The sequence below is a fragment of the Lutjanus erythropterus genome, chromosome 2 (genome assembly GCF_056507025.1).
Source record: "Lutjanus erythropterus isolate fLutEry1 chromosome 2, fLutEry1.hap2, whole genome shotgun sequence".
In the NCBI taxonomy this organism is placed as follows: Eukaryota; Metazoa; Chordata; class Actinopteri; order Lutjaniformes; family Lutjanidae; genus Lutjanus; species Lutjanus erythropterus.
The window spans coordinates 30,206,932-30,278,218 of NC_139318.1; the positions used below are offsets into that span (position 1 = coordinate 30,206,932).

At 41.4% G+C, this 71,287-nt stretch overlaps 1 protein-coding gene, 11 non-coding genes and 2 pseudogenes across 14 annotated transcripts; 3 read left to right on the forward strand and 11 right to left on the reverse strand.

Moving 5' to 3' along the window:
* The first annotated feature begins 17,094 nt into the window (after positions 1 to 17,094).
* LOC146331902 (uncharacterized) lies at positions 17,095 to 38,222 on the forward strand. The gene is given in 4 exon segments (XM_084743330.1): positions 17,095 to 17,110; positions 17,242 to 17,316; positions 36,985 to 37,675; positions 38,189 to 38,222. Coding segments are annotated over 4 exon segments (816 nt in total).
* On the reverse strand, positions 24,709 to 24,779 carry trnag-gcc (transfer RNA glycine (anticodon GCC)). Its single transcript has one exon. It is a non-coding gene; the product is annotated as a tRNA-Gly (tRNA).
* On the reverse strand, positions 25,812 to 25,882 carry trnag-gcc (transfer RNA glycine (anticodon GCC)). The gene has a single exon. It is a non-coding gene; the product is annotated as a tRNA-Gly (tRNA).
* Positions 26,915 to 26,985, reverse strand: trnag-gcc (transfer RNA glycine (anticodon GCC)). Its single transcript has one exon. It is a non-coding gene; the product is annotated as a tRNA-Gly (tRNA).
* trnag-gcc (transfer RNA glycine (anticodon GCC)) lies at positions 28,018 to 28,088 on the reverse strand. The gene has a single exon. It is a non-coding gene; the product is annotated as a tRNA-Gly (tRNA).
* Positions 29,121 to 29,191, reverse strand: trnag-gcc (transfer RNA glycine (anticodon GCC)). Its single transcript has one exon. It is a non-coding gene; the product is annotated as a tRNA-Gly (tRNA).
* On the reverse strand, positions 30,224 to 30,294 carry trnag-gcc (transfer RNA glycine (anticodon GCC)). Its single transcript has one exon. It is a non-coding gene; the product is annotated as a tRNA-Gly (tRNA).
* On the reverse strand, positions 31,327 to 31,397 carry trnag-gcc (transfer RNA glycine (anticodon GCC)). Its single transcript has one exon. It is a non-coding gene; the product is annotated as a tRNA-Gly (tRNA).
* Positions 32,430 to 32,500, reverse strand: trnag-gcc (transfer RNA glycine (anticodon GCC)). Its single transcript has one exon. It is a non-coding gene; the product is annotated as a tRNA-Gly (tRNA).
* On the reverse strand, positions 33,533 to 33,603 carry trnag-gcc (transfer RNA glycine (anticodon GCC)). The gene has a single exon. It is a non-coding gene; the product is annotated as a tRNA-Gly (tRNA).
* On the reverse strand, positions 34,636 to 34,706 carry trnag-gcc (transfer RNA glycine (anticodon GCC)). Its single transcript has one exon. It is a non-coding gene; the product is annotated as a tRNA-Gly (tRNA).
* Positions 35,739 to 35,809, reverse strand: trnag-gcc (transfer RNA glycine (anticodon GCC)). The gene has a single exon. It is a non-coding gene; the product is annotated as a tRNA-Gly (tRNA).
* Positions 38,223 to 39,327: 1,105 nt separating the features above from the next.
* Positions 39,328 to 41,221, forward strand: LOC146331914 (uncharacterized; annotated as a pseudogene). The gene is made up of 3 exons (XR_014772383.1): positions 39,328 to 39,818; positions 39,930 to 40,977; positions 41,096 to 41,221. The product of XR_014772383.1 is annotated as an uncharacterized LOC146331914 (transcript).
* On the forward strand, positions 40,938 to 42,687 carry LOC146331915 (uncharacterized; annotated as a pseudogene). The gene is made up of 2 exons (XR_014772385.1): positions 40,938 to 40,977; positions 41,096 to 42,687. The product of XR_014772385.1 is annotated as an uncharacterized LOC146331915 (transcript).
* The last annotated feature ends 28,600 nt before the right edge of the window (positions 42,688 to 71,287 follow it).

A 71,287-nucleotide genomic window follows, 5' to 3' on the forward strand; every position in this document is an offset into this window, starting at 1 on the left:
GATTTGCTTCTCACAATACCACTGAACTCACCATAATCTATTCACATGAGCAGTTTATGATGTTGTATATGGTATCACTGTGATCCTTGACCATGAAAACAAAAGGGTAGACATCAGGATTTTGAAATATGCAAAAACCATTGAGTAATATCAGTCATATGCACAGTAAATGATGTAGAGTAAGGAGGGAGAGAACAGCTGTGGTTTGTCATAATTCTGTCTTGGCCTATTGGTTTGAGAACAGGCTTAATTTTTCCATCATCTTGAGATAACAAATGACTGGTATATTAATGGTGATAATGCGTAAAATATCCGTAGTAGAAATAGGAACTTTAGGAGACGACATGCTGCTTTTGAACAAAGTTTGCAATGTTAGAAATCCCATCCACACTGAATATTGTAAGTATCATATGAAAGGAGGACTTGAGCAAACTAAATATTATATGTTATGAGGGTAATTGAATTAAATACAGTATACATATGCTAAAAATGTTGTCAACATATTCATATCAGCTGTTTGGTCCTGGAAATATATGACATAATCTTTATATCCCAGTGACAACACAGATTACCACTGATGATATTAACATTTTATGTACATACAGTGAAAATGCAGTGTCAGAATAACCTATTCAGTAAAGTTAAATTATTTCATTTTGTTTTATTTTGCCTGTTTATACAGTTACAATATTTAAAAAACATTTTCAGAATCAACTTTAATCAGCTTGGGCAAACTGTTATTTATTGAGAGATTCTATATGCAGCGACAGGTGGTCATTATTTGAAGGGTCTGTTTGCAGAAACAGTTATCTCCATTTTGATATAATTTCGTAAATCATATTATAATTATAATAATTATCATATCAAACAAAACTTGGATACATTTAGATAAGGAAGAGTCTCCTGGGATACAATTCAAAGACAAAAAGTTTATTCAGAAGTTTGCAAATCTTCCTCTTTCTAAAAAAAGAAGTCTGTGACATGAGGTTGAAAACATTAAAATGCTCGTTAGTGAACATTTGAGCCTTCATTAGTTTCTTTCTCATGCTGTTCACAAAGGTCAAGAATAAATTACCATGCTCGGCATGTTAGTTTTATGTCCTCTTAATATAATGTGATGTCTGCTCAACATTGTTTAGTATTAACTGCTTTCATTGTACAAATCTTTATTTGAACGTTGCTTGCTCTTTATCCTGTTCAACTGCTTCATGTTTTTCCCTGTTTTTAGGTTACATCTAGTGTGCTTTTTTTTTTCAGAATTGTAATGAATAATTTAACATCTGGCCAAGCGACAACAGTTGGCTCATTTACAGTGGTGTTAATCAATGTGCATTATCCCTGAAAAGAAAATATAAAATAAAATAACATTATTTAAACAATATGTTGATTTTTAGACATTGTACCCACTTCACACCCACACAGGTTTTTGTTTTCAGTAATTTTCTGCAGAGTGGACCTCTCCTCAAGGACTGTGTGGGCATCCTCCGTCCTCGCCCTCCTGTTTGTGTTAGACTGAGACAAATGACCTCTTCTGGAGTCTGGAGTTTGGTGAACTTAGCAAACCCCTGACATCACTCTGCCCAACTTCAGCCTGAGAAGAGGTCAAAGTCATTCACAATAACAAGTTATCTACACACCGGCTGTGCTGTGAACTCAACATGTCTCCAGCCCATCAGGAGGCAGCTGTGCGTCTGCCATCAGGCAGCCGCAGACCTGAGGCTCTGAGTCAGTGTTACTTACATAAAGGGTGTGCGAAGTGAGAACTAGCTGGTGTAGACAGCTGCACTGATTACATAAAATATAAAACGTAGCTAGCGTATGACTGAAGATCATAATTGACAGATGACAGGTGAAGACAGAAAACACCTTTCATCAGGTACTTTGTGTTACACCTGCTCCTTTTCAAGCAGGAGAGTGGTGATGTTATATCATCATTTATATATCCGTCTTGATAAGCAAAACACTTGATGCACTAACAAAATCGTCAAATCAGTGTTACTACCATCCCTGCTCTCTCCCACAGGAAAAGCTGCGAGTGAGGAGGTGATGAAAAGAAAGAAAGGAAGGAAGGAAGGGAGGGAGGGAGGGAGGGAGGGTAGAGTGAGAGGGAGAAAAGAAGGATGAGATGAAAAGGGGAAGGAAGCCTTGAAGAAAGGGACCAGGAGTGTGTGTGTGTGTGTGTGTGTGTGTGTGTGTGTGTGTGTGTGTGTGTGTGAGAGAGAGAGAGGAGAGAGAGAGAGAGAGAGAGAGAGAGAGAGAGAGAGAGAGAGAGAGAGAGAGAGGTGTATGTGTGTGGATTGAGGAGAAGATAAGATGAGGAGGAAATGGTAATGTAAATTGAGAATGTCATAAAGAAAGTATGTGATGACAGAGGCGTCTTTATGGCCACAAGATTTCCAGATATTGAACTCCTGGACACCTTTTGTAAAAATCCCCTCTTTCAACAAATTCCATCAAAGTAGCTGAGTAGAGTTGCTCTGTGGCCAAAAACTGAGCAGCTTGAATATATGCATGAAAACAGGAAGGTGGCCATTTGTACACAGTCTGAATGCTTAGCTCGCCTCCCCTGGATCAAGATAAGAGGGTGTTACAGCTAAACCTTTCCTTAAACACACATCTACCACTTTAAATATTGTAGTTCATATGAGGAGACAGCAGCAGGGTAGCGGTGGGATAAATGAGCCACCAGGGATGTTATATGCATTTATCAATATTTATGTTATACAATTCATACAGACTCAGTGTAAAATGTCATCACTATGATCCAAACTGTACATTACCCCGGATTTAAACTGACAGACTGTGAGATAAATGTGCAGTAGTGACAAGGTTTTCTATTTTTGCTGCACAGCTGTGTGTTAGTAATCTGATTTCTGTTGCGTGTGTGCACCTGTTTGTAGTGTCCGTGCATGGACAGTCAACTGTAGAATGTGTGTATTCTAATTTGTGCGTGTGAATGAGGGCAGAGGTCTTCCTAATTTCATTAAGGTCAATCTGTACTATGGGAGCCCATAATAGCCCATAATTACATAGTGTAGGGGATGAAACAGGCCAGTTACACTGCATTGTCCTGTGGGGTGATTATATCTTTCAAATTAAGCCAGATGCTTCTAATGGAAGTCAATCACTGGTCACAGACACACTCGTATTATTTGTGCCACTGATTTCCATAAACTATTTGCCTGATCTGAAAATCTGTCTGTCTTTGACCTTAAACATTTACTATGAGCATCAACATTAAGTTTACATAAATGTCAAGTTTTTTTTTTTTTTAATTAATTTTCAAATATAACATACAAACACACAAACCCACCCTTCAATATCAACAATAACAACAAAATATATAAAATACAATAAAGTATATACACAAAAAAGCCCACCTCAACACCAACAAGTGCTTAGTGTAAAAAGTATAAAAAGTTAAGAAATAAATTGACAGTAGCGCAGACAGATGAAGTGATCAATCATTGCTTTCCAGGGACAAGTGAGTCAGAGTTTCTGTAGGAAAGAAGACAGTGGTTTCCTGTCTCCAGAACTGTCTGATTAATGATTGAGGTCATAGGTCAGTTTCTCCAGAGGGTGATAGCTTGATATCTGTGATATCCTCATAACTGTGGAAGTGTGCAGAGCAGACCACCATAGCAGGATAGCCCGAAATAAAAGACATTTGATGTCCTTATCAAAGAAATTGTCCAAAATGTGGTTCAAGAGACAAAACAAAGACATCAGTGTGAACCGTTTACTGGTTGGTAACCTCCTAGTTATTGTATTGTATGCTAGTATGGATGTTCCAAAGTTATTCAGAGGAACAGATTGGAAAAAATATTAAGACCTGTGGGAAAATCATGGGGCTGACTTGTACCACCTATATCTGACCAGGCTGGCTGATAAAACAGACAAGGTCTGCATGGACACATCCCACCCACTCTGAGTTACAGCAGCTCCCTTCTGGTTGGATGTATAGATACCCCAAGATCAAAACCAACAGGGCAATTAAACAAGATGCTGTAGCTGTGATTCTGGGGAAATACATGGATGAGGGGGGACATGAAATACAGAGGGGTTGTGTGGTATACTCGTTGTTTTTATGTTATTTGTTGGTAATGCCTGCCTGGACTGTGACAATATGACAGCTGCTACAGATGATCTCAGACTTCTGTTGTGTTTTTTCTGATGTACTTTTAATGTGTCTATATATTTCAGTGCAGATCTGCAAATTTCCTCTAAGAGGTCATCAAAGTTTTTCTAAGTCCAAGATCACAAAATGAACCTCCTTCCAAATTGAAAAAAAAAATGTTTGTTTATTTTAGATTTATAACAGAGGTTTCCTTAGGCAAATAGATGAAGTCCTGTGGAAAAAAAAAATCCCATTGCAAATCTTGATCCAATCTGCAGAACTAAATGTCACCCCCAAATCATGCTCCCACAGCGGCTTCAGGGAATGATACACAGAAGGTTCAGTTTATAAATATATTTATGCTTTTGGGAGACCTGGGTAAGAACATTTTGGATATTTTTAAAAAATAGTTTTACATTTCTCCTTTGTGGTTCCTTGTCAGAGCAGCACTTTAAAAAAGCAGGCAACACTTGTCTGTATTTTGTAGGTCAATGGTGACATCTGCTGGTCAGGTCTGTACCTGCTGAAATTTTCCATAGAGGATGCCTGGCAATGTGGCAATATGTGGGGTATTTACAGGCAAACCAAAGAAATCAAAGTACTATTTGTTATTAATTAAATAATCATTACTTTTAGTAAATCCCTTGTGAATTCAAGACTAGTGAGATAATCTCTACCATCAATAGCATTCGCCTGTAGATCTTTTCACATGTGGGGTTTAATTTAAAGTGTAACTTTGTCAAGGTCTGTTGAGCGTCTGTAAACGAACTCATCAAGGTCAACTCTTTAGCAGACAGGTGAACCTTAAAAACAGAAGTGAAGTAAACTCAGGCTCTTAATCATTACACTGAGACAGCGTGGTTCCCTCCTCGTTTTACAAAATATAATGCAGAAACTAGAGTTGACTTTCATTTTTTCCATCCTCCTATTATGGCTTGTTCCACCTGTTCCCATCCTTTCTCCATCCTTTACTCCTCCTCAAATGTTCTTCCCCCCGGGCCTCTCTCTCTCTTCTCTCTTTTCTCTTGCCAATTTTATCAGCTCCTTACTTCTTTCACTGCAGCTGCTGCTACCTGTCCAACTCACTTTGTTTAAGATGTTCTTGCCTATCATTTTTGAGACTCCACCAGACCAAATAATACTAACACAGCAAATTCAGGCAGCGATGGATGAAGTATTCAGATCCTGAACTTGAAAAACACTCCATTCCAAATTAAGGTCCTGCACTAAAAATGGTACTTAAACTTACTAAAATAAGTTTTTAACTGGTTACAAACAGTCTCAGTTTAATTCTGAAGCATCTATAAGAACATGAGCTATTTCTGCAGAATATAGTTGTTCTTAATGCCTCTTACTAGGTTGGTTTCTACTTGAAATCAGATAAAACAATTAAGGCCTAATTAAATCCTACACACTGGACTTTTAAGTAAAAGTACCCACATATTATTGAGAAAATGTGTTCAATTAAGAAAATGGACCCTGTAACAGTGCAATTTTGAAAAAGCAGCACTTTTCTGTAGCAATGTATTTTAAGTATTTATACAGGGCTGCAACTTATGATTACTTTCATTATGGACTAAACTGCTAATTATTTTCTTGTTTAATGGTTTAATTATTTGCCTTGTAAAATGTCCAAAAATGTCCAAAAATAATGAGAAATGCTGTCACAGTTACTCAGAGCACAAGGTGACATCTTCAAATCGCTTGTCACATCCAACTAACAGTCCAAATCTCCAGACTCTCCACTTTACTGTAATTCTAGACGAGGAAAATCATCAAATCCTTACATTTCAAAAGGTGAAATTATCATTATGTATTATATATATAATATTAATTTTCTGTTGACTGACTAATAGATTAACCTAATAATTATTTCAACTCCAAATTGATGTACTTTTGAACAATTTAATCTACAATAATGCATCATATTTTATGACTGATATGATATGTTTTGTACGTGAAGTTGTACGTAACTGTACTGCTTTACTCACAAGTGGCATGAAATGTAAATGTTCATGTTAAGCAAAAGTACTTCCAATGTGTATTTGAGAGCAGTACTTGAGCAAATGTACTTAGTTACATTCTGCTGCTGGTGTACATTAGTCATTAGGGAGCTTGCCTTTCAACTAGAAGAATAAAAAAAAAGTATCTGTCCTTCTGAAGTGTCCTTGAGCAAGACACTTAATCCTCAGCAGTTCCAGTGATTTGGATTTGTAACAGCGTCTATGTAGCTGTGCTGCATGAACCAAATCTCCTCAAACAGAGGCCGCGTTAACATGTAATTTCAGCACTTAGTCATGTTATTTGATGACACATTTATCTTCAACATGAAACCACTTCAGAACATAATAGGAATGTTTTTGTAAAAAAAAGCAGAAACTATATTTCATCACATAATTTAATTTGTTTTTAATTAAAATGTGCAGAATGAATACAGCAATTTAAAATGAGTGAAAAAAATGATTATAAAACATATTCCCTGACACATTGCATCAGCCAGACAATTTGAATAAGGTCATCGATCTGCCTCCCAGTTGACTTGATTTCAACATTTTGTCGACACGTCAGCATTTTTCAAGCCGTGCTGCATCTGATAAGTGCTTTTGTCAGGCTGCATATCAGAGCCCTCTTCAGCAGCAGTCTTTTTGCCGTCGTTGAGGCGAGGCGACTGGCATTAACTAGAATGACAGAGGCCCACTTCATACGCCCTCCACATCATCTTCACTTTCCTTTTTATAAACCTCTCATCAGCCTCCCTCCCTCCACCCTCATCCCGTCTCTCTCTCTCAAATCCCTCTTCTCTCCCCTCTTCCACTTAATTTTCTCCAATTTACTCCGCTTCCCCTACCTCCTCTCCTCTCGCTGCCTTTCTCCATCCCTCAGTCTCTTGGGCATTTTGCAGTCACACAGTCAGGCATGTGAGGTGAAGGACTTATGTAATCTGCTCTCTCCATACAGTCTCTCTGTCTCTTTTTTTAACGTCTGCCTTTCTCTCTACAGTGGTGCTGATTTGACAATGACGTGGAGGCAAATTCACCTTTTGTCTGTCTGTGGATGAATCCTATTGTAAATGAAAGACTTTAATTCACACAGCTGGATGTAATGTCTGCTGATTATGCTGTTTTCCTGTCTATCAAAGTACTCATGTATTACCTTTGCAATTTGTTAACCATGTACCATGTACAATATTATACTTAATATTGTGCAATATTAACATTCATGCAGTATTGCATTCAGTATCATGTGCAATATTACTTTTCTTTTTTTCACTATTATTATTATCATGTACAATGTTGAGTCAAGTGGGGGGCAGGAGGGGCCCCATCTTGGATGCCACTATGGTAGATAAAATGTGATAAAGGGCCCCTTAGGGTGTCCATCCAGTGGGGAAAAATGCATGATAAAATCTCTCTTAGGATGGACAAAACATAATAAATTGACCTTTGCAGTGCCCTTTAAGTGGACAAAGATGATAAAGTACCTTTTAAGATACCTTTCCAGTGGATAAAACATGATAGAAATGACCTTTAGGATGCTTTTCAAGTGGACAACATATAATAAAGTGCCTTTTAGAATGTCCTTCTATGCAAAACATGATAAAAGACTGTATTTCCAGTGGAAAAACCATGAGAAAATGTTGCTCAGATGCCGTTCTAGTAGAAAAACATGATGAAATGCCCCCTAGGATATCTTTCTAGGGAACAAAACATGATGAAATGCCCTTCCAATGGACAAAACATGATAATAGACAGAATGTGCTAAAAATGTGCTTTATGGTGTACTCGAGTGGACAGAACATGACAAAATGCCCTTTATGGTGCCTTCCAGTGGACAAAACTTGGTAAAGTGCCTCTGGTACAAGAATTTCCTTCAGAATTAATAATCTTATCTAATATGATCTTATCTTTTTCTTAATGTATGATATACCATTATGTTTTCCTAAATTACTTAAACAATTATATATTTTTGGAAGAATTAAAGACACATTCAGTCTCATAATCCTGGTGTAAGATTTTGTGCTGAGTCCTGATGAGTTGCAAATTAATTATATAGAGTTAGAAAATTCTCAATGTCGGGGAAAAAAGCCAAACAAACCAAAAGCTTAATCCGTCCTGAGTAAGCAGAAATAGTGAGGTGTTAGCATATTGGATAATTCCATCCCAGCAAATAGCCGGCAATGTGGAGGTAGGCAATATTCAGTCAAATCCGAGTGATAGATAGCAGAGAGGCTCATCATGCAAGTCTATCCATCCTGAAATTCAATTTATATTCCTCCAGTTATACCTCAGAAAAAAACTTTGTCTGAATGAGATGGCTGACTGGGGACTTAAGGTATTTCATCACATGAGCTCCCACATGCATAAGTGATATACAATTCTGTATGTGTGTGTGTGTGTGTGTGATATTCTTAATCATAAATACATGAATAATGCATTTACTTTTCATATTCTTTTGCCAGAAGCATATTTTTATTTGAGATGATTTGTCATTAAGACTATTTAAAACACTAAATATGATGAATATGTGTTAATGTTTTTTTTGAGATACTCATTCATAGTCAGTTTATTACCTACTGTAGTTGGTGGTCAGCGCACCTGTAGTTTAGAGAAGATGCTACCTCTTGCTCAACCAGACTCCTTTTGCAAAAACAGTAATTTTATCTCACAGAGCACAGGAGTTGCTGGTCTACCACTGCCTTGATTGGTTACTATGTTTGTGTTATGGTGTGACTTCTGTGAATCGAAACTACACTTTTTTTTTAAAAATGCAGTCAAACTAATAAACCAGTGGTTGCAGCAGACCAGCAACTACCATATTCTGCAAGATAAAAGTACTGATTTACTGAGTCTGGTTGGTTGGAGAGAGTGATATTTGGTCAATATGAAGGTGCTTTCCCTGTCAGAAAAGGCTGTCTGAGGGCAAAGTAAAGTGATGAAAATATCGTAAATAAAGCATACACTTGAACTGATTGGCCAGAATCTGTCTGCAGCATTGCTCATCTTCCATGCTGGTAATCTTGTTTCTCCAAAATGGGGGCATGTTGACCAGCATCTATTGCATGTAATTCACTGACTATGGATAAGTAACACATACAACCTCCACTTCAAATAATCCTAACTATCCTTTTAAATTTTTCTTTATTTTTTTTTAAAGGAGGTAAAAGGAGTTCACTGAAACACTGATGTACCTCACGACCTCACCTCACTTCTGTCTGTTTTCATTTACAGAGATGAATCTGCTGTGTTGGCTCTGATACAACTCCAAAATGCTAATTTCTACTGAGCATCTGACTCAATTCTCGTTGTCTAAGACAGACAGTGTGCATAATGTGAGTGTGTGTGTGGCTGCATGTGTGTGTCTGTGTGTGGGTGCCTGGGTGGTGGATTGACTTGAACCCAGGGGCAGTCCTGGAATAGACAGACTCACTCATCTGTTTCTAATGAAAAATAATGCACTGCACTGGACACAGACAAAGGCCTTGCGCTCTCACACACCCATGCACATGCACACACACCCACACACGTGGCAACCGTGCACACTTATTTGTACACACAGTCATGCATTGTACACACAGACATACACATGCACCCGCAACACATGGCAGTACACAGCAAGATCCTGCAGGCCCCATTAACAGTTTCTGGGCTTTAACAGCTCACACACAGCCTTCTACAAACACACACACATACAAGGAGTACACAAAAAGCATATGTACAAACATATCTGCAGACAGAGTTGCATGATTGTTTCATATTTTGAAATATTGTCTACATTATTACTTTAAAATGAAAACCACTTTTCCCCAAAATTTCAACTTTTTAGGAGAAAAAACAGCCATAGTTTTCAGCTTTGTGGCAATGTATTTTTCAGCTGATCTGGTGACTGTGAAAATGGTTTGTTTGGCTTAAGAAGTAGGAGAAATGTCTTAACTCATAAAAGAGCACAACCTCGTTCAGTTTTCTGGAAAGCGTTAAAATCACCCAATGTGGAATTAAGTGTTTTTTATAGTACAGTGACAATATGCAAAAAGATAAAACTACTGTCAGATAAAATGTAGCTGTGGCCCTTTATTGGCTGCAGCTGGGTAAAAATAAAATAAATATTGAAACAAGTAAAAACAAATCTTAAAAAAGGCCTCCTTGTAAACATTAGCATATTTGGGTGAATTAGTGACATCAAACCTTTAAAATCTGATATGATGTCAATACTTTTTGTTACAATTCTAACCATGCCAGTGCTGATACTCATTGTTTTTAAATGGACATATTCAAAATCATGGTGATTTTAAGGGGCAATAAGGATCATTTTGTGTATATAAAATGTTATTGTCAATGGTGTGAGAATTGATATATCAGTGTTTACATTTATACAGACAAAGTTACAGTATGTCAGACAGTTAGAAAAGAGGAAGAGAAGATTTCTTTTTTGAAAAATGTATATTTGACATTTTATCTTGTGATAAGACGAAACACTGCAGGTCTTCAAAAACTTTAAAAGAACATCATCCTGGTATCAACAATGACTAAGATGATAAAAGACAACTCCAATTTCTCATCATGCAGAGAGGGTTCAGGGGAATTATAAAAATACTTTCAATGTCCCTCAGAGACTTTGTATCTTTGCTTTGGTGTTTTATTGGACAGGACAGTTGTAAGTGTCCCCAGGTCTGTTTCTGACTCTATGCCCAAACAATGTAGACTCCTACAATGAACACACACAAAAAACTTAAATTTATCATATCCAATCTAAAAAAGTTTCCTTTTCAATGATTCTGATCAAGATATGACCAAGAATATATTATCATCAAGTCTTCACTGGCTAAAATATGTTTTCAACATCATGCAAGTGTGACAAGTTGCGCAACAACAGATTTCCGTTTGGCAATTGAGTGCACAAAAATAACCCAACACAACCATCCAGTAGTACGACTTCATTATTTTGTTATTTTTGCTGTTGTGCATGTCCTCATCAAAGCAGAGAGACTTCTTGATTTGGTGGTGCTGATGGCACTTGCCTGCCGCCATCTCTCGTTCACTGTCACGCAACCGCTGGCAGGCTGAAATGTCTTTTCAAGCGAAGAGTCTGTGTTCTGAGCTCAGTAGTACGCTGCATGTCAAACACCACTGATAAAGCCATATATGATGAGCCTCTGGAGGCGAAGCATGGTGACACTGCGATACGGCGAAATGACACATGGGAGATAGCGGAGTTAATGATTTTCAACTGGCATCAAAGTTGCCACAGCATGAAAATCGTCTATATATATATATATATAACAAAATGTTTTTTTTGAATGCTTTTATTTTTCAAACTGGTACAAGTATATGAAAAATCAAGATGCATTTTGTATGTAATTCTGTAAAATGTGGCAAAAATAAAAAGCTCAAGTTAAAGTGCAGAAATAGTGGATAGAGTAGCAGTGATTTGGAAAAATCACTATACAGTTTTAACATTTTCCTTTAGGCACATTTTGTTTGACATAATAGTGGATGAACAACAGGCCTACATGATAATAAGAGAAGTGGCAATTTAGGACAGTATTGAAAATCTTACCATCAAGATTTTTTAATACCCTGGTATGCCTTTATACTGTCAAAGCCTAGTAAGCAGTTTCATGCTGGAAAGAAAGAAAGTAATTCTGGCAGATTTTACCATAGAAAGAAAGTAGTTATTCAGTCATGATTTCTGGTAAGAAGACATTGCAGGTGAGGTTCAAATTATTTGTTGGGTCTTTGAGGATCACAAGCTGAGTGCCGTTTAGTCCTATTACATTCAAGAGAAAGCAGACGTGTCCGTGTAAAATATGTATTTCTGATTGTGGGGTGAACTGTCCCTTTATGGTGAGTATTTGCCTAAATATTCAGCATCTCCTCGTGGTAAATCTGAACATTTTAAATCTGAGATTTTAAATTTGCCCTATAAACACACATATTACCATTCAAAAAATAAGATATTTGTTGGTAATTGGTAACCATTGGTAAACTCTTAAACCAGATATATTAAGGCACTGCAGTACACAGTTTCTTCTGGCAGCTGCATGGTTACCCTGCAGAATTATTACAGCGCATGTATCACTGCTGATTTCACTTAGTGATGAAGGTAATGAGGAGGGTCAGGCGTGACAGGACTTAGCAGAGGGTTTTTAGTCAAACATTAAAAACTCTGACCGGTGGAACAAGCTTATGTCATTTCAACTAAAGCATCGAGGGAAACTCTTAAAACGGGTTGTGCAGTGATGTCTAATGCAGTTGTGCTAAGAGAAGTAAAAGAGAAGAAGAAGAAAGGGCTTTATTTGAGCTGGTTTTACTTTTGAATGTATAAAGCATCTTATTTTGGCTTTGGTTTTGTTTTTTGTTTTTCTCTCTCATTTTATTTAATCTCAAACTTCTCCATTCCTCTGTTTTTCATTTTTCCCTTTAAATCTGTGTTATTTTGTCTTTTCACTTTTTTACTCCACGTATAATTTAAATGGACTGTATAAGGGTCAAAAGCAGTCATGCCAGTTCATGAAATAGTCAAAAGGTGAAACCAATATATTTATGTGCATGGACATGCATTGTCCATTTTTTTCATGATAGCCAGCATGACTTTCAAAGTGATAAGAACGTATGTAGTATAAGGAGTGAGAAAGTTTGGAGGGAGGATGAGGTTGATGGGTGGGTTAAAAACAGGAGACTATGGTTTGGTTCTCTGAGTGAGACACAAACAGTCAGTGCTGATTGATTGTAGTTATTTTGACCCAAACCACCATCATTTCCGGAACTGAACCAAGTGGTTTTGTTCACTAAACCTAACCAAACTGCAAATATCACCTAAAATGTTTCTCAGCAAGCTTTGTTCAGAAAATGTAACTAAATGTTGTATATTTATGATGGCTAACTTGGCCGTGGAAAACAATGGTGGATGATTTAATCTGAGTCGTGTTGAGTGTCACAAAAAAAAAAAAAGAAAAATCATGTCCATGCATACGTGTCTAATATATTCAATTTTGTGACTATCTCATGATCTTCTGTGAGACTGTGTTGTAATTCAATGTATTCTTCTTCAAAACCTGGTGCCTACATTACCCACAGCGCAAATCCACTGCTGTCAATTTGGACAGAGATTCAGGCATGTTACATAGTTCCCTAACGGCAAATGAGCAAACTCAAGCCAACAGAGGGCAAATTGACCAGATATAATACGAATATGTGCAGCTTGAGTTTTATTTCTTTGTAAATGAGTAAGTTAAGTGTCAAAGTTACGGTTTTCCTTCAAAACCTCATCCTTTTTGAGAATATTCCTATATAAAGAGTGCCGTGGATCATATCAACGGTTTGTCTCTCGTCCTCCCTGTTGACTCTGTTCAGGACGTCAGCCTTGATTTTGACTAAAATAGAATGCAGGAGAAGCTAGTCTGCAAAACTTTGCTAAAATAGAACCAGGGTGAGTGTCAAACAAGAGACATGTTGCTGAGCCTGTTCGCTGACACACAGAGCAGGTTGGGATATCTTAAGTGGGAAAAACAAAACAATCTGATGTTTACCGTCTCAGGAAGGAAGTGGTGTTATGCTAGTAGTGGCTAATGTGGCCTGAAGCCACAAGCAGGAATGAGGTGTGGGCTAGAGGTTTGGTTACGTCACTTCTTTCTATCGCCACATTGCTAGATTTTTGAACAAATTTCAGATTTCTTGTCTTCAGACCCAACTGATACTCACTCAAGTGGCATCACTCAAGGCAATTTATCAGACTGGAGTCACATGAGGCTTTATACAAAAAATGTCTACATATGCAGTATTACCCAAGACCAGTAAACAGAATTTGATGTGTAAAAGGAGAGGAGTTTCTCTTTAAAGCTGTAGTGTTTTTGCATTAGAATATCTAAAACCTCTAGACATATATATATATCTAGTTATATATTTTATTGAAATGCTTCAAAAAATGGTCATATCTGGAGAAATCCATAATTTTTCATGGTGATGTTGTTTTTCCTGCTAGTTGTTGCTTGCCAGTTGCTATAACTTACGGAAAACAAGGGACACATTGGATATGTCAGAGAGTGAGGAAGTCAGCACACATCACTAAATGTCATGTGAATAAAACTTTAATATTCGCTTATCCATGAACATGATTTCTATCTGAATCATGTCAGATTTTCATCAACTATGGTGGTTGTTTACAGAGGAAGATAACAACAGTCATGTTCCCACATAACTCCACAACGTCATGAAACTACGTCTTTTGTTACTGTTTTAACGTGAGAGAGACCCCATAGTGTCAGAATTTACATATTGTGCATTTAAGTCCAGAGCATCTTTGTAAAAACACATTGCTACCAAGAGACACACAAATTTCTCTAATGACATGTATGTTCTGTCTTACACGCTCCTTTACACACTTTCGTCCTCCAGCAATCACACAAATACAAAATCAAATGATAATATAATTGCACAGTATCAAGAGCCAATGACCTTCAGTGCCTATACTGCATGTTCTTCTAGTCACACAAATTTGTAAAGCTTGTGCGCCCCAGGGCGAAGAGACACTATCACACAGACACTACACAGTAAGAGAGAGAGAGAGAGAGAGAGAGAGAGAGAGAGAGAGAGAGAGAGAGAGAGAGAGAGAGAGAGAGAGAGAGAGAGAGGCAGACATTATCTGTGCAATTCCAGGCCCTGTCCATCATGTGGCAGTGTGCAGCTTCTTAGGAGCTGCTGTCACAATGGAGCAGAGCCAGTCAAAGTCAGCCTAATCCCTCACACACAGATACACACACACACACACACACACACACACACACACACATACACACACACACACTGGCAGATATGTCTGGTCTTTATCTCTGTGTGCAGCTTGAAGCTTACAGCCTGCCTCCCCCCCTGCGGTCTCCTGCTCCTCTCTCTTTGATGCCTCTCTGGAAACACAGGACCTGCTAATGGAGACAAGAAAAAGGCTTCTCACTACACTGCCTTCTTGTCATTCATGCCAATTCATTACAGTAATGTTTGAAAAGGAGGGGGAAATGGAAAGAAAAAACAAAACAGATTTGCTGTGTCTGTTTCTCTTTGCATTCACAAAAAATAGGGCCGTGACAAATGTGGTAAAATGACAGACGATCGTAACAAATTTTATTGATGTTAGAAGACTTGCAAAAGAAGTGACTGAAGAATAGTGCATTTTCTTTGTCTGCATATATGCGAAGAGGAAGTGATTATTGTTGGTGCATTTATTGAGGAAGATTGTCCCATTCTTCCTTCTAAATTTCTCCCTCACTCTCTTAAACTCTTTCTCTGTTGTATTGTTATATCCTTTCCTTATGAGAAAGTGAACTTTAATTAACATATAATGTACTAAGCAAGTGAGTTGTCAACTAAAGACGAAAACAAAAATATTCACAAGAGAAATACTTAAAAGTGCACAGACAAGGTGACACAAGACTTCCATAATCCAAACAGAATAATGGAACTGAACCTCTGGCACAAAATGGGTTAATTGGGAACAAACTGCCCTCTTGCTTTATATAAAATGATACTTGCTCACTTAGTGTTGGGTACAGCTTTGCAACTTAAATACTAGTTAGTCTGTCAATATGTCAGAAGATGTGTAAGGTTATTCTTGGATATATCTAGAGTGTTTTCATGGCATGTCATCAATCTAGAGGTTTGTCATGTTGGAGTATTGAACATCAACAACGCAACTAAGCTTGCAGCTGTTCCTCAGCAGGGTCCATTAAAGAGTCGTGGAGCTCCAAATGGCAAACTCCATTTACTGATGAAGGTCTTGTGATATGATCTACAGTCCCTCAACAGCTACTGAATAAATTTTTCTGTGAGACTGTATGCCTCAGTGATTCTGTATGTTTGTATCTTTATATGTATATAATACAAAATTCATGAACATTTACTCAAGTAATGTACTTAAGTTTAAATTTAAGGTACTTGTACTTTACTTGAGGGTTTCCATTTGATCTAACTTTCTATTTCAACTCCACTATATCTCAGAGGCAAATATTGAACTTTTAACTCCACTACATTTGTCTGACAGTTTTGGTCACTAGTTACTTTTCAGATTACAATGTTTCATCCCCTTCTTGTCCAGTGAAAACCATGTTTGTGATGAACTGAAAGATAAAGTGATCCTTTATGGGTTGAGTAAATTCTCCTGCTTCTTAACCCTTTGGGATTAGCTGGACTAGCTGTTATTTATATGTAGTAATTGATGAAGTTATTAAATTACTTTTGACAGAAGTAAGTAGTAACTATGACTAATTATTAAGCAAGTAACTAGCCCAACACTGCCCATCAGTAAGTCGTTATACTGAGTAAACCTTAAACATCTACAGCAGTAAAATTCAACCAACATATTAATGCAGCAGTAACAATATTATTCTAAAAACATTATATGTAATGGTAAAACACTGACAAGGACCATTTTACTACACAATGACTACTTAATTACTTTTAAGTACATTTTCCTGAAATACTTAAATGCTTTTTATTTAATTGGTATTAGTACTTTTACTGAGGTAAAGGACCTTAATATTTAATTTTTCCACCACTGGTTGTCACGTGCCCTGGGTCAAGGGGTGACCCAAAAGGGGGGGCTAACCTATTAATAATCTGTTGTAATAATTTGTCAAAAATACATATTTCTGAAAAATGTATGTGGCATTTGTGAGTTTCATAAAAAGCTTGCTATTTTTAATCGTCCTCATTTTCACTGGCATCGTGGTCGAAAATAATTTTACCCTCCCTCCCTATGATCCAAAAAATGGTTTGGTCCGCCTCGCTACTAAAAGGTCAAAAGTTTAGCCTGCTCCTCCGCCCACCGGTGATCACTCCTAATGATCAGGCGTTAAACGTCATCTGCTCGGGAAAGGAGAGAGACACAAAAGAGGCAAAAGTTCAGCAGAGGGACTTTAAAACCAGGTATTGCGAAAAAGATAGTGAAGTGGAAGGTGCAGCTGTAACAAGTAATCTACAGCCCTACCTGTGATGGATCTTGAGCAAGGTGAGACATCCGTTGAGCTAACAGCTAAAAAACATGGCAGCCACTAATAGCCACCACTTAGCTTTAGCTTTAACGTCCATTTATTGGTCTGTATATATAAGTCTTAACAACTTGTCCTGTGTCATAAACAGCTGAGTCTGGAGATGGACCGAGCTGCGTCAGAGAGGACAGACAGACAGGAGGAGAGACCCAGCCTGTAGATGGAGGTGAGCTGCGCCGCAGAGGAGAGGGGGAGAGACATGCAGGCCAGAGCAGCAGGTGGATAATTGTTAGCCTATATTTGTATCATACTGTATAATGTGTAGGAGAGGAGAGCTGCTTTGCAGCTGTTTTGGCGTAAACAAATGGAAAATACATGGAAAATGCAGCATTCTGGTGCTTTAGAGATGTTTATTTGTATAGACAGTAGTATATAGCACCAGTGTGTACTAGTACAATGTTTCTCAAGCTTTCTACGCCGTGTACCACCTCAGAAAATATTGAGCGCTCAAAGTGAAACCTTATTGCGTTGCAGTGTTTGGTACTAGCAGGTTTAGTGAACACGCCACTGGCACTTCTTAAGCAGCTGTCACCGTTGTCCACTTCCTTTTCTACACGGCTACTGATAGTTCCTGTTGGAGCTATGATTGCAGTGTTTTTGAAGTACTCACTTTCATTCTCTTCATTGTTCCTGTGCTTACTATCCTGCCATTGCATTTGAGCTCCTAAGCGTACTATGTGCATGCAACATGGGTGATTGTGATTATATAGCAGGTTGATAGTGAAAGCTTTCAGCGATCTGATATTTTATGTATTTTGTAGTGTCTTGATAGTGTTATGTTTTTAAATTATTTATTTATTAAAAAATGACATTTCTCCGCGTACCTCTAGAGGAACTTTCCATACCACCAGTGGTACACTTACCACAGTTTGAGAATTTAGGTGCTAGTATACTGTATATACACCAATGGCACACACACCACAGCATTTATAGCCTAAGCTAATTTACAATGCCCCTAGTTGGGCCTTTAATGTACATAAAACTCAGCAACAAATACATATGAGTAGGGATGCAGCTGGTACAATAACCAATGATTACCTGCTTCGTATGGATGATACTGATAGCTGATAATTTCACATTTGTGTATTTTAAAAAAGTTCATATAACTTGTTGTTTATGCACAAATGAAGATAAGAAAGGCTTAAGATGTAGTAAGCAGAGATGGATGACTTAAAGGGATAGTTCACCCAAAAATGAAAATGTAGTCATTATCCACTTCAGTGGGTCCCAAACTTTTTATGGCACACCTGTTTTCAAAAGCTGAAAAAAGTTCACACTCCCCACACCCCCCAGTTTTTGTTAATCATTAACCATAATTGTGGAAACAACTGATAAAAATGGATTCAACAGTAAAGATCAACATGATAGCATCAACAAGCTTTTGTTTGTCACCCTCATGCTGACTGAAGGCTGAGTTTAAGTTTTTAGTGCACAAAACACTGCTGGAGTTTCGCAGTAAAGCAGTGTTGCAGAATCTCCCAAACAATTTGGGAAAAAATAGAAAATACTTCCTGCATTAAACTTGCTTACCATGTTAACATGCTTCTCAGATTTTGGGTGGAAATCTAATATAAGGCTGAGATATTTTATCTCTGAGACCTGATCAGTACATTATTATTCATATTCAGCAGATGGAAGGGCACATGCTTGTTTGATAAACACCCCAGCCAAAATTACATAATATTTTGTATATATATATTTTTTCAGTGAGAATGAAATGAAAAACAATGTTTTCCTCTAATGTTGTAACTCATATTGCAATATCTGTCAAACAATTTAGGTTTTTGCATATTGCTCAGCCCTAGTCAGAGATAGTTTTTTCATGGTTTGGGTTATAAAGCCCTTAATTCCAATCAAAGGCACAATGTATATATAAAATAGCTTCTGCAGCTAGTGGTTTCTCTCACATTAAAACAGTAAAAAGAGACATTGTTTGATGACATCTGAAGTAGTGGGGGATCATGGGAGTTGGGAGCCCGCATTAGTAAATAACCACCATAGTGGATGAAGATCTTATCTGACATGACTCAGACAGAAATCAGCTTCATGGATGAGGTTTTAATCATGTTAATAACATTCGATGACTTCCTTCCTCGGACGTATCTGACGTGTCCTGTTTTTTTCAAAAACTTAAATCGCAACTAGCTGCTTTGTAGGAAACGCACCATTTACTTGAATAAAATTACAGGTTTTTCTGGGTTTAACTATTGTTAGAAACACTTGGAATAATGAACCCAGCTCGAGAAAATATTTAACATAGGTCTGACATGTTTATATATTTTATTGGAGAAATGTTACATTTAATAGGAAAATAGGAAAATCTTAATACTACAAGATGTAATGATATTTTAGACAACAGACTGTCACAGCAGCCATATTGAAATAGTAGGGTACACACAGGCGATGCCAATGACACTGAAGTTCCCATACCATTTAGTGTAGCACCTTTCCAGTGGCACAATAGCAGCACCCTGACTCTGTTTGACCTGAATAGAGCAGGTCCTTAATTATCATTGGTGACACCTGTTTTGTTTATCGTACTATTTTATGTCCAAATGGCTGCTGTGAAAAAGGTGTGTAACTTGTTTCCAACTTAGTGCTTTGCGTTTAGAAAATGCCAGTGCCCCTGTGCGCAATCCAAGGTCCATTAAATGGGTATAGTTTTCAGTTTTATCAAGAAGAACTTGACTGCTCTGCATAGAGCCACAGCCTCAACCCCATCCAAACAAACACATTAAGAAACAGACCACCTTCACACTTTTACAGACCAAAACATATCACATGACCCCCTCCCATTCTCACATGAACAGATCCATCTTTCCCCCACCAACCCACACAAATACTTGCTCTCTCTCTTCCTGTCACACACTCAGAGTCAGTGATCCTCACTGTGCAATCAAATTCATCTTTGCTCTACAGATTGACAGTTTGATTTATAGCGTTTTGTTGTGCGGCAGTTTGAGCCCAGATCTCGGCTGTGAGGGAAAAAGGAAACACTCAATTATTACCTTTTATGGCTTTATTCCACCTCAACAATGGCACTGTCATTCTGAAATGGCACCCCGGTGCTATTCAGTACACCACTCAGCATATTTTATGTTGACTGTTTATCATAACAATGAGGAGGAGGATGGATTCAAGATTATCCAAATGTGATTTTGACCTTGTGTTTACAAGGAAAAGAAAATATCAAGGTGGTTTGCATTGCAGCAGAGGAATTATAAAATTCAGATATGTGTTTGCAAGCAAAGTTGTTTGATATTTTGCTCCTGCATGGGATAATTCAAAAGCTTGATGAACAGTTACTGTACAGAACAAAAGGTCCATATAGAGGTCTGCTGCTGAAGAGAGGATAAAAATGTGTGAGCGGAGACTGCAGGTTAGTTAGTCATTTAGAACGAGACCTGTGACCTGTTTTGACATGAAAGTGAACAGCATGGATTTAACATGAAAAATTATTGGTAACAAAGACCAGCTATTCACTAATGCCAAGAGATAAAAACCTCACAATGTCAGCAAAAACAACAAAGTAAAGGGAAATAGAAACAAATTACAGAGACATGTGAACATCTGAGAAGATAAGTGAGTAGACAACATAAAAATAATTTTACTCAGGCATTGTGCAAAAGTACCATTTTGAGGTATATCAAGTATTTCTAATAGACCCAAGGACTACTTTATACTTGTACTTCATTACATTTCAGAGGCACGTATTGCAATTTTTTTTACTCATTTCCAGATTAATATCAAATATATGATATTTTTATATCATTTGCACGCATTCCTTTTATTAATACCGCCCATCAGTATCCAAAATAGTTGGCAGTTTAAATTAGCAACACCATGAACCAGCTATACAACATTGAAATGCTTATATATCGATGTGTCAGTTATAAGAATACAGTAATTAGGGATGTAACGATGCATCGTGAGACAGTTAAAAATCTATACAAATATGTTGACGACTGAAATCGGTTGAGATGAAAAATGAATCACAATGTTGTTTTTAAAGAGCAGAGCACATAATCTACATTCATATCTGACTGCACGAGACCAGCCTGACCTGGAGAGAAAAAGCTGGTTGGATATACCATGCATAATTTTGCGCTTTCAAATTCTGTTTCCTACACCCACAGTAGTGTTAGCGGGACAGAGGAGTGAGGGTGGGAGGAGGGGATTAGGAGGAAGAGGAGAGGAAAGGAGAAGCACGGTCAACCGTGTAACTGCTCCGTTGAGGTGGCTGGATCGGTTCGCCTCTCCTCTCCACCGCACCATCTCTCTCCCCCACTCCTCAGCCAGCGGAGCTGCATAATAATGACAATGATAATAATGAATTATAAGTTATAACACATTTTCAAGGTGCATCAGTGTAAAACATAACCAGTTACATATCTACATGGCATTTGCAGTTCATTAATTGTATCCTTTTTGGAAGTGTTCATGTAAAATAAACTATTTCCACATAATCCTACTTTGGAGACGTCCTGCCATGTCCATATATTGTGCGCTCTCGCACTTTCGCTCCTCGAACCAGGAGATCTGTCTCCTGGCTTTGAAAATCATTTCTCTTTGTTTCCTCCTGGTAAATTCGCCGTCATGCTGCTACCGCTTTTGCTCCTGGTGCACCTGCTTCCTAAAGGTGATGAGATCCGACTTTCTGGCTAATAGATCCCTGTCTTCTTACACACTGGACCTTTAAAGTCAGTATCTGTTCAAAGGGACAGTTCACCCTTCATTGTTTTTGATTTGCCTTTACAAAAGTCAATGTATCCCTCTTTTCAAAGCCTATTTTTCCCTGCAGAACACAGGTGTTGCTGTTCTACCTATGCCTCCTTGGTTAGTTTGTTTGTGTAATTGTGTGACTTCAGAGAATCTGAACTAAACCTTTAGATGGCTGAAGCATGTTTTACTGTTGACCCTGTCTACAGCAGTATCTTGCTTAGTTTCTGTGCTCTTGTCTACTTCTCCAAAATGGGGGCATGCTGACTGTCATTTACCATACTGTAGGTAATGTATTGACGATAGATTAGAACCTCATACAGCCTCACTTCAAAAATCCTCAATGTCCAGGTGATGAGTTATTTTATTACATGAACTACTTCCCCTAATGATATGTGTTTTCAGTATGCTGTTTTATATAAAATGAAGAAGCTGAGAAACTGCTTCTTGTCTTACAACCTGCCTCTGATTCACTGACAGTATTGAAATATTCAGCAAATGACTGATACTGTACAGTACTGATGTTTATTTAGCCATTTGTGTCATTTTTATTCTTTATTTTGTCAGTATTAATTTCTACAATTGGTAGTTATTTATTTCAGAAAACTGCCTTCTAAATACTGTTGCATAGTCATCTTATCACCAAATCGGTGCACAATCCACACAGGAAGTGTCTATTATCATTCCAGCTAATAAAATCACTATATCAGCCACCATATTAGTAATTGGTGAATTTTGGCTCTACTGGCCATGTTTCCCAAACCTTAACTAGCTTTAGTTGCCAAAACTTCCTGCTAGTGTGATGTTTCAGTATGCACTGACATCTTGAGTGCTTGTTGTTGTTAGTTTCTATTGTTAATTGTTTGACGGTGTGATGATATCCTTTAATAAATTTAGAAACCTCACATGCGCAAATCAGATACTATTTTCTGTATGTTATGATGCAAGACAGCATCGAGTGGCTTAAAAGTCTTTAAATCCCAATTTGGATGCATATACATTAACATACAGAGAAGGCCATTTACATTTTCTTTACTTAATTGTTTTAGATGCTTAATATGATATTTTTCTGTTTTTTAATGAGAATTAAGTAGAAAAAAATCAACATCTGAAATAATTTTTCAAATCCTTCAAAATGGACATAATGAAAGACCTAATGCTCTGTGATTCAGTTTGAAACTGTAATCAGTGAAATCAGCTGCTATAGTGTTGGCTGGAATGGAAGCCAGCAGACTCTTGAGCCTCAATGACACATGACTGAACACCATTGTTGTTATGCACAGTGGTGTAGTGCCTTTTTTTTTCTTTTTTTTACTTTAGTGATCTGACTGATATTTCTGGAAAGAGGTTCTTAAGGAAAAAAGAAGAATTGTTTTGTAAAGATCTGAAAAATTTCAGGTCAAATAGATCACTGATACCTATAAAACTTAAGTCATGAATGGATGTAGGGCCCACAATCAGTTACTTGTACCTGATAAGAAAGAACTACCTTAAAACAGCTCTCCATGTCCAAAGTCCATTCCCCCAAGCCCACATAGGCCAACTCATAAATAACTTTCACTGTAGAGTTTGATTGACAGTGAGAGACAGAAATTAACATTCTGTGATTAATTATATGTTCAGGCACTGACTGATTTTAATTTCCAAGCTCCCGCTTTTTCAGCTGGCATTGCTGAAGGTTTATCCTATTCGAAATGTGAGACGAAGAGTGAGATGAATTGCTTGCAGACACCCCTCCCCCTTTTTTTTATTACCAGATTGTAAAATATGGCATCATGTAGCATTACTTATTGAGCCATTGTGACAACCTGACTATTCCATGATTGGTCTGCGACCCACATGCTCGATATTCTCAGACAGAGAACTAATTTTCCTTAAATAAATAATGGCAATCTATTCACATGAGGTTATAATAATGCTGTCATTGGTGACCTACATTTATGGTGGTAAACCATTAATCATACAGCCTGAGTGGAAAGCAGTGACCTGCTATAAACCAAAGGAGGCCATTCATACAGACTACCAGGGGAGCCCCTGTCTCTCTCTCTGGAACAATAACACACATTACTAAATGCTGGGCTTGTCGAAGGTAACCACCCTGAAGTGCACAGGGATTTGTGTGTGTGAATTGTGGTAGCCCGCTGGCCCCTTTGATACACAAAGGACTAGTTTGAAAGTGACAGATTAATTGCTGGTTCCTACTCAACCCTGAATACACTGAGTATCTGTACCCATGGGTGTTGGAAGTCAAAGTTTCAAATTAATCAAACATGAGCTGAGAAAGGCAATACAGACAAAAACACTGACTGTAAATTCAATAAATGCAAGGCTGTAATGTGAGCATAATAGTTATGTTGACTAATTTACCAATGCTATCGTGACCCAAGGAATGTTTGTTGTTCGTTCCAGGTACTTAAAAAGCAGAAGTGTAGTGGTGCTTATTCAAAGGTATGCTGCTTTTACTCAACTCTCTGTAGTGGTATTTTGCATGTATACTGCTTAAATCCACCACTGAAAAGGAATGTTGGCTAGACGTGCACTGATTCCAGTTTTCTTAGCTGATTTTGTTTTCCGATTTTTTGAGAGTCTGACCTATCGATCCAGCTTTTGACAGATTCTGATTTTCACTCACTTAAAATTATGATTGGCAGCATTCACAAACATTTTCGGAACTTTTCATGTGAAATTAAGTTTGTCTGACGTTTTTGAAGTGCCTGAACCCAACTTCTGAAAAGAAAGCTTTCGATTGGTCCCGGACCCTTGTTATTGAACATGCCCGTGTTTTTCATAGTAGAGCTGCACAGTGGCTGCTGTTGTGTGACGAAGTTAAAACTGTCTGTGCATTGGCCGGGAATCGAACCCGGGCCTCCCGCGTGGCAGGCGAGAATTCTACCACTGAACCACCAATGCTTGATACAGGAGCCAGTAGGGGCTGCCACGCCCAGTTTTCCCGCGGAATCCGGCCCTGGCCTCTCTGCGGGCGAGAATTCTTTCTCAAAACATGGTGATCTGCTCTCCGTGACATTTTGTACGTCAATTCACGCCTCCCAGAGGGTCCTACTGACTGTAGGGATCCCCTGGCCTTCCGTCTAGCGCCACCATGAGGTACCCAATTTCGGTGAAATGTCTCGACAGATATTGGATGGATCGTCATGAAATTTGGTGTATAGGCTCATGTCACCCCTAGGATGAATTGCATCGCCCAGTGCTTAATGAGGCCGTCAAATCTGGACTCACGCTCTGGCAGGATGAAGACACTTTCACTATGTGGCCAGTTTCAGGTCCACATACCTCAGAAGCAGAAGTCTAGTGGGGCTTATTCGTAGGTAGGTAGGTATGCCTCTTTTACCCACCTCTCGGGCAGTTGAGCTTGGCAGGTATTGCTACTTATAGCCTCCTCTGAGCCCTAGGTGTTGCCATACACCCAACTAAAAATGCCCAGAGGTCCGGCGCAGTATTCCCTTCGGAGAGCAACTTTCCATGTCACATTCCTTGACATAATCTGTGGGATTCACTGTGTCTCAGCAGCCACCGGATGGATTGTCATGAACGTTGGCGCACGCGTTCGTGTTCCCCTCCGGATGAATCGTAATCATTTTGGTGAGCCTGTGATGTTTTTCTGTAGTGCATGGCTCAGAAAATTCATTTGTTGGAAAGGGGTCATGACGGTCGAGCGGTCGATGGCGCTGTGTTCAGGTGGCAGTGTCACCTGGAGGCAGGGGCCGGAACCCGACTTCTGAAAAGAGAGCTTTCGCCTGGTCCCGCGGCCCTGTTATTGTAGCAATGCGCACAGGTTCAGGCCAAGCCTTGAGGTCAGTTTTGTCATATACAGTGCGACTTTGTCCATGTATTCAACCGAGAACATGCCCGTGTCCTTCATGGCAGAGTGGGATCTCTAGCTGCACAGTGGCTGCTGTTGTGTGACGAAGTTAAAACTGTCTGTGCATTGGCCGGGAATCGAACCCGGGCCTCCCGCGTGGCAGGCGAGAATTCTACCACTGAACCACCAATGCTTGATACAGGGGCCTGTAGGGGCTGCCACGCCCACTTTTCCAGCGGAATCCGGCCCTGGCCTCTCTGCGGGCGAGAATTCTTTCTCAAAACATGGTGATCTGCTCTCCGTGACATTTTGTACGTCAATTCACGCCTCCCAGAGGGTCCTACTGACTGTAGGGATCCCCTGGCCTTCCGTCTAGCGCCACCATGAGGTACCCAATTTCGGTGAAATGTCTCGACAGATATTGGATGGATCGTCATGAAATTTGGTGTATAGGCTCATGTCACCCCTAGGATGAATTGCATCTCCCAGTGCTTAATGAAGCAGTCAAATCTGGACTCACGCTCTGGCAGGATGAAGACACTTTCACTATGTGGCCAGTTTCAGGTCCACATACCTCAGAAGCAGAAGTCTAGTGGGGCTTATTCGTAGGTAGGTAGGTATGCCTCTTTTACCCACCTCTCGGGCAGTTGAGCTTGGCAGGTATTGCTACTTATAGCCTCCTCTGAGCCCTAGGTGTTGCCATACACCCAACTAAAAATGCCCAGAGGTCCGGCGCAGTATTCCCCTCGGAGAGCAACTTTCCATGTCACATTCCTTGACATAATCTGTGGGATTCACTGTGTCTCAGCAGCCACCGGATGGATTGTCATGAACGTTGGCGCACGCGTTCGTGTTCCCCTCCGGATGAATCGTAATCATTTTGGTGAGCCTGTGATGTTTTTCTGTAGTGCATGGCTCAGAAAATTCATTTGTTGGAAAGGGGTCATGACGGTCGAGCGGTCGATGGCGCTGTGTTCAGGTGGCAGTGTCACCTGGAGGCAGGGGCCGGAACCCGACTTCTGAAAAGAGAGCTTTCGCCTGGTCCCGCGGCCCTGTTATTGTAGCAATGCACACAGGTTCAGGCCAAGCCTTGAGGTCAGTTTTGTCATATACAGTGCGACTTTGTCCATGTATTCAACCGAGAACATGCCCGTGTCCTTCATGGCAGAGTGGGATCTCTAGCTGCACAGTGGCTGCTGTTGTGTGACGAAGTTAAAACTGTCTGTGCATTGGCCGGGAATCGAACCCGGGCCTCCCGCGTGGCAGGCGAGAATTCTACCACTGAACCACCAATGCTTGATACAGGGGCCTGTAGGGGCTGCCACGCCCACTTTTTCCGCGGAATCCGGCCCTGGCCTCTCTGCGGGCGAGAATTCTTTCTCAAAACATGGTGATCTGCTCTCCGTGACATTTTGTACGTCAATTCACGCCTCCCAGAGGGTCCTACTGACTGTAGGGATCCCCTGGCCTTCCGTCTAGCGCCACCATGAGGTACCCAATTTCGGTGAAATGTCTCGACAGATATTGGATGGATCGTCATGAAATTTGGTGTATAGGCTCATGTCACCCCTAGGATGAATTGCATCGCCCAGTGCTTAATGAGGCCGTCAAATCTGGACTAACGCTCTGGCAGGATGAAGACACTTTCACTATGTGGCCAGTTTCAGGTCCACATACCTCAGAAGCAGAAGTCTAGTGGGGCTTATTCGTAGGTAGGTAGGTATGCCTCTTTTACCCACCTCTCGGGCAGTTGAGCTTGGCAGGTATTGCTACTTATAGCCTCCTCTGAGCCCTAGGTGTTGCCATACACCCAACTAAAAATGCCCAGAGGTCCGGCGCAGTATTCCCCTCAGAGAGCAACTTTCCATGTCACATTCCTTGACATAATCTGTGGGATTCACTGTGTCTCAGCAGCCACCGGATGGATTGTCATGAACGTTGGCGCACGCGTTCGTGTTCCCCTCCGGATGAATCGTAATCATTTTGGTGAGCCTGTGATGTTTTTCTGTAGTGCATGGCTCAGAAAATTCATTTGTTGGAAAGGGGTCATGACGGTCGAGCGGTCGATGGCGCTGTGTTCAGGTGGCAGTGTCACCTGGAGGCAGGGGCCGGAACCCGACTTCTGAAAAGAGAGCTTTCGCCTGGTCCCGCGGCCCTGTTATTGTAGCAATGCGCACAGGTTCAGGCCAAGCCTTGAGGTCAGTTTTGTCATATACAGTGCGACTTTGTCCATGTATTCAACCGAGAACATGCCCGTGTCCTTCATGGCAGAGTGGGATCTCTAGCTGCACAGTGGCTGCTGTTGTGTGACGAAGTTAAAACTGTCTGTGCATTGGCCGGGAATCGAACCCGGGCCTCCCGCGTGGCAGGCGAGAATTCTACCACTGAACCACCAATGCTTGATACAGGGGCCTGTAGGGGCTGCCACGCCCACTTTTCCAGCGGAATCCGGCCCTGGCCTCTCTGCGGGCGAGAATTCTTTCTCAAAACATGGTGATCTGCTCTCCGTGACATTTTGTACGTCAATTCACGCCTCCCAGAGGGTCCTACTGACTGTAGGGATCCCCTGGCCTTCCGTCTAGCGCCACCATGAGGTACCCAATTTCGGTGAAATGTCTCGACAGATATTGGATGGATCGTCATGAAATTTGGTGTATAGGCTCATGTCACCCCTAGGATGAATTGCATCTCCCAGTGCTTAATGAAGCAGTCAAATCTGGACTCACGCTCTGGCAGGATGAAGACACTTTCACTATGTGGCCAGTTTCAGGTCCACATACCTCAGAAGCAGAAGTCTAGTGGGGCTTATTCGTAGGTAGGTAGGTATGCCTCTTTTACCCACCTCTCGGGCAGTTGAGCTTGGCAGGTATTGCTACTTATAGCCTCCTCTGAGCCCTAGGTGTTGCCATACACCCAACTAAAAATGCCCAGAGGTCCGGCGCAGTATTCCCCTCGGAGAGCAACTTTCCATGTCACATTCCTTGACATAATCTGTGGGATTCACTGTGTCTCAGCAGCCACCGGATGGATTGTCATGAACGTTGGCGCACGCGTTCGTGTTCCCCTCCGGATGAATCGTAATCATTTTGGTGAGCCTGTGATGTTTTTCTGTAGTGCATGGCTCAGAAAATTCATTTGTTGGAAAGGGGTCATGACGGTCGAGCGGTCGATGGCGCTGTGTTCAGGTGGCAGTGTCACCTGGAGGCAGGGGCCGGAACCCGACTTCTGAAAAGAGAGCTTTCGCCTGGTCCCGCGGCCCTGTTATTGTAGCAATGCTCACAGGTTCAGGCCAAGCCTTGAGGTCAGTTTTGTCATATACAGTGCGACTTTGTCCATGTATTCAACCGAGAACATGCCCGTGTCCTTCATGGCAGAGTGGGATCTCTAGCTGCACAGTGGCTGCTGTTGTGTGACGAAGTTAAAACTGTCTGTGCATTGGCCGGGAATCGAACCCGGGCCTCCCGCGTGGCAGGCGAGAATTCTACCACTGAACCACCAATGCTTGATACAGGGGCCTGTAGGGGCTGCCACGCCCACTTTTCCCGCGGAATCCGGCCCTGGCCTCTCTGCGGGCGAGAATTCTTTCTCAAAACATGGTGATCTGCTCTCCGTGACATTTTGTACGTCAATTCACGCCTCCCAGAGGGTCCTACTGACTGTAGGGATCCCCTGGCCTTCCGTCTAGCGCCACCATGAGGTACCCAATTTCGGTGAAATGTCTCGACAGATATTGGATGGATCGTCATGAAATTTGGTGTATAGGCTCATGTCACCCCTAGGATGAATTGCATCGCCCAGTGCTTAATGAGGCCGTCAAATCTGGACTCACGCTCTGGCAGGATGAAGACACTTTCACTATGTGGCCAGTTTCAGGTCCACATACCTCAGAAGCAGAAGTCTAGTGGGGCTTATTCGTAGGTAGGTAGGTATGCCTCTTTTACCCACCTCTCGGGCAGTTGAGCTTGGCAGGTATTGCTACTTATAGCCTCCTCTGAGCCCTAGGTGTTGCCATACACCCAACTAAAAATGCCCAGAGGTCCGGCGCAGTATTCCCCTCAGAGAGCAACTTTCCATGTCACATTCCTTGACATAATCTGTGGGATTCACTGTGTCTCAGCAGCCACCGGATGGATTGTCATGAACGTTGGCGCACGCGTTCGTGTTCCCCTCCGGATGAATCGTAATCATTTTGGTGAGCCTGTGATGTTTTTCTGTAGTGCATGGCTCAGAAAATTCATTTGTTGGAAAGGGGTCATGACGGTCGAGCGGTCGATGGCGCTGTGTTCAGGTGGCAGTGTCACCTGGAGGCAGGGGCCGGAACCCGACTTCTGAAAAGAGAGCTTTCGCCTGGTCCCGCGGCCCTGTTATTGTAGCAATGCGCACAGGTTCAGGCCAAGCCTTGAGGTCAGTTTTGTCATATACAGTGCGACTTTGTCCATGTATTCAACCGAGAACATGCCCGTGTCCTTCATGGCAGAGTGGGATCTCTAGCTGCACAGTGGCTGCTGTTGTGTGACGAAGTTAAAACTGTCTGTGCATTGGCCGGGAATCGAACCCGGGCCTCCCGCGTGGCAGGCGAGAATTCTACCACTGAACCACCAATGCTTGATACAGGGGCCTGTAGGGGCTGCCACGCCCACTTTTCCAGCGGAATCCGGCCCTGGCCTCTCTGCGGGCGAGAATTCTTTCTCAAAACATGGTGATCTGCTCTCCGTGACATTTTGTACGTCAATTCACGCCTCCCAGAGGGTCCTACTGACTGTAGGGATCCCCTGGCCTTCCGTCTAGCGCCACCATGAGGTACCCAATTTCGGTGAAATGTCTCGACAGATATTGGATGGATCGTCATGAAATTTGGTGTATAGGCTCATGTCACCCCTAGGATGAATTGCATCTCCCAGTGCTTAATGAAGCAGTCAAATCTGGACTCACGCTCTGGCAGGATGAAGACACTTTCACTATGTGGCCAGTTTCAGGTCCACATACCTCAGAAGCAGAAGTCTAGTGGGGCTTATTCGTAGGTAGGTAGGTATGCCTCTTTTACCCACCTCTCGGGCAGTTGAGCTTGGCAGGTATTGCTACTTATAGCCTCCTCTGAGCCCTAGGTGTTGCCATACACCCAACTAAAAATGCCCAGAGGTCCGGCGCAGTATTCCCCTCGGAGAGCAACTTTCCATGTCACATTCCTTGACATAATCTGTGGGATTCACTGTGTCTCAGCAGCCACCGGATGGATTGTCATGAACGTTGGCGCACGCGTTCGTGTTCCCCTCCGGATGAATCGTAATCATTTTGGTGAGCCTGTGATGTTTTTCTGTAGTGCATGGCTCAGAAAATTCATTTGTTGGAAAGGGGTCATGACGGTCGAGCGGTCGATGGCGCTGTGTTCAGGTGGCAGTGTCACCTGGAGGCAGGGGCCGGAACCCGACTTCTGAAAAGAGAGCTTTCGCCTGGTCCCGCGGCCCTGTTATTGTAGCAATGCGCACAGGTTCAGGCCAAGCCTTGAGGTCAGTTTTGTCATATACAGTGCGACTTTGTCCATGTATTCAACCGAGAACATGCCCGTGTCCTTCATGGCAGAGTGGGATCTCTAGCTGCACAGTGGCTGCTGTTGTGTGACGAAGTTAAAACTGTCTGTGCATTGGCCGGGAATCGAACCCGGGCCTCCCGCGTGGCAGGCGAGAATTCTACCACTGAACCACCAATGCTTGATACAGGGGCCTGTAGGGGCTGCCACGCCCACTTTTCCCGCGGAATCCGGCCCTGGCCTCTCTGCGGGCGAGAATTCTTTCTCAAAACATGGTGATCTGCTCTCCGTGACATTTTGTACGTCAATTCACGCCTCCCAGAGGGTCCTACTGACTGTAGGGATCCCCTGGCCTTCCGTCTAGCGCCACCATGAGGTACCCAATTTCGGTGAAATGTCTCGACAGATATTGGATGGATCGTCATGAAATTTGGTGTATAGGCTCATGTCACCCCTAGGATGAATTGCATCGCCCAGTGCTTAATGAGGCCGTCAAATCTGGACTCACGCTCTGGCAGGATGAAGACACTTTCACTATGTGGCCAGTTTCAGGTCCACATACCTCAGAAGCAGAAGTCTAGTGGGGCTTATTCGTAGGTAGGTAGGTATGCCTCTTTTACCCACCTCTCGGGCAGTTGAGCTTGGCAGGTATTGCTACTTATAGCCTCCTCTGAGCCCTAGGTGTTGCCATACACCCAACTAAAAATGCCCAGAGGTCCGGCGCAGTATTCCCCTCGGAGAGCAACTTTCCATGTCACATTCCTTGACATAATCTGTGGGATTCACTGTGTCTCAGCAGCCACCGGATGGATTGTCATGAACGTTGGCGCACGCGTTCGTGTTCCCCTCCGGATGAATCGTAATCATTTTGGTGAGCCTGTGATGTTTTTCTGTAGTGCATGGCTCAGAAAATTCATTTGTTGGAAAGGGGTCATGACGGTCGAGCGGTCGATGGCGCTGTGTTCAGGTGGCAGTGTCACCTGGAGGCAGGGGCCGGAACCCGACTTCTGAAAAGAGAGCTTTCGCCTGGTCCCGCGGCCCTGTTATTGTAGCAATGCGCACAGGTTCAGGCCAAGCCTTGAGGTCAGTTTTGTCATATACAGTGCGACTTTGTCCATGTATTCAACCGAGAACATGCCCGTGTCCTTCATGGCAGAGTGGGATCTCTAGCTGCACAGTGGCTGCTGTTGTGTGACGAAGTTAAAACTGTCTGTGCATTGGCCGGGAATCGAACCCGGGCCTCCCGCGTGGCAGGCGAGAATTCTACCACTGAACCACCAATGCTTGATACAGGGGCCTGTAGGGGCTGCCACGCCCACTTTTCCAGCGGAATCCGGCCCTGGCCTCTCTGCGGGCGAGAATTCTTTCTCAAAACATGGTGATCTGCTCTCCGTGACATTTTGTACGTCAATTCACGCCTCCCAGAGGGTCCTACTGACTGTAGGGATCCCCTGGCCTTCCGTCTAGCGCCACCATGAGGTACCCAATTTCGGTGAAATGTCTCGACAGATATTGGATGGATCGTCATGAAATTTGGTGTATAGGCTCATGTCACCCCTAGGATGAATTGCATCTCCCAGTGCTTAATGAAGCAGTCAAATCTGGACTCACGCTCTGGCAGGATGAAGACACTTTCACTATGTGGCCAGTTTCAGGTCCACATACCTCAGAAGCAGAAGTCTAGTGGGGCTTATTCGTAGGTAGGTAGGTATGCCTCTTTTACCCACCTCTCGGGCAGTTGAGCTTGGCAGGTATTGCTACTTATAGCCTCCTCTGAGCCCTAGGTGTTGCCATACACCCAACTAAAAATGCCCAGAGGTCCGGCGCAGTATTCCCCTCGGAGAGCAACTTTCCATGTCACATTCCTTGACATAATCTGTGGGATTCACTGTGTCTCAGCAGCCACCGGATGGATTGTCATGAACGTTGGCGCACGCGTTCGTGTTCCCCTCCGGATGAATCGTAATCATTTTGGTGAGCCTGTGATGTTTTTCTGTAGTGCATGGCTCAGAAAATTCATTTGTTGGAAAGGGGTCATGACGGTCGAGCGGTCGATGGCGCTGTGTTCAGGTGGCAGTGTCACCTGGAGGCAGGGGCCGGAACCCGACTTCTGAAAAGAGAGCTTTCGCCTGGTCCCGCGGCCCTGTTATTGTAGCAATGCGCACAGGTTCAGGCCAAGCCTTGAGGTCAGTTTTGTCATATACAGTGCGACTTTGTCCATGTATTCAACCGAGAACATGCCCGTGTCCTTCATGGCAGAGTGGGATCTCTAGCTGCACAGTGGCTGCTGTTGTGTGACGAAGTTAAAACTGTCTGTGCATTGGCCGGGAATCGAACCCGGGCCTCCCGCGTGGCAGGCGAGAATTCTACCACTGAACCACCAATGCTTGATACAGGGGCCTGTAGGGGCTGCCACGCCCACTTTTCCCGCGGAATCCGGCCCTGGCCTCTCTGCGGGCGAGAATTCTTTCTCAAAACATGGTGATCTGCTCTCCGTGACATTTTGTACGTCAATTCACGCCTCCCAGAGGGTCCTACTGACTGTAGGGATCCCCTGGCCTTCCGTCTAGCGCCACCATGAGGTACCCAATTTCGGTGAAATGTCTCGACAGATATTGGATGGATCGTCATGAAATTTGGTGTATAGGCTCATGTCACCCCTAGGATGAATTGCATCGCCCAGTGCTTAATGAGGCCGTCAAATCTGGACTCACGCTCTGGCAGGATGAAGACACTTTCACTATGTGGCCAGTTTCAGGTCCACATACCTCAGAAGCAGAAGTCTAGTGGGGCTTATTCGTAGGTAGGTAGGTATGCCTCTTTTACCCACCTCTCGGGCAGTTGAGCTTGGCAGGTATTGCTACTTATAGCCTCCTCTGAGCCCTAGGTGTTGCCATACACCCAACTAAAAATGCCCAGAGGTCCGGCGCAGTATTCCCCTCGGAGAGCAACTTTCCATGTCACATTCCTTGACATAATCTGTGGGATTCACTGTGTCTCAGCAGCCACCGGATGGATTGTCATGAACGTTGGCGCACGCGTTCGTGTTCCCCTCCGGATGAATCGTAATCATTTTGGTGAGCCTGTGATGTTTTTCTGTAGTGCATGGCTCAGAAAATTCATTTGTTGGAAAGGGGTCATGACGGTCGAGCGGTCGATGGCGCTGTGTTCAGGTGGCAGTGTCACCTGGAGGCAGGGGCCGGAACCCGACTTCTGAAAAGAGAGCTTTCGCCTGGTCCCGCGGCCCTGTTATTGTAGCAATGCGCACAGGTTCAGGCCAAGCCTTGAGGTCAGTTTTGTCATATACAGTGCGACTTTGTCCATGTATTCAACCGAGAACATGCCCGTGTCCTTCATGGCAGAGTGGGATCTCTAGCTGCACAGTGGCTGCTGTTGTGTGACGAAGTTAAAACTGTCTGTGCATTGGCCGGGAATCGAACCCGGGCCTCCCGCGTGGCAGGCGAGAATTCTACCACTGAACCACCAATGCTTGATACAGGGGCCTGTAGGGGCTGCCACGCCCACTTTTCCCGCGGAATCCGGCCCTGGCCTCTCTGCGGGCGAGAATTCTTTCTCAAAACATGGTGATCTGCTCTCCGTGACATTTTGTACGTCAATTCACGCCTCCCAGAGGGTCCTACTGACTGTAGGGATCCCCTGGCCTTCTGTCTAGCGCCACCATGAGGTACCCAATTTCGGTGAAATGTCTCGACAGATATTGGATGGATCGTCATGAAATTTGGTGTATAGGCTCATGTCACCCCTAGGATGAATTGCATCGCCCAGTGCTTAATGAGGCCGTCAAATCTGGACTCACGCTCTGGCAGGATGAAGACACTTTCACTATGTGGCCAGTTTCAGGTCCACATACCTCAGAAGCAGAAGTCTAGTGGGGCTTATTCGTAGGTAGGTAGGTATGCCTCTTTTACCCACCTCTCGGGCAGTTGAGCTTGGCAGGTATTGCTACTTATAGCCTCCTCTGAGCCCTAGGTGTTGCCATACACCCAACTAAAAATGCCCAGAGGTCCGGCGCAGTATTCCCCTCGGAGAGCAACTTTCCATGTCACATTCCTTGACATAATCTGTGGGATTCACTGTGTCTCAGCAGCCACCGGATGGATTGTCATGAACGTTGGCGCACGCGTTCGTGTTCCCCTCCGGATGAATCGTAATCATTTTGGTGAGCCTGTGATGTTTTTCTGTAGTGCATGGCTCAGAAAATTCATTTGTTGGAAAGGGGTCATGACGGTCGAGCGGTCGATGGCGCTGTGTTCAGGTGGCAGTGTCACCTGGAGGCAGGGGCCGGAACCCGACTTCTGAAAAGAGAGCTTTCGCCTGGTCCCGCGGCCCTGTTATTGTAGCAATGCGCACAGGTTCAGGCCAAGCCTTGAGGTCAGTTTTGTCATATACAGTGCGACTTTGTCCATGTATTCAACCGAGAACATGCCCGTGTCCTTCATGGCAGAGTGGGATCTCTAGCTGCACAGTGGCTGCTGTTGTGTGACGAAGTTAAAACTGTCTGTGCATTGGCCGGGAATCGAACCCGGGCCTCCCGCGTGGCAGGCGAGAATTCTACCACTGAACCACCAATGCTTGATACAGGGGCCTGTAGGGGCTGCCACGCCCACTTTTCCCGCGGAATCCGGCCCTGGCCTCTCTGCGGGCGAGAATTCTTTCTCAAAACATGGTGATCTGCTCTCCGTGACATTTTGTACGTCAATTCACGCCTCCCAGAGGGTCCTACTGACTGTAGGGATCCCCTGGCCTTCCGTCTAGCGCCACCATGAGGTACCCAATTTCGGTGAAATGTCTCGACAGATATTGGATGGATCGTCATGAAATTTGGTGTATAGGCTCATGTCACCCCTAGGATGAATTGCATCGCCCAGTGCTTAATGAGGCCGTCAAATCTGGACTCACGCTCTGGCAGGATGAAGACACTTTCACTATGTGGCCAGTTTCAGGTCCACATACCTCAGAAGCAGAAGTCTAGTGGGGCTTATTCGTAGGTAGGTAGGTATGCCTCTTTTACCCACCTCTCGGGCAGTTGAGCTTGGCAGGTATTGCTACTTATAGCCTCCTCTGAGCCCTAGGTGTTGCCATACACCCAACTAAAAATGCCCAGAGGTCCGGCGCAGTATTCACCTCGGAGAGCAACTTTCCATGTCACATTCCTTGACATAATCTGTGGGATTCACTGTGTCTCAGCAGCCACCGGATGGATTGTCATGAACGTTGGCGCACGCGTTCGTGTTCCCCTCCGGATGAATCGTAGTCATTTTGGTGAGCCTGTGATGTTTTTCTGTAGTGCATGGCTCAGAAAATTCATTTGTTGGAAAGGGGTCATGACGGTCGAGCGGTCGATGGCGCTGTGTTCAGGTGGCAGTGTCACCTGGAGGCAGGGGCCGGAACCCGACTTCTGAAAAGAGAGCTTTCGCCTGGTCCCGCGGCCCTGTTATTGTAGCAATGCGCACAGGTTCAGGCCAAGCCTTGAGGTCAGTTTTGTCATATACAGTGCGACTTTGTCCATGTATTCAACCGAGAACATGCCCGTGTCCTTCATAGCAGAGTGGGATCTCTAGCTGCACAGTGGCTGCTGTTATGTGGCATGCAGCATTTTTTTTTCCCAATTGAGATCTGATGCGTTTTCAAAGTGTTCCTTTAATATTTTTGAGCAGTGTATATACATGTAACAGTCTTTTTGTCTCATATGTCATAGGCCAACATGCTAAAAAAAAAAAACTTTTTTTTTTTATTTTTTATCCAAGTCGTTTTCTGCAAGGGACCTCGAGGGTACTTCTGCCAGAATCCAACTGAAGCAGCTAAGCTGCTCAAGGACAATCCTTCTCTGCAGGACAAGTCTGCACCACTGAGGAAGGACATAGGTAAACAAATTGCCCTGACTGTGGTCCATCAGAGAGGAGGTGATGCCTCAGACAAGACAGAGGTGCAGGGGGAATATATGCTGCAGTTTGGTAAAATATAAGGGTAAATCTTTCCGTGGCCTTGGGAAAATGATGTAGGTTACATTATGTGCCTCATCAAGCACACACAGAAAGAAGAAGCTGCAGGACTGTCAATGGTTGAGGGGGTCAGCAAGGCCAGCATGCCATCCTTTGTACGATTTGCCCTCAGCTTTGACGAAATCCAGTCTCTTCTCCGTTTTGAGCCAGAAAGGACCACAGCTGAAGGACTCTCAGTAGATGACCAGCTGGTTGGCTTTGGCTCTCATACCAAGAAAACCTGGCAAGAGGTGTGGGAGAGCAGAGCTGACGGCTATGCAGCCTTCATCATGAGGACTAAGTGGTTTGCAGGGACTCAGATGTACAGATTGCAGCAGTACCTGAGAAAGAAAGAGATGGCCTCTGTCTTCTCTCCACCTGTTCTAGCTGCTGCTGCTACATCATCATCATCATCATCATTTGCTCAACCAGGACAAGTCTCAGGAATGAAAAAAAGGTTTTGTAAAAGTTCACACGTGCTGGATCGAGCCACCATGAATTGCTCTCTAAAACGGAACCATGAATTATACTGTTCTCTCTTGTGTCCTTTGTTTTTTGGTCAAGTTCTGGCCATGTCTGTGTTCTGGCCATGTTCTGGTCATGTTTCACTAATGTTGTTTTTGCATGGTGATGTTCCTACTAACCAATAGGGTTCATGAATTGATTTCTTCAACAATGAGGGTACCTGTTATTTTCTTCATGCGTGTTATTTAAAGTAAGAAAAATCATATTGCTTCCCCTGCTTAGACAAATAAAGGCTAAAGATTATTATAATTGAGCTTCAATCCATACAAAAATGGGCGTATGAGTAAAGTGTATTACCATTATATTACCATTAAATCTTTAGATCAGAATGAAGTACCAATTGAATTTACAAGACTTAGCAGGTGAAGTAAGATTAAATTGATTTGTGCCTTTACCACGTGTGATTATTCCATGTTTCTAATTGAAATAATAATGTCTTTTTCAGTACCATCAGCTTCATTGTCCAGACCACCCGCTGACAACCAGAGGAAACTGCACAAGCCACTTGCAGATGGTAATTGCAGTGTAATTTGTTTCTGTGTCTACAATACATTTGTCTTAATCCATTCAGTTAAAGGTAGACCCACAAGGATTTGTCCAAGCTGTTCATGAACGCATCAGAATGTCAAATACCAACAGTGTGTTTTTTGGGTTGGTGAAACATCCTGAGCACAGCAAAATAAGAAGAAATAAAATACAAGCAGACGGCAGGGTCTCTGTGGAAACAGCCACCATCACACACTTCTACTTGGTCACAAGTGATGATTGAAAGCAATTATGTAATATGAGTCTATACATAAGTTTTTGTGGACAGTGTTGCAGATTATACCTTAAACTCTCTGGTTTATTTTGGTAATATCAGTCCAGTAATTTACTGAGGATTGCTCTGTGTTATCTGCTTGTCCTTCTGACCTCACAGCCCCCACCATGCCTACAGTGCAGAGACCTGTGCCCCTTCCTCCTGAGCTGCAGTTTCTGGTGAAGGGGTAAACTGAGAGGACTGTCTTAGCACCAGGTGTGTATCACAGGCTGGTTTTCATATTCAGTTTTATTTTCTCCTAAACGGTGTCTATGCTGTGGATTGCATGAGTGTTATATGTTTCTTCAAGGCTGTACATCAGTGGTAACAAAAATGATAAAATAAATAAATAAATAAATAAATGCAATGTGAAATTTATTTATTTTAACTGAACTAAACGTTGATCTTTTCAGGAATCCTTTCACCCTCTCACACCTCGTCTGCCCCTCATACACCTGAGCCACCGCACAGTAAGATGTTCTCATAACTCCTTTCTTACTATGCCCCAGATTTGCCCTTTATTATACAGTTCATAAAAAGAAGACTAAAAAGTGTGCATGTTATGATATCTCACAATCTTTTCTCATCCTTGTTCTCTCAGCTGGTCCGTCTGTTGTTGTTGCCCCACCAACTCTCAGACCAGCCCCTCACACACCCGAGCTAGCACAGAGTAAGATGTTTTTATAACTCTACTCTGAGGATGGTACTCTAACCCCAAAGTCTTTTCAAATTGGTGTAAAAATTACCTATGTCCTTTACTATACAATGTATAAGAAGAATGAGTGAATGAGCTGATGCACCTTAAATATGAACAAGCTCATCTGGCATACCTTCACAGTATGCAGAATTTTTGGGATGCTGAGGCTGGGGCTTATGGACAGAAGACTCTTAGTCACCTTGTGAAGAAGGATGACATGCCAGTCTTTTGGGTACTATGATGTTGGAGATGGGTGGTGTGGAGTCTCTGTCTCTTCTCACTACCTGACTGACTGCCTCATTGAGGAGTACTGGCGCCAAGAGTCAGCCATCATCACACTTTTACAGGGCACTTTTGGACAGGTGTTGACGTCTGACCATACCAGGAAGGTGGCATGGAAAGTGACTTTGTCTCCTGGGACCATGTCAAGCTACACAATCATGAATGATAACTGGATGATTGCCTCCTGGGTCATGGTGCAGTCTGAGATAGACAAGTCCCTGGAGCCCATATATCAGTGTTAGCAAAGAGGTACACTGATGCAGGGGTGGAGAAGGCCACTTATCAGTGGGTAGACAGGTGAGAAATATCTGCCCCTCCTTTCACTGTCACCCATAACATACATAATATTTGTGACTCAAAAAAAATGTTTTTTTAAAAAAATTCTAATCAGTTCCTTCTTTTGTTCAGGGATTGCTGTATGCCTTGCAGAATCCCTGACCTTGACCACGGCGAGCACCTCAAATGGGATGCCTGGAAGACCACGCCCTCTCTTATCACTGAGGCCACTGCTGGGATTCTGGAGAAGACCTGTGCATCCTGTATGCACTGCAACCTCAGCATTGTGGTGAAATTGGATTTGTTTCACTGCATGAGGCATTTCATACGGGAGTGCACTTCAGAACATCATCCCCTCTCAGCTCCTCTCCACTGCCTTTTCTGTTGTTGATCAGGAGGACCTGCAGAAGCTCAGGGACGCTTACCAGTTCTGTGGGATACAGCCACCAAATCCCACAAAGAAGCATATCAGAGAGCACTGCAGGACCAGAATTCCACAGCCAACAGAACTGGTCAACAGAGTGGAGAAAGTTCTCCAGCATTTCCACCTGACCACAGACCCAAACAACTTGCCACTCTTCAAACCATCCATGCTGAAGACATGGCGTATTCAGAGGGTGCACATTCTCTGTGGGGGCCTCAGTGATCCTGAAGTCTCAGAGGGAATCATGTACAGGTATGGGGGCACTCTGCAGCTTAACCATGTCCCCGGCGAAGGTGCAAAAGTTCCCATCTGGATTCCTGTCAGAGGGACCTCACAGCTGGAGGGGTATCATTTCCACCAGTCCCAGTGGGTTACTTCTGGACATGAAGCAGCCAGATGTGATCCTCCCACCTGTGTTTGATCCATTGCTGATAACTGAGCTGAACTCTGTTCCAAAGAGGGTGACTGGAAAAGAGAAGTATCCCATGCTTCACCTCTCTGATAGGGACTCAGGAGAGAGGTTTGGCTTTGAATACAGAGAGCCTGGGTGTCGCCCAGTCCCACTTGATTGGAACAAACATAAGGTTCAAAGAAAAGATGATCCTTCTGCTCTTGTGCCTGTCCCCCCTGGCCCAACACCATCCACAAACCTGGTGACAGCCACTGCTTTGCCTGTCTCCGAGAAACCCAAGCCTGCTGCAGTCTAGAGGGTACAGATGTTGGCCCAAGGAAGCATGGGACCTCCAGCTAAAATGGGTAAGTTACTGCCAAGTTCTAGGACAAATATTTTAAATATCATTGTAAATGGCTTTTATCAAATTTAGTTGAATAAATATGAGTAAAACAATAATAAACTTCAATTTTTTTCCCCCAGAAACATCAGATACCCCACCCCTGCTATTGTTGTCCTTGCCAAAGAGTGCCTGCACTGGACCGGTCAAGACTGGTGGACAAGTGTTTGTGTTGGACCACAAACGCTGGACAGCACCAATGAAAAAGGCTACTGACAGCCTCCTGGACAAGTATCATGGACACAAAGACATGTTGAAGCTTGTGGATCATGACTATGCAGCTATGGTTCATCAGTCTGTCATGGATCCAAACAGTCTGCTTCACCCCACAACACAACACCACATATCACAATACATGAAACACCTGGCTAAGCAGTTGAACACGAGCTCATCACTCAACACCAGTCCAGAAAAACTATTGGAGACACAAAAACTGTGGCATAGTCTAACTGAAGGTAGTGAGACTGTCCATGTCCCAGTTGTTGAACTGCCACCAGCCATTGTGAATCCAGTAGGTCTGGTCTCACAACCAGCAGCTGAAAAGCCACTGACACGGGAGAATGTGCAGAAAATGGTGCAGGACATATTGCAACAGCAGCAGGAGCAGCAGCAATAACAAAAACCCTGACAGACAAAAACATGTCTCTCATGCGGTCAGCCAAAATCCCGCTACCATAGTGACGGCTCATCAGTTCACCACTTCTATGAGCAAGGACCAGTTAGTTATCACTACTGCTCCACGAAGGTATTTAAAGCCTATTCTGCAGAGGGCCTGACGAATCCTAGAATGGCTTTTGAAGACTTTGCACAGACTGACTTCTTCCAGCGTGAACTACAACTTACAAAGCTCAGAGTGGAGGAAAAAGCTGAGAAGAAGAGGAAGCTGACCGACCCTCACCTCAAGGAAGAATGTCTAGGTTCTCTCGTACAGAGCTGAAGCAGGGCCCAAACAGCAAACACATTCATCCAGGCTTTCCAGGAGTGGTGGGGAAATACATTTACTGCCCAGCAAAAGTCCTCTCCATATACAAAGACAGAGGCATGACAAAAGAAATGTCATGGAGGGAATTTCAAGTCTCATCATTTTATGACATGGAAAAGGAGAGGTGGGGAGCAGAGCGAAAAAAATAATAACTGTAGTTTTATGCATCCACTTCAGGCCTGCTTGATACAATAAATAAAATATTGTATTTAGTTTAGCAGATATTATGATATGATTGATTGATTAGTGGGAATGGTCATTTTTGTATCACAACTTTGCTTTTCACTGAAAAAAAGATGGAAATCCAGATGATGTCACATTTGTTTGGGTCTGTACCAAACAGACATATTTTCTTATACCTGCAGTCTGTTTCCTTTTTTCAGGGTTGACTATACTTGAGATGGGACACTGAGTTTTTGGTTCCAGAACAGCTGTTCAGAATTAATTAAGTCAACTCTAAGTATGTTCACTCTGAGTAAAGTGTGTGCATGGGGAATGATAAAAGCCATCATCAGTGGAGCTCTGATGCTATGGTTTACCATGGCAGCAGGACAAAGAGCAAAGCCTCCATTTTCATCCAGTGGAGGAAAATGCAGGCTACAGGGGCTCCCCACAAGCACAAGACCAGTCCTTGACTATAAGTTGATCAGCTGTATATAACTATGTCAGTTGTTTGTCAGTGTAATGAAAACAAAAGCCCACTGCTCTAAAAAAGGCAAACAGTGACTGCCTGTATTACTGCCTGCCAAAGTCCATTAATATATCACTCAATTTAATTGTTATAAACATCTACTACTTCTATGAAATTATTCATGATTTCTTACACCTCATAAACAGACACTAGATCATTCGTTGAACCACTGCAGGTATAGGTCCTGCCATTGGTCGCTTGCTTCAAGTAGCATTGCTACATCTGCTATCTACATTTTCAAAGTCCCTGAGAAACAAGAACGCTACATGCTGAAAACAGGAAATTTGTGCCTGGGACACCAATGTTACAAATGTCAAGCTAACAGCTATTGCTTTTTCTTTTGCAGTTATGTTGTCATGTGTCATGAGTGGAGAAAGTTCCTTAGCATTTTCACCTTACTACATATCCAAACAACTTGCTGCCCTTCAAAACATCCATGCTGAAGAGAAGGACATGAACTCAATTTCAAAACATCTTAATCTGACATTCAAGTAATTTTGCACCTAAATTTATGCCCTCCAGAGGATCCTACTGACTTTAAGGATCCCCCGAGTTTATTTATTTCTTTATTTATTATTTAGGTACACAATCTTTGCGAATTGTCTTGACAGTTTGATAGATTGTCATGAAATTTGGTGTATACGTTGATGTTGCCTTCAGGATGAATTGTAATCACTTTGGTGATCCTGTGACATTTTTGTAGTGCCATCATCAGGTCAAAATCATAATTTGTCCAATATTTTGGTTCATGGGTAGTTGTGGACATATTGCTTTACTTGTTACATGTTACTGCAGTTATAGTTTAATTTCTTGTTTTGGCCAAGATTCAAATCATTGCTCTGAGCAAAAAAGCAATGATCTCATTGATATAAAGTCCATGAAATTTAGGACACAAATTCATGGTCCCCAGAGGATCTTACAACTAGATTCTTCCCACAGCTGGGGCTTCTTTTTGCACCACTGGCACAAAGACCAGCTTAAGATATAAGCAGTAAGCAGTTGGACCTGTTCTTGTAGAAAGTGTGGATATGACAAGAGTGGCCTCGGTCTTACAGTTAGTTATCTGGTGGACCCAAATGCAAAATACAGAGGAAAGGTGAGGCTAGGAGTGTTTATTGTTGTTACACATAGATGTGGAATGCTGGAGATGCTGAGGACTGAGGACAGATTGCGAGAGCAGGCTGGTGATGCATGAGGGGATAGTAGGCAAGCAGGCAAACAGATGAGGAACTTCACTGAAGTTGGAGAAATGGTCCTATCTAGTGAGAGAATATCTGGGGTTGATAGGCTGGAGTGGTGATGAGCATCAGGTGAGCAGGCTGTGAGAGTGGGGATGAGCAGATTACACACAGGTGTGTAGAGGAGCAGAGCTGGGAGCTGGGAGGGAAACCACACCCATTACACAAAAACTGAGGGGACAAACAGCAGATACAAGGAAAAGGAGAATAACTGATGGCATGGCTGTGGTCATGACACTGGTCCTGCTATATGATCAAGCCAGCTCTTGGGCCATTGAGATGTTGCTTATGTTTGAAGAAAGAAGGGAGAGGAGTATAACCCAAAGAACATCGTCCCCACAGTGAAACATGGTGGTGGGAGTATTATACTGTGGGGATGCTTCAGTGCATCTGGAACTGGGAATCTCATCAAGGTGGAAGGAATCATGAAGGAAGAAGGATATGTGAAGATTCTGAAAGAAAACCTCAAGAAGTCAGCAGCAAAACTGGGTCTGGGTCATTGCTTTGTATTCCAACATGAGAACGACCCAAAACACATCGCTCCTGGTGAAGAACTATCTCCAGAAGACCAACGTGAACATCATTGATGGGTGAACTGAAGACCAAGTCACTACCTGACTAACTGCCTCATTGATGACCGTCTGTGCCAACAGCCAGCTATCACTGAAATTCTGCATGGCATTTTTGGACAGGTCTTAAGGTGTGACCACATGAAGAAAGTGGAACGGAAAGTGACTTTCATCTGGTACTATGTCAAGCTATGCAGTTATGAATGAGAACTGGATGACTGCCTCCTGAGTGATGGTGCAGTCTGAGATATAGAAGTCCCTTGAATCCATGTACCAGGGCCAAGAGGTACAATGATGGCAGGGGTGGAGAAGGCCAATTATATGCATCTCCTGTCACTGTCTCCCATAGAGCATACACAATATTTGTCTCAATTCTAGTCAGTTCCTCCTCCTTGTATTCAGGGAATGCCGCATGCTATTCACAATTACCACAGGGAGAACCTCATTTGGGATACCTCAAGGCCCACCCAATCATCACTGAGGGCACTGCTGGGACTCTCATGAACACCATGCATCCTGTACACAGTACAACCCCAATACTGTGGTTAAGTTGGATTTCTTTCACTTCATGAGACATTTCATGTAGAAGTGCACGTCAGAGCATCATCCCCTCTGCAGCACATTTGTCAGCTCCTCTCCACTGCCTGACTAAATACACAAAGGTTTAATTAATTAATGAGACACAGGTGAACTAATCAGGAGTCAAAAAGGGCCAAACTAAAAAAAAAAGGAAATAAGTTAATACAAAACCATGGCACGAATACCAATTTCTCGGACCAACATGTTGAATATCACACCAGCTGAATAAATAAGAGCAAAATAACTGGTGGACAAGTGTTCATCTTGGACTACAAATGCTGGACAGCACCAACAAAGGTTATCAACATCGTCATTATCAATCTCCTAGACAATTACAAGTGTGGATCATGACTAAGAATCTGCTTCAACCTACAAAGAAAGACCATATAACAGTAAACACCTTGTTAATGAGATGAACATGAGCTCATATCCAAACACAAGTCCAGAGGAACATTTGGGGACACAAAAACTGTGGCGAAGTTCAACTGAGGGAAATAAGACTAACCCTGTCCCAGTTGTAAAACACCTGAAAAACCATTATCAGAAGAGAATGTACAGAAAACCGTATAGGACACATTTTAGCAGCAGCAGGAGTGGCAACAGCAGCACCATGAAAAACCAACTACCAAAGTGATGCATCATCACTAAAATCAGCAAGGTCTCGTTAGATATCACAAATGCTCCACAAAGGTGTTTAAAGCCTATTCTGCAGAGGGCCTGACAAATCCTATAAAGGCCTTTGAAGAGTTTTCATAGATTGATTTCTTTGAGCATGAACTGCAATTAACAAGGTGCAGAGTGGAGGAAAAAACTGGAAAGAATGGGAAACCCCCAGGAAGAATGTGCTGTTTCTGTCGCACAGGGCAGGGCCCAAACAGCAAACATATTCCAGGAGTAGCAGGAAAATACATTTACTGCACAGCTAAAGTCATTGCCTTATACAAAGATGGAGGCATGACAAAGGCAATGACATGGAGGTAATTTCAAGCACCATCATTTTACAGCATGGATAAGGAGAGGTGGGCAGCAGAGAGGAAGAAATATTTCTCAGGTTTTATGCATACACTTAATACATTAAAGCTCCAATAGGCAACATTGTTTTGGTATAATTGATGAATAATTTTATAAAAAATCCTTTCAGCATATTGTAAATCAGATGTTCCATGAGAGAGCTATACGTCTGTACCTCTTCTATGGCTCTGTTTCCAGCATTCATCTGCCCCGTGACGGTAGACTTAAACCAATACCAGGTCTTTTAGGACCTGGGGGACTCCTCCTACTAGGGCAGCTGCGCGTGTACATTCCTCCGGTGAGACTCTGAATCAGTGACAGAAACTACTGCAGGAAAGGTCTCTATAAAATGACATAATAAATAGAAAAGAGCCTAATGAGCAACATGCTTACTTTTGAGTTTACCTTCAGTGGTGTTCATTCACGTGTATCGCAGAGCTTTGCCAAGTGCCGAGAGGGCCAGGCAGAGCTGAGACACAGAGCCGACAACCTGCTGCTCAGAGCCGGGAAGCTCTTCAGAGGAGGGTCTGCAGCTGACTGGCACTTCTGGAGGAAAAAAACCACCAGAGTTGCTATGATGCTGGCTACTTTACTGGCAGGAGAGGAGTTCAGAGTGTGTATTTCAAACTTTTGGGATTAAAAAGAGGATTTATCTTCACTCCTGCTTCAACCTTCTGCAGCAACAATGAAGAAATCATGGAGCTGCAGACCAGAGGAGAGCTCAGCGTTTGTTTTTTAAAACTTTTGAGATGAAAAAGTGGATTTATTTTTTTACTCCTGCCTCACAGCCCCTCTGCAGCAGCGGTTCACGAAACAATTACGGATGTGCTGACTGGCCAGACAGAGTTTGTTTTTTAAACTTTTTGGATTAAAAAGTGGATTTATCTTCATGTTTGCTTGTAAACGTGTGTAGCAGCACCGTGGAGGAACTGGCCACGCTGTTTACAGGGTAATTAAATGACACTGTGCTTTTGTACTATCATTTTTGGCTGCATGAGTCAAACCGTGTTCCAGCTGAGTTACATTTTCATGACTGCTTATATTATGACGAGCCACACCCGACATGAACTGCGAGCTCATCTCGCCCCCAAGCGGGCTGCTCTCACATTGTGCTGACCTTGTCCCAACGGTGGCAAGCCTCCTTTCTGTCCCCCTCCACTCAAGCGAGTGTTGTGATACTGAGCTCATGTGTGCAAGAGAGCAGAGAAAAATACGTTTTAAAAAGTCTCTTTATGTTTAGCTCTCGGTACTGTTCTATCTTCACACTGAATCTTTATGTTTTTAAATGTAGTTTACCTCTTCTGTCTGTGTTTTTTTGGCAAGTGTGTCACTGGGGTCCCAAGTAAATGGGTTAGGTGCAATTTGGAGATGCAACTTGTTCGATAGTAATACATTTCAAATAAACTGGTGTACAGAGTGGCTGTTCTGTTGCACAGGGGAATGGGACTCATTGACGTCATGATGTCATTGACAACAGCACATCACCAATGCAACCGGTCAGCATCACACTTCACCTGGAAAAACAGGCTACAGCTAAAGGACCTCGCTCACAATCACCTTAAGTGTTTTAAAAGAGTTTTGTGTTTTAGACAACATGTGGCTCTTCATGTGCTCTTCACATTGGACATGGCTAATCAGGGCAGGAATTTCACAGTGGCCGCGCCTGTTCAGTTCTGCCTCATACCCAAGTCTGTGTGCTGACTCCCAACAGAGAGAGAGAGACTACTCAGGATGAGCATTATGTAAACATGGACTGAAGTGTTGTAGTGATATATAATTTGTTGGACGATGAAGCTTGATGTTACTCTACAAATCTACAGGTAGATTTTTGTTAAACACACCTTTATGAAACATCTGTATTTCCATGCATGCCCATGCCACGTCTCTCTCTATGGAGGTCCATTTCTGCTAATGTCATGGAAATAAAATAAGATCCGATGCTGTAAGTATCAAAATAATAGTATCTTAAAATAACGTGCAGCCTTTTCAAAATAGAGTTAGTGAGGTTCTTATAACAAAAAACATGTGAGAAAAAGTAATATTAATACAAAATGAATCTGTATTTCACAGGAACCTTTTGAATTTGAGGTGAGTACTTGACATGGCATGGAAATGATGGTTAGATTTCTGAAGAAAATACTGACATGTTAACATTTATTTTGGGTTGAAGGTAGAGTCAGTAGGATTTGTCCGAGCTGTTCCTTAACACATCTGGACGTCAAATACCAACCTTTTGGATTGGTGAAACATCCTGGGCACAGCTGAGCAATGAGAAAAAACAAGAAAATACAGGCAGAGAGCAGGGTCTGTGCAGATACAGCCAGCACCACACATTTCTACTGGGTCATGAGTGATGATTGACAGGGATTATGTGTCTACACCAACCTTCAGGAGCTGCCATTCTTTGTTCAAGATGAGTTGCTTCCATGGACACTTCTTGCTGTCAGTGCATCTGAAACCACACCTGTAGCTGCCAGTGGTCCCTCCGAGAACAATAACTGGCTCGCACCACCTCCAGTGTGGACAAATAAATAGATTGGAGTGTCGCAAGATGGATTCTCGCGTGATCTCATGAATCCAGCTGCCTTGCAAGATAAGGTGGCTAGCATCTTCTCGAAGGATAGGGTAAGAAGCTCAGTCATCCGTGAGGGACTTGGAGTGAAGCTGCTGCTCCTTTGCATAGAAAGGAGTTAGGTGAGGTGGTTGGGGCATCTCATAAGGATGCCACTTAGTGGAGATTATATCTCCACCCTGACCTGGGAGTCCCCCCCCCCCCATCAGAGGGGTCCTCTGCTGGAACTGCTACCTCTGCAACCTGACATCTGATAAGCAGTTGAAGAGTGATGGATGGATGGGCCTCCAGAATCTGCAACACCAGAGGCCAAGTAATCAGCCCATTCAGGTAGACATGTTTTGAACAGGCACTGTACTAGATACATTAAAAGAGCAAATACCTGTTTTGTTAGTAACAGTTACCATAGTCACTGCTGGAATTACAAGATAACTTATGATTATTTCTATTTTTAGGGTAAAAGAAAGAAAGTGGTCACATACAATCTATTTGTAGTGGGGGAAAATTTTAATTTGTCCATTGTTAGTAGTTTTGTAACTCTACATGCAAGCATAGTCAGTTTGTAAAAAAAGGAGTCAAATACTGTAAATGCAACTATAAAACAAAATCTTAAAAGAAAAAGGGGGGTATCTACTATCTTCTACAAGCACATTGTCAACATAAGTAAGAATTTATTTCATAACAATCTTCTCTGATGGAAGCATATTTTGTAGTGCTTCTTGTACAGAATATTATCAAGTTTATGTAAAACTAACATCATTATGTCTGCCAACCAGAACAGCTTAACAGCAGGGAGTTGTGTTCTCAATAACCACTCTCCCACTGTTACTCGTTACAGATTAATGAACTCAGTGTCAAGCAGCACTTCATTTCATTTTGCCCTCAGTGAATGTATGTTCATCATTAATAGATAAACAAACATGGGAAGTTGTCTTACCTCATTGCTTGCACCAGGCTGCAGTGTTTGATGTGGGAATGTTAAATGATTTTCAGCTCTTCACTGTAATGCAATGTGGCATACATGACATTCATTTGTTTGTTTTTTTTAACAGAAAATTAAACTTTTAGCATTAGTGTGTTTTGTGAAAGACTGTAAAGAGATTGGTACAATGATTTGCTTTTTGCCACATATGCAATGCATACTGTTCAAAATTCTCAGCTTTCACTTTCCATTGTGCTTGAATATAAGCACACCTACTTCTAAGACATGCATTGACTTTACACAGTTTATTATACTCAAAAATGTTTTTATTTTCTGCAGGCTTTTTTTTTTATTATTATGTCAGTAGTGCATAGCAACTTAAAATCTGCTTCTCTGTGTGGTAAAAGAGATAAAGACATTTATAAACAAACAGCAAAAATGTAAACTATAGTGACACACTGGAAGCTAATGACTTGAGAATTGGAAATTGACTTGGTGTGATATGTGCATTTTTCTCTATCATTAGCCCCTTTTACACAGTCTGTTCAGGTTGGGTATGTTATGCCTTAATTCCACTCTGCCATCTGTTAAAAGTTACGGATGTGGAAAAGGGGGGCATTTTCATTCTTCTTGTGATCAACCAGCAGAGGCAGAAATGGAGCCGTTACAGAACTGAATCAACATCTGTGTTGAAAGTTGTTGGACCCCCCAGCTGGGTGCTTTTCTTGTCCACAGACTAGCTTATGCTGGTAATGGAGGATTCAGCATTGCCAGTGGCACTACAGGGAGCTGCAGTCCACCAGTGTAAGCCTCAGCAGATGGTAAGAGGTTCCTTTTAGTTTCTGGTAGTGCAACTTTACAGTAATCTAATGTTAAAATGAATAACTTGTTTACTGTGCTGTCTTCTTCTTTCAACCTCAATATGAGGAATATGAGAGCTGCCAACTGCCAGATGAGTTTTGACCTTTTCGCTCTCTGTCTTCATGCTCTTTCAACCACATAATCTAAATGAATGCTGTTATAATCATAAAACCAACAACACACAACTCCAACCGCAGTGTCCTCCATCTTGTTTAGTTGTTGTCATAGTAATGGTTGTTGTTGTATGTTGTGCAGGAATGACGTTGCTCTATCAACTGCTGACTGATTTTTATCACCTCACGGTTCCTATTGGTGGTGCGAATGCAAACAGAAAAAAGTCCCTGAATGTGTGTAATTCTCAGGGAACTCCCTAGTGAGTACCTTTTCAAAGAACTGTTTGGTCTGTAAAAAACCTAAAGGTTGAGCCAACAGGATGGGACAAGACACTGTTGTGTTACACTTTTACTACTGTTACTGCACCAAACGACTTTATCATACATGGAGTAATCTGCAAAAACAAAAAAATGACGCAAGTAGCACACATCACACTACTGAGCCAACTTAAATAACCGCAGGGGAAAGTCTGTCACCATGACAGCCCTAGTCTGAAGAGAGGTTACAGAGACTAATTATTTTGCAATGGGAATGAACAAGCAAAGTTGAACCAGGAGCAAATTGTGGAGGACACAAGGATCAGACCAAGCCATTCAAACAGGTGAGTGCAACAACAAAATCATGGATTAATGTATTTCTGTCTCCTGAAGAGACCCTGCGAAAGACAGGAAGCAACGATTGGTTGGGGAGCAATGTGTGGTCATAGTTGAGGAAAAAAGGCTAAACTCACTTCAACTGACTCACAAGAAATTGTAGGCCTGTCCTTTGTTCTCAGCGGCAGGGTTATCTTGGAAGAGAGACTTGGAAAGTAATAAGTGGAGCACACAGACTGTAGGCAACAAACATTATTCAATGATTAACATTTTGGTGCCAGATGCATCTTCATCACATATCATGCAGTCGGTCATGTCTGTCAGCCAAGAAACAGCAAGAATTTATTACTCTAATATGACTATCTGACATAATGGCCATTGTAAGAGAAGAAAGTATAAGACCCTGGACTTTATATGAACATACAGTATAGTGCATCTCTACAAATATTACTGAATTCATATCACAACAAAACACTTAAAATCTGTTTCAAATCAACAAAATATTGTTCCAAACATATATGATGATGCCCTTCAAACATGTCATTATAGCCAAAAGCTTCCAAAGCCAGACTTCCAGCTGAGGGGATCTCTGATGTTAATGAATGTTAAACAGCCAGGTTAGAGTATCCCATTAAGAATGGATGAATGAATGGTGAGGGATGGACAGAGGGGAGACTTGAGGTCATATTCTCTACTCTCCCTCTCTCTTTCCATGAGTCAGAGGCAGTCAGGCTAGTCTGGATCCTCTGGTCCACTGGACACTGAATCAGTTTCAGCAGATGTAGAAGTACAGTTCACAGGCAGACACAATACATTCAAAAATATTCATTACATTCATTTAGCAGATGCTTTTATCCAAAACGACGTAGAATAAGTGCATTCGGCTATGTTGATACAACCTGCAAAATTGCAGGAATCATGCAAGTACATCAAACTTAATCAGTTATGCCAAATTGCTTCTAGTACAAGCTGAGTGGCAGCAGCAGAGCATAGTGGACTGGCTGAAGTTTATGGTTTGATCATCTCCTGGATGTAGGATGGGCCTAAGCCATTCACAGCATGGTAGACACGTACCAGTGTCTTGAATCAGATTTGAGCAGCCACTGGCAGTAGACAGTGTAGGGTGTAGAGGACAGGCATGGTGTGGGAGAAATATCAGACTGCATTGTTTGATTGCAGCAGAATCAGTTACTTAAGCTGCCTAAAGCTGTAATGCATTATCATGTACTGTAATGTACTGTATGATATTAATTGGAATACATGCATGCAACAAATGACCTATATTGTTTGTGTCTTAGGCTCTGGTTAAGTATGGATGAGTGATTCAAAAGCTGGTGGGGGTTGGTATGTGTTAAGGGTTGAGCTTTTGGGAGGTGTAATGGACCCAATTTAATGAGAACAATGGGAGCTGGTCACTCAACCACCGTGATAACTCAAACCTGACCTGTATTGTGCATCCTGTTCAATTTTCACTTTGTTTGTGAGCTCAAGCAGGTGTTTCTTGAGTGAAGTGATGCCTCAGTATTTGTAATCTGTGACACGTTTAATTTTGGCCCCATTAGAAGAATAAATACTGGAGCTTTAATGATCACACTTTCATGACTTTTAAATAGCATTAATTTAGTCATTGACTAATTCAAAACCAGGAAAGTTTTTTCAAGAATTTCATTTCGTTTCGTTTCTTGTCAAATGCACACCAGAGATTTTCCAGTACTTGTTCCACAGATGGTGCATAGGCATTTTTGTCCACCTGTGTAACAAGATCCTAGCAAACTTGGTTTTGATCCAGACTCTATGGATTAAATGCAGTTAAATTAACAGATTCCTTATTTTCATGCAATTCTTCTCCACATAATTCTAAAAGTGGTTGTAGGAGTTTTTTTGCAATTGATCTCAGTCAGGTGAATATATTAGAGACAATGTTTTTTAATGTTCCCCTACTTTTCCACTTGTTTCAGCTGGCTTTGCATATACTAACACTGGTCTGGCAAACCACCATTAAACTGGAGGCCAGTGTATCTTGCTAAACTGTTGGGGCCACCAAAAGCCACCAGAAAAGCATCATAGCTCCCAAATTAAGTGTTCATCCATTGGAATCCATCCATTTAATTTGCATTTACTGTATACTGTAAGTTCTGTAGCTCTATCGCCAAGTCAGATGTTTTCACATGACCTACTGCTCAGGGTAGAAGTGACATTGTGGCATGTTGGGTGCAATGCATTATAGGCAAGTGTATGACAGGCAGAGTGTAAATTAATTGGGCTAAAAATAGACTTCTCAGGATGAACTGACCAAGACATGATTCTTGTTTTAAATGTCATTTCAAAATCTGTCAGATGTGGCTCATATTTTGGTGACTCGCCAACACCCCCAATAATTACTAGAAAAGAGCATGATCTGCTGTTGAGTCAGGACTGATTAGACACTTGTTGCCTGACTACACGTGACCCATGTGTCACTCCATGAGAAACTTTTAATTTAAATTTAGATTTAGGTCGCACTGATTTAAGGAGATGATCTACCCAGAGACCAATGAGACTCTCTGGTGACTCACAACATTTCATCATCCAGTCTGGGATAATATCTAACCAGCAAAGGTCAGGTTTTGAACTAGAAAGATGTACCTTACAATATATGCCAAATCCACTCCATGTCATACTAGATATTAGCTCCCAACTACTGTAGTTTGTGCACACTGGCCTAAAGCAAAGGTCCCAGGAGCCTTGAAGATAACAACAGCCTGCAAACAAATGAGTTAACTGCAGCATGAGATCATTAAAATGAACAGTGCTGCTATCTCACTTGCTGTGCCTCAGGCATTGGGAGGTCATGTTTGATGGTTTCATGATTATGTCTATGCATTGTATATTACATAGATTTCATTTTTAATTTTGATACCACTTTGTGATAATGAAACAATGCAACAATTATCTAGTGCTTTTCACCCCATGGGGCCAAAACTATTGAGTAAACCATACTGGGGTTTACTGATGTGTGTTGTTTGAACATAACAAGCTTTTAATTGATTTGTCCTCCAGCGAGATCAAATTGTTTTTTGAAAAACTGTATCGTGTATCCCATTATCCACCTTGGAGACACTGTTTTCAGCACCAATATCCAAAATATATTTTATCCATAGTATATGATGTTCTCAGACATGATGACAAAAATTGTAGAACCATTATTTGAACAACTGCTATGACATTTTTCCACATTTCCACATTTAGGTCATTTGAGGATCTGGGGGCTTTGCAGCCTTTAGAAACCCTTTGAAATGAAGGAAATGGCTTATGTCAGCTAACAATTCCACCAAACTCAAATCGTGTTCTTTGGATTAGAAAATAAAGTGTATCCTTCTTGAGTGAAGCCCTGTTGCCTGGTACAGACTTCAGTTACACAGAGCCTAACACACCACAAAGAATTCTTATCAAACATCATCTTAATTCTGCACATGAGCATGAACAGTGAAAGGAAGTATTTTGTCTTTGTGTATTTTGTGATGTAGCCTATGAATGCAAGTGTACTGTTTTGGGGGACACTTTGTCTTTCTGTAACTGTAAGCCTTTCAGCTTGGAAAAAGGTTACTGGCCTCAGTGTATTTTCTGAATCCAGTGACAATGGGTCAATGGCTTTAAAAATGGTGGAATTTGGAGAGGTGTCTCTGTTTAGGGCAGCACACTACACATTCGCAATAAAGCCATTGTGAACCTCTCAGCTGTGTTTTAAAAATAAAAATAGGTTACAGAGGAGTTCATTGGAGCTCAGGAGAACCAAAGAAAGAAAGAAAAGTGCACAAGAACAAAAAAAAAAGAATCAGAAAAAGATGGCCGAGGCAACTAGACATGGTAAGTCAAATGGAAATACAGAGAAATCAGAACAACTACGGTGGAAGAGACTTTAAGTCCTTGTTAAGGAGAAAGGGAGCTTTTCTTCTACACACATTAAACATGCTAGAGCATAGTTGCTGAAAAAAAGACTGAAGTTTTTGGGCGAACCTGGGACATGGCTCAGAGACATATAGAGCCACGGCTCCCCAACGCTATATATGCACCGCCTCCCCTTCCCCTCACCCTGCCGAGTGGTCAGTTATGAACATACCATAGAAACTCTCTCAGTTCAAGTCAGTCCAGCAGTTCACTTCAACTCCCTTCAGTTCCAACAACCCAACACTGAAAAAAAACAAATAACATCCTGTCACTGTCCTCTGTCTCAAACATGTCTGGACATGTCCAATAAAGCTGCTAGTGGCAGTGGTGTTTGATACTGAGAGAATGTTGAGAGAGTCTCGGTGAGACTCGTTCAGCCTTCTGTTTTTGTTTTTTCTTATTGAAATGCAGTCATGTTACTACAGCAGGTTGTTCTGCTACGTATGTCTCCATTATTTTCATCTGCTTCCCCATGAGATCACATTTTACTTGAAATTACGTAGATTATCTTAATAATAACAACCCTAGTGTGTGTTGTGCCATTATTTTAAAATCTTGAAGGGTGTGTGCTTGAGATTAGAGAAAGGAGAATCTCTATAGTTTCTCCTTAAGTGTGTAATGCAATCAGATTTCAAAACTGGTTAGGATTTTAAAACTCCTGTAGTGTGAGCCAAGCAGAAGTTCCTCTGGGTAAGATGATTAGAGGGTTATTCAGAACACCTGTTGGGCAGGGTATGGGGGCTGGCTTGTAAATAGTCATTGAGGGCAGCTTGGTGAATTCCTTTGTTGGCCAATCCAGGTATGGTGACACCCTTTCTCTTGGTCTTAAGACAGGTACAGACCTTGTTGGTCAGAAACTCTGGTCTTTAGAGCCCTGTAGAGACTTTTTTGATTGAGGATAAATTTGACCATTCTGAAACCTAGTTTAAGTGAATATTAAAGAATATAGTTCCACTATAGGTAACACGTAACCTACATCAGGGCAGGTCCTAGTGCTATGTGTTTTTGCTTTGCTAGCCAATGCCTCCAGGCTTCCTTTAGTTTTTTTGAGGAAAGAAGCATTTTTGTCTATTATGAAAGAGGCATTTGAGGCATTTGTTGATTCTCAAAGAGGCGTTTGTTGAAGCGGTATTTTGTCACAATATGCCTCTTTGTCCATCTAACCCCCACTTTCCCACTTCCCCAGGCACAGTCATTGCCATTCTCATCCGTCTACCAGAAGCCCTCAAACTTTTCTCCAGATCCTGCCATTCCCATCAGCCCTGCAATCACTTCATTCTCCTCACCTGAGGTTCCCTGCCAATTTTCCCACCAACCCTCTTATTCCCTTGTCAGCCACTCACTACATATACCAGCCCTGATGCTTTGTTCTTTTGTCAGTTTGTCCAATTACTAAGTCTTAACACATTTGTTTGAGGCTTTTAAGAGGGTTTTTTTTCCATTGTAATGGCACTTGCAAGATTGTTTCTCCAAGTACATATTTTTTGTACTTGTACAGTTGGGAACTGGTTCTCACAGACTTCTCTTCAGAAAACCTGACCTTAGTCTTGGAGGGAAAAAAGCTGCAGTTGCTCAGAGAAATTGTGTCATTGGTGTGAAAGCTTGCATCAACCACATATAGGCTTGAAACATTAATGTGTGAATTAATCACGCTTAAAAGGCCTTAAATAATTGTTAATTTACTGTTGGGCTAACTTGTTTCTTTCTTAACTTTTGCTCTTGTGGAGTTCAAAATAACTCCCTATTTACTTATAGGACACTATATTTATGGTTTGCCCTTTTATTTGAATGTATAATTTTATAGTGCCTGCAAAAATTTTATGAAATGAACAAAAACAGTCTCCCTTAAGAATTGCTAAATATGTAAAATTAGGCCTCAAAATCATGAAAGCAGTTTTCTGTTTTGAACAGTTGTATCTTCAGTGCTTGCTCTGTGCCAAAGTCCACTATGAACTGAAACATGAACACCAGAGCACACTGACACGATGTTTTTTTTTCCCCTTGTGTGGGACTGAGAGTTGCTGAATGTAGGTTCATAACTGACCATTAGGGGGACCAGGTCTCTTGAGGCCCATGTTGATCCTGAACACTGAAATTTTGAGCAACAGTTTAACGATCTCCAGAATTCAGTAGGAGAAGGAAAAACTCTGAATTCCCTTCACATGGACTTGAAAGTTTGTAAATCCATTGCTGTTAACTTTTTACAATAACTTTAGTAACTTGGTTATGGCATCTTATCTTTTTCACCATGCATTAGTGGGCACCTCCTTCCAGACAGAAGGAAAAACAAAAACTTTCAGCAGTGAGAGCTTTGAGCAGATGCTCTCTGGAAGTAACTAAGATGGTTTCTCTGCATTCATGAAAGGCAGTCAAGTTTTCTCCCTCAGCAGCTACAGAAGATGAAGAGGGAGTAGAAGGCAGCATAGTGATGCAGACCACCATAGCATAAAAGCATCATGGATCATCAGTTCTCAACGCTGCTGGGCCTTGTGCTTTTCTCCTAGCACCACTAAGGGCATTCACTAACTTTCTGAAAGGGGCCATGGATTAATTCCTCAGCCCCCCCGGTACCCACTGCACTATGTAATGCACTAAATGCTAAAGACTGAATACTATGAGAGCTTTCTTTTCGAATACCGATCGCCCTCAGCGCTACTACTGTTATGCCTCAGCGCACAGAGAGCCCTGAGAGCCTTACAAACTGTGACACAGTGACACAGAGATTATAAAAGATGCGTTTCTTTATTGAACATGAACATTGCGTAAAAGGCTAGACATTGTCCAAATGTCAGCTTTCTAGGAGCAGCCACTGTATGTTTGGTATATACCTGTAGGCTTTTTTATACAGTAGCAACCAAAGAACAATTGAAATATAGCTGCATCTGCAGAAAAAAACTTATTGACTTACGGACTTTATAAGCTCATCCTGCCTGACGGTACATGACCTGGTGGCTGTAAAACTATTACATGTGGGCCATGAGAAAATTAGAAAAAAATAAATGAAACTTGTTTTTAACGTTCTAACAAAGAACTAATAAAATAAGGCCTTCAATTCTTTTCACATAGTTTAACAGGTGTTAAACTGTATTTGGTGAGTCGTCACATTAACATCAAAATGGATCTTTGAGTCTTATTAATTACTCTTATGTGTCCATTGTGATTGAACGTTTTGGTAGGATGCATAACATTTTCACATTTCAAATTGGGCTGTGGCATTCATAAGTTTGTGAATGGCTACAATAGAGAAAAGAAACTGGGGGAAGTACTAGGAAAATTGGTAAGAAAGAAGTCGGGGGACAAAGACAGTAGACCCACAAACACATTTCACATTTCAGAGGTAATTATTTGCAATCACAGTGGCTGCTCCTGCAGAGGGGGCTGGGTGAAGTGGCGGTGAGGCTGATCCTCTTCCCTTCGACCTCACTCAAAGCTGTGACTGACCTTGAACCTGCAGTGACCCCCTCGGTTATTTAATATATTTACTGGGGCCAGACTTATACAATCACAGCTGGGCTTCAGAAATGAAAAGAGGACAAGAGAAAGCACCTCTGATTGCTTGAGAGCGACCAAACACAAACAGAAGCCATGCCTGTGAAGCGTTTCTGTCTTATTCGGATAACCTTCACATATGAAAGACCACAGAGACGGGCAGTCCACGCTACACTGTGAAATTGGTTGCTCCAGAAAATCACGTCACGCTACGATATGACATTCAATTTGATGTTTCATCTGTTTGGAAACAAACCAAGGTGCATTTGGTTTCTTGGAATCAAATATCATTATAGATATCATAATGGCATGCTAAGCCAAGGCACCATGTGGCAATAATGTTTCAAGATGGTGTTTAGGTTGATTACATGATTGCAACACACTGTCTGATAACCCACCACCCTTCAGTGTTTCATGAGATCCTGGATATTTCATTTTGTAAAAATGTTTTTAGACCAAAAATAGCTGCAGGTTTTTTTTTTTATGTGTCTAACCCACTAAAAATAAGCAACTGAGACTCTTTTCCCAATGTCAGAAGATGAGTTTGCCTTTGTTTTTTTCTGGTGGTGTTTAATAGTCTCTGTGTTTAGCTCTCAGTACTTTTGTAGCTTCTAACTGAATGCCCATGGTTTTAAGTTTAGCTGTTTGTACTTAGGTATCTGCTTTATTTTGCTGTTTCATGCTCACTTTCAGCTGGATAAGAGTCTTGTTAAGCTACTGCTGATGAAAACATGTTTACCTGATGTTGCTACTTCATGTCAAAGTTTTTAGATAACAGAATAAAGACACTTTTATTGTGAATAATTTACAAGATATTTATTCAGTTTAACAGCTGCTTGACTCAAGACGTGCACATTTTAGTGAAACACATGCTTTCAAGTGGGTGCAAACTCTGCATGCTGATGCACCAAGTTAAGTCAAGCCAGCACGTGTATGGAAAAAGAGCAAAAGCGTCGCATAAGTTACTAATGGAGGTGACAAGCCTTCACTGCATTCACCATAAAGGGACAAAAAACTTTGTGTGTCCACCTGAGTGTCATGTTTCCATCACTGCTGATTGGAGCTGGAGCCAATAAATACTTGAGATGACTGCAGAGTCATCTGACCCAGTTATAAATGCCACTTGTACCCTTTCCCAGTGAAGACAAAAGCCAGATGTTAGTGGGTGTTTTTGTTCATTGTAAAAGTGGCTTTATTAACAAGACTGCATCCAGGTCATGTGCATCATCATTTAGCCTTTCTTTGTGGCTGATCTGACACCACTTGACCAGCTTTACCTGAATTTGTACATATCTTTTTTCATTTGTGCACAATTTATATTACACACCTCTTATATGGCAGTGGTGAAAATCTGAGCAATAAAAAAACTGAGCTATAATTCACCTAGCCAGCAAGGCAGGGCCTAAGGAGGCTATTTGAGGAAAAATAATAACCCTGACCCCCCACAATGACCTCTTTCCAAACTAATGGCCACAGTCAACACAAACACCTTGATTCATGACTCAGTAGACAGTAAGAAGGAGGCAGCAGCTCCACTTTAACATAGCGTCAACATACAGCAGCATTTAAAAATTGCATTTATATCGCTTTGTGCTAGAGTTGCATACTGGACCACATCAAATCTAAAAGTAAACGAGACAAGTTGTGGAAGGTGTTCTAGGGCTTCAGTTGTACTTTATTAGTCCCTGTGGGGAAATTCTTCATTGGCATTTGACCCATCCATACTCTTTTAGAGCACGAGGTTACCACAGTCCAGGGCCAAGGGTCCAAAGCTGGTTCAAAATCCCCCTGAAAACTGGACGAATGCAGAGAGAACATGGAACACACAACATCGATTTTAAGTTCTTATATTTTTAGATTTTGTATGTCAGAATAAAGCAAAAATAAATCAGTAAATGGCAACTCAATGCATAGTGTCATACAAAAGTTTATTTCCTTTGACGCAATATTCTTAGAAAATACATGAAAAAAAAAGACTTTTCATGTTTTAATGCATATTAAACAGAGTAAGAACAGCCTCCAGTGCTTTTCTGTGTTATACAGGTGTTAAGGTTAATATGATTAGTATGTTTCTCAGGAAATTGTGACCAGTTCCATGTGACAGATGGTTATTCTTGCTCAGGCATCTGACCTCTCTTCACAAACGTATTTGCTTGCTATTTGAGGCTAAATGATGTCTCATTTATTTCTCACTGACTAAGCAAATGCTGACACTGCATTTCTATAAATATCCTGCATATATAGAAACAAAAGAAAGGAATTATGGTGATGGCCTCATTAATGTTTGGTCAATCATGCAAAAATGCAATTGTCAAATAAAGTAAATGTCGTCATATTATTATTATTATTATTATTATTATTATTATTATTATTATTATTATTATTATTATTATTATTTTTTGTGTGCATATTGGAGGGCTTGGCACAAATTAGTTTGTTTGTATGAATATATCCATGGCAGAAGGGGGGAGGGTTACAGATTGGAAAACTATCCTCTATTTCTTTCATTATTTTGTTTGCAGAAAACTACAACACGTACATATGTATGTATATCCCTCTTATTAGTATCTTTGTGGGTTTTTTGTGCATACCTTTATTATACATATGTGTATTTTCATATGAATATTCATTATGTTGTGCCATTTTCTTTGAGTGGATGTTGCTGTGAGTTGATTTAATGGCACAATTAGTTCACTAGCTTGTTGACTTAGTGGCGAGATCTTCATTGACACATCACATGTTCACAAAAGTCTTCAGGCTAAAAAAAAAACATTAAAGGCAAAAATCTTCCTCTTCAGAATAACTAGAAATGTCAAAAAGTGTAAATAACATGTGGCCTGTTTGGTTTTAATGGATTACATGTAATCAGGATTACATAATCAGATGACAAAAAATACTACTCAGCTCACATTGTTTTAAAAAATGTGTAATTAGATTATAGCTACATTGTTAACGACGACCTGATTACATTTTCGAATGAAAAAAAATCTGCTGAATAAGAATTTTTAGCGTAAATATGAAATATATTCAGAGCAAAATAGGTCACTCTACTTGCCAATTAGCCAGTTTTGTTAATGGTGACTTTTTTCATTATTGGTGATTTATGGATATTGAAGTTTTTATTCCTTTTGTATTATCCTCGCCTGGTGTAAGTACACACACATGCATGATCAGTGGACCTGTGTGTTGTCTGCAGGACATTCATGACAGTACATTGAAGGATCTTGGTGATTCACAAATTTTGAAAGACCTTAAGAAAACTTCTTCATGCTGGCGACAGCCATGGCCACAGACATCGTGTTTTCAGGTCTTTGCATTCTTATGAACGCCATGAGAAAACTTCTTCAAACTTGGCACAAATGTTTACTAGGAGTTAAAGATAAACTGATTAAATTTTGGTAGTCAAAGGTCAGAGGTCAAGGTCAATTTTTATATCCAGATGCCATCTTAACTGTGACATCATAATTTTCAGCTGCCTATCAGTCCTCTGTCCTCCTCTGTAAAAATAGTCACTAGGTGAACACATTAAGTTTCTCACTGGAAATCTCACACCTGAAGCACACATGTATAGTGATTACTTACATTTAATAATAATTATAATACCTCTTAAGTTCCTTTTAAAGCGACAGCTAAATATAGCAAAAAGTTCCATATTAAATCCCTTTAGTCTTTAATAAATACATTATGAGTCTGAACCGACATCTATTTTTTTGACTGCTCTGTTTTATATGTACGTTGACATCTGACTTCTCACTCTTCTTAACCAGCCATTAGGGGCTGCAAGTGATCCTCAACTGCTTCAATTGTAAATCTTGATTTAGCTACTGACAACATATGTGGGGGTCATGTTAATGTTGGCGTTGGTGCAAATCTTCTCTTACTGCCTCTGGCATTGCAGTAGGTGCTTCACATCTGTTGCCTGGCAGGGATCTGCACTCTAATGAGTGCTCTCTTCTAGTTTACAATGAAAATGGAAGATGAATATTCTGAGTGCTCCTCTTACTGTTTTTGTGAGGGTAATTTGATTCGATCAACTGTAAATGTTGAATATGCAAAATACATTTTATTTGCATTGAAAATGTTTTCTAGATTTTTATTTATAAAGAGAATATTTGAACTCATTGTTGTGGCTGCATACATTTTTAGTATATGGTGCATTATTTTCAGTGTTTTGAAGTAATTAAGTTTTCACATTAAATTACATTTTTTGTAATGCAATGGATTACATGACTAATTAATGAAAACGCTTTGTAATTTGAAAGCAATAACTGACTACTTTTCAAAGTAATCTGGCCAAAACTTGTATGTAATTATGCAGAAAGGCAAGAAATGATGCATCTTGCTGTAGTGAGACTTTTCAGCCTTGCTTCAAGTCTTGACTGTGAGTTACACAGTCGAGCTACACAAAATAGCCTGTGCCATTTATCTCTGTGTGGAAAAAAATGCAATAGGTCATTACACAGTTGCACCCTCTCACTGTGTGATATTCCTCGCTTGGAATGTGAGATTCCTAATAGGAACATAGGATGAAACAGTTCAGAATCCTCCAGCTTGGTTGTCATGGAACGTCTTGCAATGTCTCCACAGACGACGGCTTGCATACCCCTCTGTCTGTCTGGACTTTCTCTCCGCCTTCCTTTTCCCTTTTGCTCTTTTCTCTCCCTCGCCTTGGCTGAGATAAATAGGAAGTATTTAACTCTGATGTGAGAACGTAATGTCTCCTGCTCAGTAAAAACTACATTTGTCAGTGCCACAGTGCTTTTTGCTCGGGGTAATTGTGCACCATTGTCTTGTGAGACTGCCTGGAGATATTCCTGCTACAGAAAAGGAAGCGAGGTTGGTGGGAGAGGGGAATTTCGTGCCATGTGGAAATGAAAAGAATGTGTTGTTCTAGTATGTCACACATGCGGTGGCCTGTATGATTTATTGTGCCATTAGCAGATGCAACCATTTCCACGCTATTTTGATCTCGCATATTCTTAATGTCTTAATTTTTGTTCTTGTTTATGATTTAAACATTCCTTAAAATGCTTAAACTTAATGGGGATTATTAAACTTTATTTGAGATTTATTTTAATGTACATCTTCTGTTTTGTTCAGTGTTAAATAGTCCTCATGTTACCTCATGTCTGATTAGTGGGTATCATTACTTGTGTTGTCATGATCTGTTTGCACTAAGAAGACAGATGTATTTCCCTGTCCTACATGGTAAACACAACCCCAGTGACTGAAGTTATGCATCTCAAAAGACAACAGACTGCAAATTACTTGATACTTGAATAAAATAAGTTGAATTGTGGAACAGTGGCACTGTATGTGGAGTCTCTAGTTGCCACTAAGGGCTGCCCCAGACTAAAGATTTTTATAGCCGACTAGTTGTCATTAGTTAAAGTCAATAGTCGCCTCCTTGGCGCACCTTTTACATTAATTTATTTAAATATATATTTTTGGAGCACAAAGTGAGCTGCCTGATAAATACTAACAGCAAAAGGGGTAAGGATTCTGAAAGTGTCAGGACTAGTAGCAAGGAGACTGAACATTTTGTTAATTTATTTCAACACACATAACCTCACAAAAGTCTCACTGGGAATAAATAACTTCCAGTGTCACAAAAACAGACTTATCAGCATGATGGATAATGTATACTTACAAATTAACGTACTACAAACGTGCTCTTCAACTGCTTCATGCCTCCTTTCCCCACCTGAACCAACAGTGTCTTCATCGTCCCTGGAGTCAGAGTTCTGTACGTTACCTTGGTAACACTACTACCACTAATTTCAGCTACAGCACAGTTAGCAGCAGTTTGCCGGTGACTTCAGCGTTACAACAGAAAACATCCATGCTGCAACAGTTCCCAGGGTGAGGTGGAGTTCCCGAATGGATAGTGACATGTTCTTTCTTTTTGTTTTGTTTTTACAATACTTGTAGAATTGCTATATTTACACCCATGCATCAGTATACTAGTGAATGGGGAGGTAAGTGTATTCTCCCAGCCCTTAATGTTCAGTATAATCTTTCTTTATGGTCTTTCTTAACTTAGAAATGTGCCACATCAGAATCTGCCTTTTGGATTTGAAAAGTTAGTCTGAAATATGACTTGAACATTTGTATTCTAGAAATAGCATCCTCAGTGGGTTTCCTGTAAGACCGCAGTAAAATACTCTTCGTAATCAGGACTTGGTTGATGGGCTCGCCTCACTGATGACAAGGCTTGTGAAAGTGCCCAGTGGGGAATAAAGTGCTCACCAGCTTCATGTTAGTCACTCTTCCATCCCACAATCCACAATCGACATCCTGTTAAAAATGTCCCTAGGAGGAAGAATATGTTGTTTTTACATTTTACTCCAGTTCTGTAAACAGAGATGGATGTTTTTTTTAATGAACTCAGTAAGCAGTGTCAAATATTTTTTGTTGGAACACAGAACGGAGCACCTTAGTTTTGCAATTCAGTTACTCCAGCATGTAGTTACTTTTTAAAAAATAAGCATTGCTGTTACTATTTAATCACATTTTCATCACTGCAAAAACCACTGCATATGCATTGCATATGAGACAGAGGACAGAAATATCTTGAGTGGGGTATCTCAAGTATCTCAAGTGGGGTCTTTTGATGGATATATGTAACGAAGTCCCCAGAGTGCCCATCTATTGAAGTAAGATGCCTTAAATTTATTTTTTTTCTCAACCCTTTCAGTTTTACAGTGCTGTTGAAAGTAGACATAATTGCAAATTTGCCCATGTAAATACACATTTTTGAAAATTACAATTGAAAACCATAATTAGACTTAATTAGGTAAAAACAATTTTCATTTTTATTTTTCTTTGTGTTGCTGTACAGTATAATGTCTTCCCACTTATGCACAACATGCTGTGTCCCTGGAAGCAAATATTTAGACATGTAGATGTGAACCAAAGTGCATTTGGGCTGTGAAGCATCTCTTTGTGTCCAGAGCTCACTACCTTCCCAAGCCTCCTAGTCATTCAAATGGTAAACTAGCAGGACCGACTCTTAATTCATTGGGCACCATTAACAGTCCAGTCCAGCTCTCAGCACTCCAGTCTGACTCACTGTTTCCCACTACTTTTTCCAAACAGAGAAAAGGGAAGCATTTACCATGAGAAAAGAGACAGAGAGGAGAGTTAGAGAGCTAGATGTGGCACGCTTAATCTGTAATCTGTCTCTGCCATTTTTCCTCGAAGCATGTCCTATTCAGAGGTTTTTTTTTTGTGTGTGTGTGTGTGTGTGTGTGTGTTTGTCAGTCTTGTGTCCTTCTCAGTTGTACTCCTACGAGTAACCACAGTACTCAGCTCAGGCGCTGCAACCTAAATTTCTTAAAAAATATTTTCATCAACTCCAAAAGAAACAATTAATTAATTGTTGACCTGACATAGTGAGTGATAAATCTGCTGTGATCAGATACACAGTTTGGTCTGCAAAGGTAGTTAAACAAAAATTACACAATTTAAAGATTATGGCCAATCTTTGTAAATATACAGCCCCAGTTCCAAACAGGTTGTGATGCTGTGTAAAATGTAAATAAAAGCAGAATGCAATGATTTGCAAATCATTTTTGATTTGTATTCAACTGAATTCAAAACAAAGGTAATATATTGTGTGATATATTAAAAGAGAGAAACTTTTGCAAATATACACATTCTGGATTTGATGACTGTAACACATTTCAAAAAGTTGTGACTGAGGCAGCACAAAACTGGGAGAGCTGTGAAAAGCTCAAAAAACACCTGTATGGCACATTCCACAGGTAAACAGATAAATGGATTAAAGGTGACAGTATCATGATTGGGTATTGAAGGGCCATCCTCGAAAGGCTCAGTCCTTCACAAGCTGTATGGGCTGAGGATCACCACTTCCTGGAAAACAGTCCAGCAGTTTAAGAACAGTGGGCCTCATGCAAGAACCACTCTTACGAACAGATTTGTTCTTGAGTGGTGTGTGCGTGTGATTTAGCAGAATTTGTCGCATTAGCCAATTTTCTCATATTTTGAGTTTTCTGTCAAATGCGAACACAATTTACAAGTGGTCCAGATCTGTCATAGGAGTTGTGTAGTTAGTCTGTGCTTATTCACTAATAACTGGATATTTCTTTAGTTTGCAGACATTCTGAGTTTGTAGAATAAAGGACACTTCGTAATTACATCAACATTACCCTGTTTGACTGCATTTCAAATTATAACATAATTGATGTATCATTATCTACTGTCAGCCGTACTGATTGGCTGTGTCTTCACATACAGATTTATGAAGTCGCTGTCCATGGGAACACCATCACTTATACTGTCCTCTTTCACCATGACAGAAATGTTCCCTTGACCCCCCTTGCTGTGGCAAGGAGGTTTTTTTTTTCTTTGAAGCCATTTTCATGTCAAGCTATTTTTTATATCATCATGTTTCTTTATTTCTGACACATTTAGACCCTCAAGTACAAGTTTTCTGTTCTTTGCTTTAGCAGGTCCCTTAATTCTACTGCTGATGTTAAAATGACAGATTTTCCTTCAATCTCTGAACTCTGAAAGGTCTTTCTTTTACTCTTTGATGCCATTTTCATGAATGAACACTTCCTGACATATGGGGCAGAAAGTGTAGCCTTATATGAGATTACTGTGGTGTTAATTATGCAAATTTACAAGTCCCATACACGTGCGCTCAAATATGCACAGATGGATTAGTCACAGTTATCTGAAATTATGAGTGTTTGCTGACGTAGCATGTTCGTACGAGCCCTTCATATGAAAAAAAGTAGGAGAAATTTCAGATAAGAATATGAAAATGTTCTTGAATGAAGGACAGTGTTCTCAATATAATTTGTAGCAATTTGGGGATTTTATCATCCATTCATGATACCATTAAAATATTCTGAGAATCCAGAGGAATCTCTGCACATGAGGTGCAAGGCTGAAAACCAACATTGAGTAAGTTAGGACTCTGCCATAAAAAATGAAAGCCATATATCAACATCAGCCAGAAATGCTGCAGACTTTGTCTGAGATGGACTGATGCAAAGTGGAAAAGTGTACTGTGGTCTGACAAGTTCACAGATCAAATTGTCTTTGGAAAATCATGAATGTTGTCATGGACCTCAGGGTGTTAAAGAGCAGCAGGACCATCCAGAGTGTTACAAGCGCTATCTATAAAAGCCAGCATCTGTGATGTATGGAGGTGTGTTAGTGCTCGCGGCACAGTACAAACAGGTTTGGAGCAACACATGCTGCCATCCAGACAACGTCTTTTTCAGAGACATCCCTGCTTATTTTATTAGAACAATGCCAAGCCACATTCTGCACATGTTACAGCAGTGTGGCTCCATAGCAAGAGAGTTCAGATACTAGACTGGCCTGCCTGCAGTCCAGACCCATCTCCCATTGAAAATGTGTGGCACATTATGAGGCGAGAAATATGACAACAGAGACCACAGACTATTTAGCACTTGAAGTTGTATATCAAGCAACAATGGGAAAGAATTTCACTTTGAAAACTTCAACAACAACAGTTAACAATTGTCTTCAGTTCCCATATGTCTATTGAGTGTTAAAAGGAAAAGTGATGTAACACAGTGGTAAAATGCCCCAGTCCCAACTTTTCTGAAAGGCGTTGCAGGCATCAAATTCAGAATGATTGTATATTTACAAAAAAAAAAAGTAAATTAGTTTACATACTCTCTGCTGCTGACTCACTAGCTGTGGGTAACCACAAACAAGAACAGGTGCAAATATATTCAACACAATAAGTATAATAGAGGGTCCCCATTCAGTGGGGTTCATGAACTAAAAGACACTGAAGACTAAAGACTTCCAGACTAAATGAGATAATGTGTTACATGTCCATGCCTTCTAGGAGAACACAAATATTTTTAATCTGACACCTCGACTGGCACTGAAGGTATGACAGTTCATCCTGAGGGGAACTTGAATGTGTGTACCACACTTATGTTCGGTACACTAAGCTTGTCCTTCTTTGACTGGAAAAACGTTGCTAATGCGAATAACTGAGGCAGCAAATGTTTCTTTCAAAACTTATTTGGAATAATAAGTTGGCAGAATATTAACATCATTTCCAGGGGGCAGGGTTGGACACGCAGCTCATCAGTTTCTAATTCTCTACCCTCTATAGTTTTATGATCAAGCTCCTCCCAAAGCAAGAAACAACAGGACAAAAACTTAACACAAACTTCTTTTGAAACCACATTTTCTCCATCATACATGTGCACAATTATTGCTTACTTCCCACAATTTCATGTTGGGGTGGGGAGCCTTAAAGAACATCTGTCTGCAAACATAAAGTGACTGCAGGAGACGTGCGCCTGGCATTCAACACCATGTTGTGGGGTGAAACCAATGTTAATATCCAACTGCCTCTCAAACATCCGCCTAATTACATCTGATTTCTCTCAGCATGCCCCTCAGCAACATTAAAATTGAGGCATGAAGCAAAGACAAGTGCATGTTCTGCTCCAGTGGCTCAGGTTATGGGGGGAGAGAGCAGCAGGATAAGAGAGACTCTGTGCAATCACTCAGTCATCTACACTGGATTTGCATAGGAAGTGTAGCCTTTAGAAATCCACATAAATATCCCTTGCCTGCTATTTCCTGCCAAATTCTGCACACTAGAATGAATTTGAATGATAATGGATCTGATGAGGAAAAAGTATCTAGTTTTGTTTGTTATTGAACGTCTATGAGTTCAGATTATTTTGGAATCTCCGAGATAACCATAGAAATCGTTTTGTGAGCAGACTTGTGCTGGATTACAGTGGGTGTGTCGTTGGTCGTGTGTGTGTGGTTCTGTAATAGTGCTCAGATTTTTCCTTCTGTATTATATATAGACTGTTACACGCCTCAATAGTTTGATAATGCTGAGTGATGGGCTTGCATCTGAACTGTCATGGAAGTAATTATACTGTAAATAACGTTTGTCTGTGTATGTATGTGTGTTTGTGTGTGTCAGAGGGCTTGACAGCCGAGGGCAGGCAGGCATGACATCAGATTTCTTCCTCTATGCATAAGCAGCATTAGGCAGGGAGGGAGAGAGAGATTGGGGGGTGTTGACATATGATGCATCCTTGGTTGGATGTTATGCTGTTGAGCAATGAATCGCTGCACCATAAGACATTTATTCAAGGATAGTTTTTGAGCATCACTGTTTTTATCCCTAATGTGGGTTTTTTATACAGGAACATACAGACATTTAAAAGACTAAAGGGGGAACCATAAATTGAGGTCTCTCTGTCTTGGTGGAAAATATTTAAAGTATAATAAGTAGGATTTGTTAGATGCTGTATGTAAATGCACCATAAAGATAGTTATAGATTGTTGCATCTCATTCCTTGGATGTCCAATACTTTTTTACATCAGTAAAGCATCTCAACTTTTGTGCCATCACCAGATCAAAATTTTAATTTATGACTGAATACCTACAAAAATAATGGCATTCCAAGATGTATGTCAGGGACCAAGCAGTGAGGCAAAGAGGAAAATGGGAATTTGTTGAAAAAAAGAGGGTTTTTATTTACCCCAAAAAATACAAAACAATATAAACCAAGAACTTAATAACTAGGCCTATAAAAGAGGTTAACAGAATACAACTATACTCAAAATGACAGCAACAAAACAAGGTGTTAACTGAACAAACTGACCTAACAAAATGAAACATGAGGGAACATATATACTGGCTTGGCCAAACTAACTAACACAAAAGGGGAAAACAAAATGGTTAACCACTATAACTAATACAGAGGAAAAATAACTAAACCCAAACTCCCCCTCTGACATGGCTGGTGATGGTACGGCCTGATGAGCTGGCCACAGGATTTAACAGGTTCCACGCCTTGGCCACACCTTTTGCCTGTCCAGGAGGAAACTACCCCACCAGCATGGTAACTCAAAAGAAGATGAAGAAAAATGATTAATACAACAGAAAATTACTAAATTTAACCTTACAGTGTGAAAATGTGTGCACTCCATTTAAACAGTGTAAAGCTAAAGGAAAACAAAGAAATTATAACTCAAATAAACTGTAGTGTGGACCTGAATTGTTTGGGGTGTGGCTGACTCTGCATTGAACAAAGAAGTGAGGTGAGTGTGTGCAGGGTTTTTACCCTAAACTGTCCATTTGTGTGGCCTTGGCCATCACAGTGTACTTGGTGTTTCTTGCTAATTAGCAAATACTAGCATGCTAGCACATTAAACCAACATTTCTAATATGGTGAAAATCATACATTCATAAAGATCAGCATGTTTGCAGGGTAACTGTGAGTTTGTTAGTGTGCTGGTGTTAGCATTTAGCTCAAAGCACTGCTTTGCTCATAAGTATAGTCTCAAAGAGGTGAGAGCTTAGCTGTGAGAGGGTCAGGTTATACTCAAACAGAACTAGTTCGTAACTCATGTTGTCTGATCGCGTCGGAAATCAAAATATAAATAAACTGCACATTCTAAGACAGTCTCTTGTGGAAAGCATTCTAGGTCGAACACAGGCATGTAATGATATATGTTTGAGTACTGGAACGCGCCTCTGTTGTACACATGCATGAATGCCCAATAGTGATGCGTGGACCACAGTTACAACTGCAGGAACTGCAGTTAATCAGTGGATTGGGTGGGCGGTGTCATAAAAATTAACATTCTGATTAATAGTGTGCATCTCCCTAGACGCACGCACACACAATAAAGAAATCAGCTGGAAGGTTCGCACTGCTTGACGTAATCAAAA